Genomic DNA, 72,089 nt, shown 5'->3' on the forward strand with positions numbered 1-72,089 from the left:
AACCGTGTTTCGATACTAAGTATTCCTGCCTGCGTTAGGGTGCAGTATTGGAATACGGTCTAAGACTACATTAAGGTGAAGGGCTACATGTCAGTAATCGGATGATATTACTATCAAAATTGTTATCATCGTTTTATACAGTTTACATTTGTATTTATTTATTTGTTTGTTTAATTTATTCATTTTGGAGCACGATGTATCCAATCATAGCGGATACCAAGCTTGACTTTTAGTCCTTGACCCAGAAAACAAATCATCTTCAGACAGCAAGTAAACATTGCAGAGGATATCTGTTACACTTATGCATCTGTCATGCTGTCTGTATCACTGGCTGATCGAATGGCATACCCCACAATAGTCGACACATCCACGGTATGCGCAGTTTATCTATAACAAATAATTGTCAAACTATTACACACCAACACCAAACAGACAAACCAACGGTAGTATATATTTTAGTTCTTTTTCATAAGATGTACACACTTTTTGCAGGAATTGTTTTGTCAGATTGAAACTTATAAATCTTATATTCCTGTCATAAACAGTAGTAGTTGACTTTGATTTAATTGTCAGTATTTCCAACAAAGGTCACGACGATTATTTGTTTATTTTTTACTCAACCTTTATTTATTTGTTTTTTCAATTGTTCACACACGGACATGGCATTTCATCCTCAGTAATAGAAACCGTGTTATTTGTCGTTCCTACTAAAAAACAAACAAATAATAAATAGTCAAACAAATATGGAGGAATTTGTTTTTAATTTTTTACATCTCTTTTGTCATTCTTACCAACAGTGAATCATAAATAGTTGACTAATATAGAGGAATTTTTGCAATTGTTTACATCCCATTGATATCATCTCGCCATGCTTGTCCTTCGAAGTATAATGACGATCATAGAAAGATAGAAGATAACAGCCATATACTGGAGCGTGCTTAAATTGTATAAGCCGTTTGCTTTGATCATTGAAAGCTCGATACGGAGTTCTGAATCGGCATTGTAAAATACTGAAATTAAAAACATTATAATAATCTACTGGCGGGGTAGACATCGTATAGGGTATGATTAAATTTTCTTGTATGGTTAAATACATCGACCTGGGAAATTTATTCACATTTATTCACTCATATACATTGCATTTTATAAAGAATTTTGAAACGTGTTTTATCTTTCCTACCAAAAAAATAAATAATACACAGTTGAGTAAAACAAGGCAAACTCATTGTAATGTTTTACATCCCGTCGTATCTCGTACCTTGTATCTCGATAAGAGAAGTTAAAGCCATTGGACACTTTCGGTAAAAAGTGTTGTCAAAGGCCTACACTTCGTGTACCATAACTTATATATAAAATAACAAACCTGTGAAAATTTAGGCTAAATAAGTCATCAGAATCGGGAGAAAATAACGGGAAAACCCACATTTGTTTCTGCACGTTTCGCCGTGTCATGACATGTGATTAAAATAAATCCGTAATTCTCGCTATCGAGAATTTATGTTGTTTTAATGTTTTCTCGAAAAGTAAAGCATTTCATGGAATAATATTTCAAGATAAGTCATTCACCATTACCTTCTGTAAACCCTGTAAATTATTCGTAAATCTGTGATTTTTTTTTTCTGTACCGAAAGTGTATAATGGCTTTGAAGATAAAAGCGCTAAACTGGAACTTGCTTAAATTGTAGAAGCCATTTGCTTAGAGCATTGTAAAGCTCAGATAACGGAGTTCTGGATTGGCAATGTAAAAGAATTAAGTCAATAAATTCATCCACTGGCGCAGTAGACATTGTATTGTGTATGATTTATTAATTTGTTGGGGTTAAACACATGACACTGACCTATTTTTGCGTTTTACCTTTAACAATTTTCGTTTTTCTTCAAGGCTTATTGTGATATAAATCTTCTTCTTTTTTCTTTCTTTTTGTTGCCATGTAAAACATTCGATTGCATATGCGTTAATTGTGAACGTAAACACGATTTTAAAAACGCGTTTAAATAATTATATTTGCTTTTGTTTGTGTTACCGTTTGGCTGTTATGTATAGATGTTTACAATAAAGCTTAGATGAGAAAATGGTTATTCATAGACTGGTTATGTTTTGGGGATATCGCCGAAAATCCCGAGCTTCTATGACCAAGTAGGAAGATTTCACAATCTGAGAAGCGTTACCAAGGAAACGCTCTTTATATTCAAATATTGGGGCAATATCCTTTCCATAACCGCAGTACTTCGAAGTTTGCATAATCAGAAAAAGATCAACATTGAAGATAAAAGCACTATACTGGAGCGTGCTCAAATTTTCGTTGGTTTTGAGCTAACGTTACTGCGAGAAACGCTTCTCAGATTCAAGTTTATGGGGCATAAAAAACTGTTTTCTTTTTATATAACCACATTACTTCGAAGTGAAATAATTCTCAAAATGTTGTATTCTATCGAAAGCTGTTGTCGGCTTCTAACCAAAAGGCTTTGATGTCATTGATTTTAAGAGTGAGTATCAAAAGTGACCCTTAAAGACAGTGGACACTATTGGTAATTGTCAAAGACCAGCAGCCTTCTCACTTGCTGCTTCTCAACATATGCATAAAATAACAAACCTGTGGAAATTTTAGCTCAATTAGTTGTCGAAGTTGCGAGAAAATAATGAAATATAAACACCCTTCTCACACGGAGTTTTGCGCTTTCATGTGCTTGATTTCGGGACCTTATAATTTATTATAAATCTGAAGTCTCAAAATCAAATTCGATGAAAATCACATATTTCTCGTAAACTACGTCACTTCAGAGGGAGCCGTTTCTCACAGTGTTTTATACTATCAACCTCTCCCCATTACTCGTTACCAAGTAAGGTTTTGTGCTAATATTTATTTTTAGTAGTTACCAACAGTGTCCATTGCCTAATAAAGCTAATGTGTATGACAAATTCCACTCTGAAGTAAAAAAGTAAAACAAAATGACAAACGTCTCAACTTACTGAGCAATGTATGATCGGACATGTTATAAACCACGGTCTGACACCTGAAATAGAAGGTTAGTTACTGGATATCATTCCATGCACCCCTCAAGCAAGGCACTTAACCCAGTCACATTACCTGTTACAACTCGCTGAGTGCTGGGGCTGGAGGGATGGGTGGCTAACTCTGAAATAACCTTCCCCAAAGGTTGAGGAGGGGGTGGCAAACAGCCCCCGTGATCAAATCAATTGGTTTGTTTTAAAGTCGGTTCATTTATGTCACAGTTGTATATTTTAGTGTCGAAAAGTATTTTTGTCTTAGCTGTATGGCATTTTAGATGGCCATTTTTCTTGCTATCCCTTTCTGTTGTTTTTGTTGAGAGTGTCGGTGCGTGTATTTATTGTTTTAGGGATGTATTTTTATTGTACTTATTTATTTATTTATTTGTTTATTTATTTATTTTCTATATAAATAAGACACGATCTGGGTCTTGTGATTTTTGTATATATATATTTTTCTTTTCAGTGGGGGGGGGGGGGGGTCGTGCATGTCGTTGACATCTTGTTATGATGTTTTTTTTTTTTTTTTTTTTTTTCCCCCCATAATTGTTATGAGCTTTCATTATTTTGTGAACAAGGCTATATCAAGAACTTCCGTCGCAGCCTTCCGTGCGGGATTTGACTAATAAACCTACATGAAAATATGCAATATGTTATCAATTATATCACCCCTTGCTCAATGAAAACTCAACACAATAAGATTCATTTCATCGGACGTGATATGAAAAAAATAAAAACGTTCTCTGAGGATGACTTTTTTTGTGAGGTCAATTAAGTCTAATTACCGTCATAACTCAGCTGAGGAAGGAAACCTTGAAGAGCCGTCTTCCATTGTTATGATTTGTAGTTAATAATGGCGGTCTTCTTCAGATCTCACTCCAGGTAAATGTCTCACTTCGTCGCTGCTTTGTTCGTCAATCAGCGGTGAGAGTGCTTTAATAATTACTTTCCTGACATCTTTTTAAGGAAAAGTATACATTGATTATTAAAATGTATATAAAAGTATACCGATATATACAATAATCAGTCAACTATAGTCTTTGAAAATTAAAAAAATCAAAACCGAATATTCTTTATCCCCGATGCAATTTTAACATCTCTAAGATCATTATTAATTTAAAGCCATTGGACCCGTTCGGTAAACAGTATTGTCCAAGGCCAACACTTCGTATATCACAACTTCTATATTAAATAACAACCTGTGAAAATTTGGGCTTAATCGGTCATCGGAGTCGGGAGAAAATAACGGGAAAACCCACCCTTGTATGCGCGCGTTTCGCCGTGTCATGACATGTGTTTAAAATAAATCCGTAATTCTCGTTAACGAGAATTGATATTGTTTGACTGTTTTCTCAAAAAGTAAAGCATTTCATGGAATAATATTTCAAGAGAAGTATTTCACCACTACCTTCTGTAAACCCTGTAAGTTATTTGTAAATCTGTGATTTTTAATTTTTTTTTCTGTACCGAAAGGGTCCAATGGCTTTAAGGTGAGATAGTTCTCAAAATGCTTGTTTTACTTTAGAAAGCTGCTGTAGGTTCTTACAAATGGTGTTAATATTGTCATTCATTGAATCTGATGCTAAGCTTGTACTTTGTATGTGAAAAAAAACCTTTTAAGGTGCTACATTATTCAGTCTACTAATTGATACACTTTTAAACCCGTCTTAAAAAGTGTCTATCTTTGTTCAAGCATCTTGAACATTTTATTGATGGATACCATGCGCTATGTGAGACTCCAATATTAAACTTCAAAAGTGATCGGAATTTTACTGAGCGTCATCGAAACATTGTAATTTTGAATAGTAGTTTTACTTTGTCAACCTAAATCCTGAATTTTGTGTCCTTCCTTGTCTTCTCACGCTACATTTTAAACGAAGAAAAACTACAAACCTTTGCCGGATACCGTAAAGCAACGATGATGATTATTGCCAATATTTCTCACTCTGCCCAAGTTGGCCACGCTGATGCCGTGTATGCCATGAGCTACGTGCAGAACGCCAGACTCTCTAACCCGATTACGGATTCCCAATTAAGGATTCCCAATTAGTGATATAAGCTCATCGCTATTATTAAATCATACCACTTCCGTAATTGGTTTATCTTGTCACACGAACGAATTATTTTTGAATTTGGATTGAACCAACTACAAAAAATGAACGGAGCGAGATGTTTATCGAAGATCTCCGGAAACGGGCCGGTGTCGCATGCAATCATGTCCTCTATGCAATAGTATCCGGAGGACATTATTGCATATGCAATAATGTCCGCTGGACGGTTTTGCATATGCAATCGTGTCCGCCCGGACGCTGCTGCATAATACAATTGTGTCCGTCCGGACACATTTGCATATGCAGTTGTGTCCGCCCCCGTGCAAAACCGTCTTTGCAGTAAATTAAACGTCCTTGGTCGACGGAACATGTTCGCCTTCATGCTGCATATAATTTTTCCACCGGACGGTTTTTGCATAGCCCCGGACACGATTGCATGTGCAAAAGGGTTCGGAACGGACAGTATTGCATGGCGGACGCAATTGCATCTGACACCGGCGCACTACCCACTGAGCTAGCCCCTTTTAATGGCGGTCTCCCTATTATTCAATATAATTTGGTCTGGGGCCCGGGTGCCAGGAAGCCATGCAACCATCATTGAATGTTCTGTAGCCAAGGATTACAGTTTGGGAAGCTATAAAGTCAGGGGAGCAATAAGGGGGTGTGACTTTATATATCGAAGTAAGATAACAGTATTGACATTGATAAAAGTATTGATAATGCGCATCGGTAGAAGGGAAGCAGTGATTTGTTTGGACATTTGAAATTCAGATGAAACGCGTCTTATCCGCATGAAAATGCAGTACTTGCCAGAGTTAAAGTCTTAAATTTATAGTGTGTTCAATTGTTACACTTCTGTGTCTTCAAGTTTATACTTATTTTGCCCGCATTATTTTGCCCGTTGATTGGTTCGAGGCACATCTTCTGCGCTGCAAGGAATAGGGGTCATTTGCATTTTAATACTAGTTGTTGGTTTGGAGCTATAAAAGACAATTTAACAGAATGGTTGGATCACCACATCACACAGTTTGCCATAGTGGCTCTTGTTTTGGCTAAATCAATGTTGGATTGCAAGAAAGGTTTTCCAATAGATGCGTTTGCTCTGCTGTGAGGTTTTCCTTATGGTTGCATTCCTCTGCATTGTGTTGGTTTTCAGCACGTAAAGGCTCTGGACACCATTGAATGTGTCTCAAATATTGTTAGGATAAAAGCTTTCTTGGAGATCGAGCAACAGAGAGCTGTTTGGAGTATAAAACATTGTTAGAAACGGCTCCATCTGAAGTAACGTAGTATTTGAGAAGCCTGAATGTTGGGCATTTGAAAGCACATACATTTGTGCAACAAGGGTGTTTTTTCTTCCATTATTCTCTTGCAAAATCACCAACTGAGTCAGAATTTTCACAGATTGTTATTGTATCCATATTAGGGATACACCAGGTAAGAATACTCAAAGCAGCCAGGAAGTCTGCTATCCTTTTCGTTAAAAACAAACACTTGTCATCAAAATATGAGACGGACCATCGCATAAGAAAACAGGGTCATCTCGCTTCCCTTGCTTTTGAGTCCCTGTCATTATCCTGCATAAATCTGACGAGTTGAATGACTTTAAGGTAAAAGATCCATCTCCACAACCTCAAGCTGGACTGCCTTATCAAGTCAATACCATGTCAACACCTCAACAGTTTATGTCTTTCTTTCTTTTACCTAGAGTCCTCTGTAAATAAGGCCACTTCACATGAAGGGCTTATACACACACATACACACACATCATGTACGATCACTGACCGCTTGGTCATTTCCTCCCGATTGTCATGGCAACGCATCGTCTGGCGCCGATGATGCACTGGAATGTACTTGTCCCTGCCGCTATCATTTTACACTATGGTTAAGCTTCTTCTTGTATGTCAATGATGGATAATGCTATGTTTTGTATCCCTCCGCTCCCCTCGGGGCGCATCCCTGGACTGTGTGGTCCCCGAGAACACACCTCAAGGGCAAATTACAGCGATGAAGGACGGTGTTAGCTATAAGTAATCTCCAAAAGTGCACACGGGGGTGCAGATACACATTCCGCTGTGGTTCATCCGGTCATAAAGACACATTAACTCGATCAGGCTCAAGGGAATGCTTTTTTCCCTCTTCCTTTTTTTTTTTTTAATCTGTCGAAAGCAGCATCCGATCTCACTGAACGTTCCAGTATTGAAGGCTACCTAGTCATGCAAGCATCAAGGTTTTTCGAGTAATACGTTTACCATGGCAACCCCTTGTTCCCCCTCTCTCTCTCTCTATGTATATATATATATATCTTTTCTTCACTTGTTCTTCTGCGTTAGTATATCACTCGAGTTTATTACCCACCAAACACGGATGTTGGTACTTTTAAAACGCTGCCTCGGTTATTAAAGAAACCAGTTTGTTGACACAACCAAATAGCGGACCGTTTTAGTGCGCGAGGTAAAAGGAAAACCACACAATTTCCAAGGCAACGAGTCTCTTTAATACTATAAAACATTGTGAGAAACGTCTCCCTCTGAATTAACGTATTTTCCGAAGAAAAAGTAATTTTCCACGAAATTGATTTCTAGACCTCAGAATTAGATTTTGAGGTATCGAAATCGAGCATCTGAAAGCACACAAATTCGTGTGACAAGGGTGTGACAAGGATGTACCAGTTACAAGCAATGCATATGGCATAACATTTTGGCCAGTAACATGTGTAAATTATATAAACTATTTCCGTGCCTAAGCAAATGTTCGCTTAAGCAGCTCTATGAAATTGGCTCCTGGTTCCTCCTCTCTGAATGTTCGTCCTCTCACCCAATTGCATTCTTGAATTTTACTGAGATGTAGAGCGAAGAACACTTCCAACAGTTTCATTCTTCGTACAGCATCTCCTTTACCTGGTGCATGTTTCCCTCCATCCAATCTAGACTATTTTAAGAGGAATATCAATGCCCCTTCACATACAACAACATTTTCTCCTTGTAGCCCCTTACCAAGGGTGACTGTTCGCCTTGAATAATACAATTATTTTATAAAGTTTGAGTCGAGGCGATTATTTTTACTAGTGGATCCACCACGCTATGTAGTATTTATTTCCATCGTGACCTTTTTTATTTAATTGAATACTTTTAATGATAGTGTGAAACAGCAGATTGTCTTCCGTAACGGGCAATTATTGCAATACATACATATTGGATATCATTGAATTTAAAACATAGTCAGCATGATAATAATAATAATAATAACAAGAATAATTACAAACAATACTTTCCTTAATATAAGCTATTTTTTGTTATCGTTATCAACATTTTGTATATACCTGATGTGATTCCCAAATTTATATACAAATAAAAACCTCATTCGGATAACTTATGTCATCGTAGATATACACCATTTCTAAACCCACACCACGCGAGTATTTACGAAATCTTAACTAAAACGTTTAAGAAGTTGTTTAAACGAAAACCAATGTGTTTCTGGAGCATACTGTAGAACAAGTTTGTGACATAGTTTTAATAACAGTAATCACACTTAGCGTGGCAGTGTTTACTTGACAAAAGATCATTGTCTTGTATGTAACTATGAGATAATGTCTATTTACTCCAATCCGACTTCTGAAGTTGCATGTTGGACCAGTGTCGACCGGTACTCGCATGAACGCATGAGGGGGTACGTTCCATTGACGACAACGTAGGGTGCATGAATGTGACAATCTTGAGAATCGATTCAAACAAGTTGTGGGATCAAGTTACGAGCCAACAAGACGTGGGATGTTCTCGTAACTCGTACTCCTATATGTTTGCTTAGCAATTTGGTGTGTTAAGCAAAAGTTTTCTGCTTAAAAATATTAACAATGGTGAACGAATCGGGGGAAAAAACAGTTTGCACCAATTTGTTTATCAAAATCAAAAGAACTAGTGAAACTTGAATCGGGCATAACACGCAACTCACCAAAGTGAACACTGCTAATCATTCCATAGCCTTAAATCGACACTGTTTAGAATTGTCGTCAGTCGTCCATCGTCTACTGTCGAGTTGTGTCAGTGATGCCAGTTAAGGGTAACCGTCAAAGTCCACTATGGTTTGTGACAGTCATGTTCCTTTATCACAGCTAACATAGAGAGGACTAACTTCGCAGCCGGCAAACATTATAAGCAAAAGGATTTGAAAAAAAACCATCACAATCAAAATGTCTTGTAGGATTTGAAAATTGCATGGTGGAAATACGATATGGAAAGGTTTGCGGTGACTATCTCTAAATGAGATGGGGTGGTTCTGAAAAGAACCGTTGGTTTTAACTCGACGTTTCGATGAGTATTCTCTGATCGCCTTCTGGAGAAAGTGTCGTAATTTGAAAGCTGACTCATATTACCAAGTACCCTGAACTCTAGACTCCACTGTTCAAAAATGGTGACAATTCACTTTGGAATATATACAGACCCATTTGAGTTTTGCTGCCAAATGATGGCATGTTTCAAATTCGCTCAAGAAGAATTTCCAAATAATTGGCATTTTACACCATTTGAGGGGGCTTAGGTGAGGTTATAGAGATTTGTAATTACTTCTACGGTGTTATGTAAACTTCATTTTGGGAAGTGAGTGCATCACACATTTAACGCTGTAGTTCGTTTTTAAATCGCAGTTGCATGTTTCTTGTTGGGATTTAACGTGTGCACAATCCCTGACATAACGTAAACAGTTTTGCATTGATTTTACAACAATGTGGTCGCCTAATTTGATGAAGTTATCACTGCTCAGTTGTGTAGTTATAATTTAATATTGAATGCTAGTGGGTGGAAATTGATTGACCTTTCCCCCAAAAAAAAAATAATAAAAAGGTTAAACAAACTGGTTGGCGGCATAATTTGTGTGTATTTCTTTCCCTTTAGGGATATTTTAACAAAACATGTATGTGCCCGTTTCTGTAAACATCCACGATGCAAAAGTGATGTATGAGATCGAAATTGGCTGGCTCCTCCCATGTGCTTTATTTGAGGAATGAATTTACAACTGATGCAAACGAGGTTGAACAAACATGATGCCCGTTAATTGGCTGTCTGTCACCCATCTATAGCGTCATGTCTGATTAAACGCGTTTATGGAGGAAAAGTGTTCGTCCAGTCGTGTTGTGCTATAGGTGATGACATAACGTGGGGTTAATGAACCAGTTGTAAAGTCAGGAAGCGGTCAGGTGTTCTTTATTTGCAAACAAACAAACAAACAAACAAACAAACAAAATTGCTCATGCACATGAACGTGAACCATAGGGCCGTATTCATAAAAAATAGCAATTGCTTTTTCTATGCTTTTGCTTGCATCTTTATACATACACTTGTATAAAGATGTTAGCAAAAGCCGAGAAAAAGCAATTGCTATTTTTAATGAATACGGCCCATAACAAAGCATCGAGACACTGATTAAAGACTGAACAGCGTCGAACTCTTTAAATTTGGTGTCATTTTGGGAAGGTCCTTTTGCACCTGTACTGGCTGAGCTTCTATGTTATGTTTGTTGCAGACAGTGTCAGCATTGAAAGGTTTTCTCTTTATTTTGTCAGTCTCTTTTGCTTTCAATGTTTTCACTTACAGACTTGCACAAAAAATATGATCGCATCTCATCTGATTTCTTTATTCTTTTACCAAGTTCCCCTTAAAATACATTCTCACTACCAAAGATGGCCACTGTATTATCGGGAAGGCATAAGAATGGACATGGCCGTTTTCAAACTAGCGGCTACGACTTGACGTTAAACGTGCGTTTAAGGATATATTATAGGCTGCCCTTGGAAATACCCTTACCAACAGCCGTGGCCGTCGCCGCGAATACGGAAACGGCCTTACACTTGTTCTTAACATGTTCTTATCATAATAGCCATGCATACATGTTTTCGTACTTGAAGCCATGTGTTGGGCTAGTAAACGGTAGTGACTGTCTGCCGCCCTCTCTTGACAGTGCTTAAACATAACTTGGCTTAAGTTTCATGCACGGGTTTGTACACATGTTTTGCAAATTACACATTATAACACGAACTCCCAACTTAATCTAAAGCAACAGCAAATTACATTATTTATGAAGTTTTAGTTGTCATAACCTTGGTACATTGTATATTCAACAAAATACATATTCACAACTGATCAAATTAACGATTTGAATAATATGATTAATGATAAATGTTTCGAACATTCGTTTGTTTTTATTACATTCAAACTTTAGTGGGGTACCAATCACATAAACAATTTTACGTTGCATTTTAGCTGGTAATCATGTGTCTACTAGCGAAATGTTTCGGGCAACAAACGTTTGTGATCATCTGGCCATATTTCGTCAGCAGCTTTAATTGCCAGAGATTACCAAGTGAAGAGCATTGGACAAGTTTAGTAGCTGCTATTCTGCATAGCTCACTACTCAGGCAATTGGATTTTGTAATGAATATTAAGTCAGCTAAAGTTAATCTTATTGTCATATAATCTCACCCGATTTGACACGAGCGCATAATATGCCATCGGCTAATGTTCCTTAAAATGTAACTTCCTCTTGGCGGAAACTGGACACCGTTGGTTCATGATGTGGTTACACTAGCGTTGAGGAAGCAATGATTCCAAATTAACGTATAACATCATTATTACATTCGAGCTATTGAGTTATCGGTAACATTTTCTTTTTGCCCCGCAAGCAACAGTTTAAATGAGAGAAAATTGAAACAAAATGTCTCGAGCGTTTAAAGGCACTGGACACTTTTGGTATTTACTCTAAACAATTGTTAGCTTAAAAAGGTACTTGGTAACGAGCAATGTCGAGCTGTTGGTAGTTGAAAACATTGTGACAAACGGCTCCATGTGATGTAACGTATAGTTTTTGAGGAAGAGGGGTTTCTCTTTCAATTATTAAAATACATCAGTCCTGAACCTTTTTAGGCATCTGAAAGCATACAAATTTGTGCAAATTGTGTGTGTTTTCTTCCATCTCTTGCAACTTCAATGACAAATTGAGTTTTTATTTTCAATGAGTTTTAATTTTTATGAATATTTAGGGATACACTACGTGATTGTACTGACAATTATTACCAACGGTGTCAAGTGCCTTTAACAATAATATAATCTTACTCGTTTGGAGCAATGGTTTTAAATTTCTTGGGTGGGGATTGCATTGACACCGTGAGCTTTAATTCCCTTATAGTATTACCACGAGTTCCAGTTGTGTTTATTATGTTATAGTTGGGTATGTTCACCCTGCTTCGACGTTCACTTTCTTTTATTCGAACACCAGAAACACTTATTAAAGAAACATTATCCGTGCTCATAATTGTCACAGGTTCTCAGACTTGAGAATTATTGCATAAAGGTAGGATTAGCTCTGCGAGTAATCATCTTCTTTTTTCTTCAAATGTTTACTCACATCTTGTTTATTTTTCATGTCTTTTACAGCCAGGGGGTTTAAGTATTAACACGACATGTCATCGATGGTAACTGCCTTTCAGATGAAACTATTTCTCAGGACGAGTGGGAACTTTCTACCAAGTAACGGGTAAGTTTTGGTTTTGTTATTCTAGATTCATTTATTCTCCATCCCCCGCACCCAACCCGATAAAACAAATCAACTATAATCTTAAGGATGTGTTAATTAACACCGTCATAACAGATTTTCCAGAACCACTATACAATCCAAGATGCTGTTGTTCCCAGCCCCTATGAATACGTTAATTCGTCTGAGAATTGCAATTGACTTTTTGTTTCTTATAATCAACAGCTTGTTGTGAACTAACTATTCTAACTGAACATTTTAAAATAACTTCGACCCATAATGTGCTACAGGAGATGAGACTCGTCTAAAAGGTCTACATTCACTAAGGCCATTAACGTGGTATTGGTTTTCGGGGAGTGGTGACATAACGCTTACGTTTGAAACAATGCATTTAATAATTAATTTGATAAAACAAATGTGTGTGCGTTAATTTTAAAGTGTAGATGATTGTGATTGTAAAGTTGTCGCATGGATGTGTCTCGTATGATCAAGCTACGATTGTGGAACAATTGTCTCCTTTAAAGTTGTGTTTTAGAAGTACTGATTTTCTTTTACATTTTAATATCACAGATTATAAATATTTATATCAATATTTTTCGCGAGAATATGAAATGCTGATAAATAAATATTATCACCCTTTTTGTCGAAACTAAACTCCTCTCAAGTCGTCAGTCATATTGAAGACGTGTATATAGGCGACTTGTGGACGAGGCTAACAACAATGTTCCAATGCGCATGCGTCAATACGTCATTTTTTGTCTATTAATTTTACACACAGAAAGGTCCTCTATTAATTTACGGATACCAAAAGTAAACTATTGAAAGATTGCTCCAATCCAGCCTTTGCATATTCATGAGTTGATACTAGATCATGGTGGACGTTGCATCAGTGGACGTTGGGGGCAGGCGTTAAACATCTGTGCATGGGACACCGTCGAAGTCCTCACATCGCCATTCTATACTGTTTTTCTTGGTCGGTGCATCTAGTCTGGGCTCCAACACCATCCGTATACTCCGAGTGAGCGGAGATTTCTCCGTGTACACTTTCTCATCGGAGTCGGGGTCTGTCTCCCGCCTCTCGTCCTCGTGATGAATCTCACACTTAATAACCACCTGGTGTTTTGTGTCGTCACCATCCCACGTGACGTCGTCGTCGAGCTCCTCGGCTTTCACCATCGGCACAAGTTTTGGTGCTAGCGCCCTCCAGCGAGAGCCGTGTTTTAGGATCGATCTTTTAGGCGCTTGTGGTTCGACATTGTTTAACCCGTTCACAGTTTTCATTTCTATGGCATCCGTTGGGGGAGCAGCCGCCACAGCGTGGTTTTGAGTCATCGGGTGTTGGAAATGGCGAGTGACGGCAGTTTTCCATCGTTTATGCAGGGTAGGCGACCTCTTGATAAGTATACTCTTAATGGGAGATCGGCGAGGCATTGGTGGCGATCTGGTCGGGGAGCGTGTCGGGCTAGTGTTCGGTGACTTCTTCAGGATGCCCGGAGGTGTGGCCTTCTTCTTGGTCGGAGACATGGGCGGGGATTTCTTAGAACATCCCACCGTCAGTTGCTGCTTCAGACAAGGCCGCCAGTTTTTAAACTCTTGGTCTTCGGAGTTCTGTTGGGAAATATAACAACCATAAAACTGTAATGTTTTCCTGTATTGACCTTGGTGTAGGCAACCTATCCAGCAGGTGGGTTGTACATGTTGGGTATAAGACACTTCACCATAATAACCCCCCTCCACCCAGATGTAAGAATAGAAAGGATTTGGGATCCTTTTGTTGTTTTATTTATCCCTTAATAGAGCTCATTAAGAGATGAACAAGGAGCTCAGGATTGTGAGTAGTTAACTGGAGATAATCAACAATGATGGTTACATATTTTGTTGTTGTATATTTTGCTGTGTATTGTTACTTCTCTCCACCCAGATTTACACACGGGAGGGGTTGAGTCTGTTTCTGTTTTATTTTGGGGTTTTTGCCAGCTCCAGAAGCTTGAGACCGAGACCGCCTCAACCTCAAACCCCCTCAACCCAAACCATAAATGCGCTCATTGTAACTTCTTGAACCCAAAACCGTTACCCTGAACCCCAAACATTACCCCCTAAACCCCAAACCTTATCCACTCAACCCCAAACCTTACCCCTTCAACCCCAAACCTTACCTTAGAAAGTAGGGGGTCCTACAAAGACGCCTAGCCAAAGAAAGTGATTATTGTACTAGTGATTGGTGATAATAAACGCTGTGATTGTAATTGTTATTATTTGTAATAGCTATGTCATACTAATGGGCCCAACCACATACCCTAGGGACCCCTAAATATCCGGTCTGAACTGCTAGGGTCTCTGAGGACGACGAGCCGGTCTCTGTCCGTAGTTCCGAGGACGAGGGTGACGTAGACTCCTCTCCGTCGGCTTCGTGATCTGGCGTGACCTCAGCTATCGTAGCCTCCTTCTCCTTTTTCTTTGGCTGGATCATAGTCTGGCTGGCGCCCTCATCGTCCTCACCCGACATGTTGAAGCGAATCATTGGCATGTCGTATACATCCTGCGGGATTATATAGGTTAGGTTTTACTTGATAAACGCACATCGTAATTCAAAACTGGGGACTTTTGGGATGCTAGTTGGTAGACTTAATTTTGTCTACCAGGTAAAATACATTGTTCTCGGTAATGTGCGCATGCTCAGAACTACGTAAACATTGGAAGTTTACCTGGTAAGTCTGCTGCCACCAAGCGTTCCAAAGTTTCCCATTATGGTCACATTAAAGTGACTACAGTGTGTAATTTTGAGACTAAAGATTCGCACCCAGTATTTTGAAGTCATAGTCCACCACTCACAACCATTTCTCTGTCCACACTGAGGCTGCCAACTGTAAACAATCCCATCATTCTCACAGTCTCTGCCATTCACTGTATGGATTTAGTACTCATGTTTTGAATTTTCTCTACACGGGGTGGATTTAGACCTGTTTTATTAACGTCAGCTTGGTTAAAAAGAAATAACTAATGTTTTCTTCGGACTTTAAGAAATCATGCTCGTTGATCTACTTCTCTTTATAGCTTTGAAGATACTGTTCCTAGCAGCTCCTTGAAATCTATAACTCCAGTGGTGATCTTAAGTTGGAATTACCGTTTCAATATCCCTCCTAAATTTGGCTGCTATTTTTCAGGTATTTTTGTTTGCAATGACTCTAGACCCGTGCCCTTAGGGTTGAAGCTGTTGCCTCATCTTGGTTAACAAGGCTGCCCACCCTCTGTCGGATTGGGCTCGTATTACTAGTACTGCTTATTTCCATAATGACAGGGTTCAATTTCATAAAGCTGTTAAGCAGAGAAATACTGATTGACGATGAGCAAATTACGAGTGGGGCACCAGTCACCAAAATGCACACTTACTGTAATTTTGGGTGGTAACCTGTTTTTACTAAGCAATACTGTAATGTGCATAGCAAGTTGTTGTATTTTTTTTTCATGCTTTATTAAATTGGTCCATTTTAACTTACTCCCTTATTCTCCTCTTAAATGCCTATTGTTATGCTTCAACACACTTGAAAACAGTGTTGTGAAAGGTATGGGGAGAAGGTGAATGTATTTAATTTAAGATGACTTACCATTAACGTTTTACGGACATGTGCTACTTCATGGGGATACGTTCTCGTCTGCGAAGCAAACTGCTTTTCGCTACCTCGTTTTCTATATGGAGGACAGTAATATGCAATACGATACACCAAGTTAGAATGGATGTCAGCAGAGTAATGAATAATACACCATGTGACCTATGACATCACGTGTCTATAAATAGCCTCAGAGCCTGGACTGCATGAGGCATGATTAATTTGTACACATCTTCTCAAGTGATGGAAACAATAAAACTACTATTTTATGTAGAAAGCAATGTCGGTTTTGTATCAACTTCTGATATAAGAAAAGGAACGCACATTTTAAAACTGATTCGGCTGATTTTGTTTACTCGTATAGGCCTATATAAATAAACGTGTAAATTTAGAGACAAAAGGTAAAATTTTCCAAATGACAAGTGTTGTTATCTTGCCTGCGAGGAAATGCCCTGGAGTGTACAAGGTCACTCTTTTCGTAAAAAGCGAAAGCTGTCATAGACTTAGTTCGTGCCTAGTTTTTGAGGGATCGACACTACCTAATATTTAATTAATGGCAACGTTCATCTTGCATTGTACGTGGATTTCACAAATTATTTACCTTTGAAACATCATCATAAGCCAACAAATTTTCGGTGAAAATAAAAATATGTGTAAATTATTTTGGCGAAATTATCAGGTGATGCAAGAATGTACACGTAAAGTAGATGTTTTTATGAGGCAAGGAGTGGGGGCTGCAGGCAAGAGCAATAGGCTCTGTTACCACATTAGGCCTACTCTCCATTGGAATGATATAAACACGTCCATCAATTACGACATCGACTACTGGTATCTCTTGCCAGTATTGACTTTTTGAGCATGATGTTCACGCCACAGCGGCACCATTGTATTTGCGTTGCGTTTTCGCGCGGCGATAAATTCAAGTCGAGAGGTTTCAGTTTTCACATCTTTACCGGAAAGAAACATTAGAGCATACATTTACACACTTTGTTTAAAGGTTTTTTAACAAATAGTTAATGGCCTGACGTTTCGACCCTAGCAGAGATTTTCTCGAGGGGGAAATGACAACACAACAAACTTGAACTGGAAACTAAAGCGTAACATAAGTAGTGAAATTAAAATACATGAAAAGTAAAGAGAGAGTCAAAATATCATCTTTGAAATTACAACCAGATGGGTTCTCCAGTAGTGTGGTTTTTGTCTTTTTTGTCCCTTTTGTAAAATAATTGTCATGGACTAAACCCTTTAATGAAGATTTTCTCATCAAAGGAAATTGTGAACGTCATATGGATCCAGTGGTCGATTTCACTAAGATTGCCCTAACTTAGGACTAGTTAAAAACGTATGGCTGGTCCTAAGTTCCTAAGTCAAGATAAAGACTAGTCTTAATTCTTTGTGAAACCCATCCCAGGCCTCTCATTGCGTATACTTACTTGCTTTGAACTCGTTTCTCGACAGCAAAACACGTTAGCCAAATACACAGTAGCAAGGCAACACTCATACAGACCGCTGTGACTAGCATCTCTAGCTGTTTATATTCCTCGTCTGTAATGACTATAAAGAAACAACATACACAAAACAATCAACAAGTTTTCATGAGTTCTTTTCAGAACTAAGAAGTCTCACGGAAACCCGATAAATCTACTCAGAGGTAGAATATAGAAAGACAGTTCTCTGAAAGGCAGTGGACACTATTGGTAATTACTCAACAGAATTATCAGCATAAAACCCTACTTGGTAATAAGTAATGGGGAGCGGTTGTTAGTATAAAACATTGTGAGAAACGGCTCCCTCTCAAGTGATGTAGTTTTCGAGAAAGAAGTAATTTTCCACGAATTTGATTTCGAGACCTCAAGTTTAGAATCTGAGGTCTTGAAATCAAGTATCTGAAAGCACACAACTTCGTGTGACAAGGGTGTTTTTTTCTTTCATCATTATCTCAAACTTCGATGACCAATTGAGCTCAAATTTTCACAGGTTTGTTATTTTATGCATATGTTGAGATACAACAAGTGAGAAGACTTGTTTGTGACAATTACCAATAGTGCCCACTGCCTTTAAGAACAAATTCTGCCTGGCAAGTAGATAAACACATGGTGTGTTACCGCACAGCAAATATATATTGATACCTCACTGGTTATGTAATGCCTCAAATCATACAAAAGATTTATGATTAAGAACAGATGTTTTTTAATGCCGGGCTTTTTCTTCAGAGAGAAAAAGAGAACTTGCTCGTAAACGATTTTGACACTTTGCTTCTTCGTGATCTTTCAGTGCCGTGAATTCTGTCACTTCGTTTGAAACATTTGCCTGAGTGCCACACGAGCCATTTCCTCGTGTTTTCTTCCCTTTAATGATATTTAGCAACGTGTTGTGAATTAACGGTGTCTTGAGAAGTAATGTAATGGTTTGCCTAATTATTTGACACTTTGTTCTTAAAGGAACACGTTGCCTTGGATCGGTCGAGTTGGTCTTTGAAAAGCGTTTGTAACCGTTTTTTATAAAATGCATATGAGAGATATCTTAAAAGTAGGATATAATGATCCACACCAGTATCACTCGAAATTGCGTGGGTTTTCTTTTACCTCGTCGACTATCACGGTCGGCCATTTATGGGAGTCAAATATTGTTGACTACCATAAATGGCCGACTTTGTTAGTTCAAAAAGTAAAAGGAAAACCACGCAATTTCGAAGCAAAATTTGTATGGATCAATGTATTCTACTTTCAAAATATCTTTCTAATCATAAGCATTTTATAACAAACGGTTACAAACGCTTTTCAAAGACCAACTCGAGCGATCCAAGGCAACGTGTTCCTTTAACATACAGACACTAATTTCCTCTATTTTTTCGTTCAAAAGTCTCCATAATAAATTAGGAAATACAATATCTATAGCATGAACTTCAATAAGAAACCATTAACTACTCATGACACCTAGGCATACACTCTGATAATTTTATTCAGTTAAAATTTGAGACAAAACAGCCAGAGTCAAGACTTGCCGATTGCCGATGGTCGTTTCCCAAGATATCGTTATAGATAACTGGAAACTGCACCTAACGCATTGTGTTGAGCACCAGTCTGTTAGTGATGTTATGTGCGCACTATTCACACATATTATCCTTGCATGTATAACTTAAGTATATCCCTTTAAACTATTGGATTTAAGACCCCTATCTGGGTTATTCTTATGGATAAAGATTGACCAGTCGAAGGGGATGGTGGCGAGCACTTTAGTCACTTCAGGGCGTTGTCACAGAAGGTAACTTTTGCTGGCAACTTGGAAGCAACCAAAAACCAAAGATTAAAGACAAAGATTAAATATACTTATTGTCATGATAAAAAAAAAGCATGAAATTGTCTTCCCTGTGTAAAGGAGACTATACAATACATACAAGAAATGCATAGCAAAAATATACATTCAACAAGAATAACATTACAATTTACAGATATATACAAATAGAAATATATAAATATGTGGGGAGCATGTAAAAAGTACAAAATTAGAGTGAACCAAATTATCTCGACCATCTACCGTTAAAAAGCTTAATTGCAGTGCATGACACATGATCACTTTGGTAGCATGTCATTTTTCGAACAATGTCTTATAACGATCCCCTAGAGTATAATGTGAACATTCAAATGTGAATGAATTATCTTCCTTTTGAATGCCTGTGAATGGTTGCCTGTTAATTGCTTCGTGTGACATGACCCTATTAGACTGCAATAATTACCTTCCGTTTTATTACCAGCAGTGCCGTTACTAGTGACCAGCCAGTTGGGTATACTGCCCTCTGTTGATAAATCACTTCTCGTAGAAACTGCGTCTGAAATGAGAATTGTCACGTCTTCACAAACAAACAAATTCCATAACAAATGATTATGAAATCCTCCACGTAGTTTGGAAGGCTATACTAATGAGCACCATTCTCTGGTGTGAGTTGACATGGAATGTGACTAACGAATGTCACTACGGCGTCCCCTATGGAACAATTACTGCACAACAATTCCAATTACCTTGCTATTTTGGAAGCGTAAAATACGGATTTATCATGTAAGCCAGACCCATTATCGTTTCAGATGGATGTTTCAATGTTCCCAAACAGAATAACATTATAAATTAAAATGTACATGAAGCTGGCTCTTGATTGGAAAAATTAGTGTGAAACAGGAGAGACTTTGCAAATATCAATGATGATTCCCATTGAGTGAGACATTAACAACGTGTTACACTATTACTTACAAAACGGGTCAATTGGCTATCGGCATATCTTGCATATCCAAATCATTAAAAACAAGACCTAAAGGCACTAGATACGTTAGGTATTGTCAAATACAATTATTCTCACTAGGTGTATGCCAACATGTGCATAAAATAATAAATCGATGAAAACTTATACTCAGGTGGTCATCAAAGTTACATGAGAATGGGAGAATAGGGAAAAACCCTTGTTGCACAATGTGTTGATATAAGACCAAATAATTGGGAAAGAGGACTCGGCTTTTGTACTGTTGTTGTTTACTCTGAAAGTATAGAAGACGAAGGAGAATATTACATGCTGACTCGTCTTCAACCAGAATTTAAAGTTGTTAAGCTAACAATTATTTTGAGTAATGACCAGCGGTGTCAAGTTAAACTTGCTTTGAGTTCACTATCGTGAGACACGTATAAAGGACTTGTGCACAAAATAAGTGGTAACTATAGATCATCCCCTGCAATCATTTAGGGAGAAAAAACTTGCGTTTTTAACATGGGCAGATGGCCGGTGCCTGTGATGCAGCCTGGAGCTGAAATCCTGGTTTGGAGAGACACATATTCCCTTGTGGATACCGTAAGCTCATATAACATCAGCAGTAATGTCATCCCTTCTCAAATGTTCTACTAAGTGATTGACGACGTGCATGAACTTCTGTTTTATTGCATCCTGTGGCGTGTAATGACTTAGCGGTTAAAGAGCACCAGAATCAGATCATGGGTTCGGGTCCCAGCTATGACACTTGTGTCCTTGAAGACACTGGACACTAATGGTATTGTCAAAGACCAGTGTTCCCACTTTGTGTATCTCAACGTGTGCATAACACAACAAACCTGTGAAAATTTGAGCTCAATCAGTCATCAAAGTTGCGAGATAATAATGAAAGAGAAAACACCCTTGTCACACTAAGTTGTGTGCTTGATTTGGAGACCTCAAATTCTAAATCTGAGGTCTCGAAATCAAATTCGTTGAAAATGAATTCTTTCTCGAAAACTACATCACTTCAGAAGGAGTTGTTTCTTACAATGGTGTATGCTATCAACCCTTCCCTATAACTCGTTCCGAAGTAAGGTTTTATGCTAATAACTATTTTGAGTAATAACCAATAGTGTCCACTGCCTTGAAGCAAAACACTTAACCATGATGATTCGTCCTTCGGGTGGGACGTAAAGCCGTTTGTGTTGTGTAACTCACGTAAAATATCAAAGTGAGCTTTCGTAAATAGAAGGGTTTCGCCCCGGTGTTCCTGGTTTGATTGGCTGCATAATGCGCCACAGCACCTTGTCGACCATTACATGTTTTATATTTATGTAGTCTCGGGTTGGAGGTTTGATACTTGTAGATCGGTTTATCAATTTGTACCATCGTATTTTTTTTTCCCTTTAACTGTTGTTATAGCCTCGATGCGGCTGTGAGGTCCATTCATTTTCATTTGTTTGCTTACAAATAAATGTCTTTTTTAAGCATCCACATATTTTTCGGATTTGTGTGTGTGCTATATTTTAGTTTATATTTAATCTATTTGGTCTCTCTTTTAGGGGTTTTCTCGCTTTAAGGTTTTATTCTCTTTGTTTTACAAACTGTTGTCGTTAAACAAAATTGTAAACACGTAAATTTCAGTCTATTCAACTACTGTCGTGGAAATTTAACTGAAAAAAACCCTAATTTAATTTAAAATTGTAATTGAATTGAAACTCGTTTTTTGATTATTGAAATAACTCACAGCCTCTTGTACCAGCCATCTTGACGACTGTGCATGAGGTAGATGCTGTATTATCACATGAAATCTCCAGATACAATAGATAGCCACTGAGCGACTGAAATGCGTCTAGACTGCCAGTCCACTGTAAAAGAAAACCATACCAACAGAAAAATATCACAGAAATGGTAAGAGGGGGTCACAGGTCGATACAGAGATAGTCCTAACTTAGGACTAGTCCTATGAATCTTAAAGAGTTAATAAATGATTAGACTGGTCCTTAAGTTAGTACGAGCAACAGTTACTCGTCATAACTCGTGATAAGTCGTATAAACTCTTCGTGAAATCCACCCTAGTGTGTACGTTTGGTAATGACTCTGAAAGGAGTAAGTAAGAAGTATAACAGATTTGAATAGTATAATGCATTGTGAGAAACATTTCACTTTGATTTACTGCGGTTACAGGAAAAAGATATCACTTGTTATCCCCGAAATTTGAATATAAGAAGCGTTACCGCGGTAAACCTTTTTAGTTTGCGTGTTCCTTTTAGTGATTGTTTTTTCCTGCTTGGACATAATTATTAGGCGACACCTCAAAAATGCGACCAAATTGAAATTTGCATGTTTTGGGTTATTTTTTACTTTATAGGCCTATATCTATACTTTGAAATATTGGTTTCAACTGTCCATCACCAAAGTCCCTTTCACAGGGACGACGTTCCCGGTGAAAAGGTAGTTTGACTTTGGCTCACCCTTGAGGTGCTTACCAATGCAATTCTGGGAGATACAACATTTCTCGGGAAACACCTATACCCCCATTTGGGTTTTGTAAACTGAGATAACTCCATATGGTTAACATGCAGAATGTTCTTTCCAGTTCATGTACATAACGACAACATACGCAGCAGCATGATTTTAAACTCTCAGGCATTTTACTTCGATCCCGGACTCATGCTGCCCTGGTTAAGGTTGAAATTAATTTGTATTGATGACCGCGTGTGTGATCTTAATCAATGTAGTTTACCTCCGCTCAAAGTAATCCATACCACAATTTATTACAGACCACACCGCCCCCCCCCCTCCACTTTCATCTCGGAAATGTGGCATTGAAATGAGAGAGAGAGAGCAAATAATCAATGGTACTAACCCAAACATTGCGACCAGCGCTGTCGGTTTCCTTAGCTACCGTCCAGATACCTCGGTCCTGCGTGATGTTCAGTTTCTGTAAGTTGGTCCACTCACCGCATTTAAACACGCTGGTCTTCCGGACTCTACAGTGTTCAGAGGCGGGGTGGTTCTTAGTTGCATCTACGAGGGTAATGCTTGTGGGTTTCGACGCCGAGAAACTACAAGCTAGTAGAGAAGAGAGAAATCAAACAAAAACCCAATTTTATTAAAAACTATTAAAAGTAACTAGTTTTTGAGAAAGAGTTAGTTTCTCACTGAAATATTAAAAGACTTCAGGCCTGAAGCCTTTTACTTGTCATCTGAAAACACACACATGTGTGCATCAAGGGTGTTTTTCTTTCAATATTCTCATTCAACTTCGATGACCAATTATAAATTGACTCCAAATTTTCACAGACTTGTTATCTAATGCATATTGGGATACATCAAGTGAGAATACTGTTCTTAAACAATATTACCAAAGATGTCCAGTGCCTTTACGAAGACAAGATCCTAATTTCAAGATGTCGTCATCCCGAGATATTTTATCTCGGGATGTCATCATCTTACGTCTATGACGTCATCATCCTGCAGTAATATCAGATTCTCAACAATCTGGATAGCACTTCCAGGGCTCCGTACCAAACCATATTAACTACATGCGTCATATACGATTTCAATTCGATTCCATTTGTCCCACTTCTCGTGGCTTCCTCAAATCACATACCGGCCCTGATATTTATAATCGCTCCATCCCACTAATTGCAGCTGACTTCGTAGTTTAGCGAAATGAAAATATTATTAGATTATATTTAGATCATGTCTAGGCGGGTGCTGAATTAAATGTATTTCTGATTTGCTTTACAACGAGGTAAACTGTAAAAACGCCGAGGGCAATGTTTGCACATCTCACTGATAAGGCATCCTGGCCATGAAAGGCGTCTTTATGTTAAAGATGTGATCACAATAAGGGAACGTCACAGGGGGGTTCCGGGGCCCAATTTTCATAAGCAAGCATAAGTAGGGAACCAGCCACAGATGATACATGTGACACTTGACATTGTCTATCGGCTGGTAACATTGTTCTTGTTAGCAAAATTCTTTTGTGCTTACTTAGTTACTTTTTGTGCTAAAGCTTGAAATTATTGGGATTCATGTTCATGTTTTGCTTATTTTGCTTAACGCGAAAAACCTATAGCAGGGCATCAGTTACAACAATGGAAACTGCATGTCATTTCAGCAGATAGCCTGTTTCTGTTGAACAGCTTTAACTGATTTGATTTTTATTGTTTCAGTGCAATCTCCTTTTTATATTTTATAATTATATTTTTATCGGTGGCAGGGTCTAGTTTTACACTTATTTTGATGGCAGTTTGTATACTCTTGCTTTAACCTTGACAGCCCATGTACAACTAAATAATAAACTGTGCCCAGCTAGTTTGGTTAATGCGTATCACTTTATGAAATCTGACCCACATCTTGGTCTACAATGTTCACTGACACTTGTTGCACTTCCAACACAGGGCAATGCGTCCATATAAGGCATTAATATTTGCGAGCTCTTACGGCCTCTGCTGACGGCACCCATTAATTGAAAGCTTACACTTTACACATGCAATTTATTGGCGGTCATTAATGGGTTGATGTCTTCCTGCTCTGCGATCGCCAGAAGCGAGACATAATGTTGTCATTTCACGAACTCATGTTTTAGATGTTTTGAGCACATCATCACGACCGTCCTCACCGTTGAATCGGCCTCTTTTCTACTTTCCCGGCCCCCCCCCTTCCCTGAACAATGTTGCCCACAAAGGATTCTCTCTCCACGATTGATGACATTTTTCGTCTCGAGTTTAGAGCTAAAAGCTTTTTTGAAGACAAAAGTGAGTCTTGAGTACAGTGTACAGACAAGATCTGACAGTACAAGCCATTCAATCTGGGAAAAATCTTTAATAGGGACCGTTCCGGGGAGATTGTGAAGGAGGGGGGGGGGGGGGTAGAAACCGGGATAAAAACCACTCTGTCAACCTCTGATGATAATCACGTTTGATGAATTAAGACGCCATCTTTACAGCTAAGTGAATCGTATCAGGATAAAGGAAATAGAGTCTGGGGCCAGACATCTTAATTTGTTCGTAAAAATGTCGTCCTGAAAATGTCAATTTTCTTTTGGGTGGTTGGCCGGGGTAACGTTTTGAATCTGGAAGGTCCATTGACCCTAAAGATTTATGCAGAGATTTGTGTCGAGTGAAATTAAGCGCAGCTAATCTGCTTCCCGCTCTCATGTATGTACTAAATTGTATTGTGTTTGGTGTAATGTCTCGTGGGTGCACCCTATAGCATACAGTGCAAAATATGCAAAATGCTAAATATTATAAAATAGTGTTTGGAAGTCTCACAGCTTTCAACAGTAAAGGAGAAACATTATCAATTTACTCATGAATTTGTAACCTCTGCTCAATTTAATATTGGAATTTATACCCTCTCCTGGACGCGAATTTTGTTTCTTCCCCAAACGACATTGCAATAATATTATTTGTTTTCCCTTTTCGTTAAAATTTGCTGTTTCCGTCAAAATTACGTCATAATGAAATTGGCCTGCTCGTTTACCAAATCATTGCAATGTCGTTTGGGAAACAAAATTAGCCTCCGGGACAAAGGTTCATAGATTCCCAATGTTTTAAACCCACCAATTTGAATTCAATACTTTGTTTGAAATAGTTCTTATTCATGCACCTTGGCTGTCATTTATTTGTTTCTTTACTTCAATATCAGTGTTTGGACGAATATCCCATAACCGTGTGTGTGGGCTGCATGCATGCCCTGTGATGCTGCCTGTCAAACGTGTGTTTGTCTTTGCGTGTGATGCTCGCTCACTGTAGGGGACTTACGGCATTGTCCTTGTGGGGTCTTCTTACACAATGGCAAAATAGCCCCTTCAAATGAGTTCTTTAGAAAAAAGGAATAATAGAACAACAAAAGTAGGACCCCACTAACAGGATCCATTAAGTTGTGTAGCTGTGCATCGCTATTATCCAGCGTCGAGTGTTATTTGAACCACCCTCAAAACCAAGGCTTTGCCACACACAGGTGACGAAAGTCATGAAGGTTTTTGTTTTTTGTTTTTTGTTCGAAACCGTGCACACAAAAAACACCAGTTGCAACCTGCAACAAGCCTGCTGTCACGGTGAAAGTTTTGATAAGGTCTTCTTTTATGTACCCAAATAAATTAACAATAACGTTTATGACCAACCAAATCAATAGAATCAATACATATACATTACAACCGATGAACATCGAATCGTCCATAAACCACATGACTTAGAAATCACGCCTGTCAATGCTCTATTGTATATTTTACAAGGTACAACTTGGTATAAGGGCATAAACCACCCTCCCAATTAAAGACGCCATAAGTCGCTCATTGAGTGTGAAATGTCATCATTTAAGAATAAAGCTTCCACATGTGCCTCATCTGCTTTGGGCCTCATTAGTATTTCCCACTGGCGTGTTTCGCTGGTCCCAGGTGTGCCTTTTCCTCTCTGCCGACAAACGTGACTCACATCAGGTGACTAACCTCACAATGGTATCCCTGCCCTCCTCCTACCCCCCCCTCCAACCCTTTACTACCGGACTGGCAAATAGTTCGGACAGCACGAAATTTACATTTGGAACCTTATTGAGTTATACAACGTGTTTTCCAACATCCACGATAGGATCGACTGAATGGTTTTCCTTAAAAATATCTGGGTTAATTGGCATTCACAGTTGTGTAGTGTGTTTCACATTAATGTGAAGTGATGCTGGCACATGTGCTCATTTTGAACCCGTTAACACATTGTTAAATATGTTTACCGTTAATTCACACACTAGCACTCGCTTTGTACTTGCCGCCTCGTCGTCCAAATTTAAATGTCTTTGTCGATACTTAAAGTCAATCAATTCAAACCACGCCAGTTGAAATCGATTCAATTCGATACATAACCAATACACGTCCTTAACCTAAATGGTTTGGTAACATTTTGAAATTGTTTCTATAAGCTATAGAAACAATATTTATAGTACTATAATTATTCTAGTATAATATATGGTAACTTTCTTGAGATAAAGTATATAATGGATACCATACACAGGCACATGTTTTAGTTTTCAAATCTGTATCACTATCCGTATTCTAATTCAGATTTGAGATAAGAACAAAGCATTTTTTTTTCTTCAAATAATCCACAATTTGTAAAGATAATACTTATACAAATAAGTGCGTATTTCCAAACTGACTCTTTCCCAAGTTGTATTAATTGTCCATGTCATTGCAGCGGGTAGGTGGATGTTTTCATGTGTCCTATAGGGCCTGTCTATTTCTCATCCCACATTCATCCCCGTGTAATTACCACAGGGTGAAACTATACGGAATCCCATAATGAACACTTATGCTACATAAATCTTCAGAACTGTTGACCAGTGATAAATAATTACTTGTTTCTCCCCATTTCAAACTCAGTGATAAGGAGAGAGTGTTAATGGGTGGCGGAGATAATGTTCAGATTTCCATTTATAAGTTGTCGGCTTTTTTGTGCAGTTTTAATTGCTTCGCAAAAATGCATCGTGTGGAGCGAATCGATTGCGATGAACCAAAATTATCAGTGACGAAATTAATCGATCCAAGTGAAATCAATCTATCGTACAGAAGGAGGTCGATCCAACCAAAAGTCGGTGCTCTTTATCGAAGCTTCAGGCAAACTATCTTAAAATTCTCTCGTTTATGCTCACGTCTATGTTCCGATTTGGGAATTAATACAACCTTTGCTGTCGAAATCCCTCCATGCAGTGAAATCAATTTGTGATCAGACTTCCTGCACATATGTACCTTTTTTTCCTTTCGTTTTCTAGTATTTCCTTTTTATCAAGATTGCACTTATCAAGATTGCACTTGGAGTTGTAATCCCGCGACGACGAAAAGAAAACTTACCATGCAAGGTCACGCAATGTAATCATAAAACGTCACTCTAAACCCTTGGCATACATTGAACTATAGTGGTTTTATTGCGTGTTTGTTATGAAAGTACAGGGCGTTTTGATCAAATTTGTATGCGGCACCGTAATTCGAGTCTTCTAGAAGTAGAGTATAGGGAAAAAATGACGTTGGGTTGACATGAATTATGCATGGCCATAATTCTCTATGCTTTCCATTCACCAGTTCCTCATCAAAAATACAGCAGGACACGCATTTTGAAACCAATAACTGGCACCCTTTTAAGATGTTAAACAGAATGTTACAGTGTCAGCCACTGGGGCATTATTCGTGGTCATGACGGGCGCATTGTAAGGCATTCACGCAACCTTTCTACAGCAGGACATACATAACGAAATCAATTAATGGCACCATTTTAAGTTATGATGCAGAATTTGAACTAGAGTTTTCTCCCTCGTTTGGTAAAACTTACGACAGTATTCGGACTTGCACGGAATCACGGATTCGACTAAAGTCTTTGTTATTAGGGTTTTCAGACGCCTATGCAGGCAAACGAACCGGAGTGAAACCCGGCTCCGATCCCTGATCCGAAGGCACTTTTCTGGCCTTAGAATATGGCGCGAAGAATCGAGACATCATAAAAGCTAACAGTCAAACTTACACGGCCCTTTTTTCACAGGGTCAGAAACAAAAAATTGAAAGCAATACTTGATGAGCAAGGAACATTTGTCACCATGGCCCAATATTGCATAGAGCTGATTACGCCTTAAAACAAAAACAAAATTCTTACCATCATTATAAGGTTACCAGCCGAAATACGATTTTACATTTGCAAAATTTGACTGGTATTCGCTTAGGTGTGCTTACCTGAAAAATTGCAAGCAATATTTTCTTTGTTAAGCTGCTCTATGAAATTGTGCCCCTACAGATATACATAATGTGTTGCTCAACCGCGTTTTTAATTTATGCACTCCATTCTCAACAGTGTATCTTGAACAGTGATACATTCAATAGGTATATATAATGTTTTAATATTTAAAGGCAGTTGACACTATTGGTAATTACTCAAAATAATTTTTAGCATAAAACCTTTCTTGGTGACGAGTAATGGGGAGAGGTTGAAACAATGTGAGAAACGGCTCCCTCTGAAGTGCCATAGTTTTCGAGAAAGAAGTAACTTTCCATGAATTTGACTTCGAGACCTCAAGTGTAGAATTTGAGGTCACGAAATCAACCATCTAAACGCAAACAACTTCGTGTGACATGGGTGTTTTTTTTCTTTCATTATTATCTCGCAAGTTCGAAGACCGATTGAGCTCAAATTTTCACAGGTTTGTTATGTTATGCTGATGTTGAGATACACCAACTTTGAAGGCTAGTTTTTGACAATTACCAATAGTGTCCACTGCCTTTAATAAATGACACATCACTTATATTCGAGAGATTAGGCTTGCATCATTGGTTGGTAATCCCAATCCATGATAAACCTAGCATGCAACCAACATCTGGAGAACTCATCAATGTAGGTGCACTGCAAAAACTGGGGTGTTAAAATTGACACCATGGAAGTTGCCACAAAAGCAATCTTTTTTTATACATACCGGGAAAAAAAATTCGAAAATATACCATGTTATATGGTACATGAAGTTTGTTTTTATTGTATTGTATATGAGGATAACTATATAACTTTTATCTCATTTTGTGAATATCACTCTTCGTTGTCAATAATGATGTTGGATGTGATTAACAATCAGTAATAAGCAATAAATTATAACACAAAAATTATGCGGTAAAAACATTCAAGTAGAACAAAAATCTGACAACATGAATTAATATGATTCACAATCAATATGTATTAATAAGCAATCAACATTTATTGTAAGAACACTTTGGCATTCAGTATGAAATATAATTATTGACAACGTCAATAACTGCTTAATGGACGAATAAAATAAGGACTTGACAAGAGATCAAAATTAATTGTTAAAAAAATTGTATTTAGGGAAGGCGAAATATCAAAAATGCATGCATCCATAATTACTTCAACTTGCAGAATGTCTTTCATCTTTTTAAAGCTTGTCATAATCTGAAGTCAGCCGCCATTTTGGTATTTTCGGGGTCAAGGCTGGTGCTTTGTGAGGCATTGTTTTTTAATCACGTGACTTTCCTGGCGGAGCTCTCGTAAACATGCGATCGCTGTATGCTGGTGGTGATGCGTGGATAATGGTTTTATAACTAGAAATTTTATCCTTGAACTATTTATGTTTATTATTATTATTTGATCTAAATGCATGGTCGAGAAAATTTCCGTATTGGTGTATAAACACAATCATTAATACAAGATTAAATGCAGACGAGTTTTGTTTGATGTTTAGCTCAAAAACAAACAAACAAACAACAATAAATTTGCGGGTCTGTTTACCAATCAGATATTTAAGTCTGGCCCAATATTTCGTGACGCCATTTGCTCATTGCTCTAAGCCTGCTTGATTTTTTGCACAGTTTGATCTAAGCCAGTCACAAACAGTGTACAACTACATCCCAGCTGGCTACCTGTTATTTGCCTAGCAACTTACTACTGTATACTGAGCAAGTTTCGGCGCTTATAGTTTGATGGAATCGGGCCAAAGTGACAACGCGTGGTCGACCGTTATTATGCGGGTTTTTTAAACAGATCTTTTCTTCACGCTGCCGCATCCACCTTCACCGCACGTATGTACAACAGATTAACCCTAACCATGAATTACTGATTATTATAGATCCATTCAATTAAACTAGGTCATCCCATTACCTCCTCAGGTCACTCAGAAGAAAAAGTACACGACCATCAAAAGAGTAGAGTGGTTTGAAGGGGAAGAGGATCACATATACATGATGTCGCACAAGGTGTAAATTGCAGCGTTGGAAATGATAGCGATATAAATGAGGCATTTGATGGTCAGACAGTCAGTGCTGGATGACATTAGCAAATAATGCCAGACAGGTTGAACAATGCGTGGTTGTAGCCAATTTAGCCGAACCACCTGCTTTTGTGGGTTTCAAAGGCACTGGACACTTTTTTTGTAAATACTCAAAATAATGGTTAGCATAAAAACTTACTTGGTAACGAGCAATGGGGAGCTGTTAATAGTATAAAACATTTTGAGAAACGGCTCTCTCCGAAGTAAGAAGTAACGTAGTTTTTTTCTAAAAAGCTAATTGCTCACTCAAATAATAAAATACTTCAGGCCTGAGGCCTCTTGGTAGGCATCTCAAAGCACCTTCGATGATCAATGTTCACAGGTTTGTTATTTTATTTATATAATGAGATGCAAGTGAGAATACTGGTCTGTGACACTTTTACCAAACGTGTCCAGTGCCTTTAAACCACCTTAATAAACTCCCAGTGCATAGAGTCGAAGAGTCGGCGATAGCGTCTGTTCTTGGTGAGAGAGTTTGAATAATTTCTGATGTTCCTCGCAGGCGCACCTGAGCAATGTTCAGCTGTATCTACACGACAACTTGACTATGTAAGGCATGCTATTCTTCCTAGTGAAGTATGATTTCCTATGTTTCTGCCCTTGGAAAATTTCCAGAAAATGTTTGATTAATAAATAGCCTATCTTCTACCAAGGTCAGCCCTTGTACTCAATACAGTGTTCCTACATTTTCCTAAGCATCAAAAATCATGCTTGCCTCGTACATACATTAGTACAACTAAAATATAGCATTACTTTTTTAACCTTAATATAAAATCGGTCGTATCAAAAGTACACTCGATGACGATAAAATTACTACAAAATACAATACAATGCTTAGGTCTTCCCGATGCAGACCATGCAACACATTACAGAACCACAATAAAGTCTGGACTTCATGCAGGCACATTTTGTACACAACTCAATGGAAAAACATAACGACGTTCATTCCCATGAGATTATTGAGTACAATTTTGTTATTCAATTGCTGATTTGAAAATTTGTCACATTTAACTAACTTCACAAATAGCATCATGAATGTAGGAAACGAGGAAAATGTTAAGTTTAAAAACGTAGCTTGCCTGCCGGGAAATGCCCCGAGATGGTATACCTGAGTGTAGGCCTGTATACAATACGCCTAATAGACTGAAAATAATAAAACAAGTAATATTTATACCGCCCTTAATACTTACGTTTCCAAGCGCTCTATATCGTGACTATACGTCATTTTGGTTGTTGTTGATGAGCACATCACAACATGAAAAATCAGACTAATACGAATGAGTTTAATGTCATAAAACCATCAATCGATCAAATAAAACGCACACCCACCGTCTGTCGTGCTTCCGAACGATTTATTTGATCTCTCTCGTAGTACTATATCTGTTCTCTCTTTATAAAACGTCGATGCGAGTTCTAAAACCCGAAAGGCAGCAGGGATTTAAAGACTCTACTGGACATTATAGTTGTCAAAGACCAGTATTCTCTCTTCGTTGTAATCCCAACATAATATGAATAAAATAACGAACCTGCGAAATTTGTGGCTCAATTGGTCATCAAAATTAATTTTACCTTGTGTATTTTCAGTTTCATTAAAAGGATTCAGCTGAAATTTTTGCTACAATGTTTACAAAGTCATTCAAAGCTAACCATTTTTGTGAGTAATTACCAATAGTGTCCAATGCCTTTAAGGGGTTCTTTGAGCTGAGCTAAAATACGCACGATGATACTATTTTAGAGAGTCACAGCGTCCACCATTTTACACTGCGGTTCTCTGTTACCTGATACGTGTGTATGTTCCCCATGAATTGTTCAAGCGAGTATCAATAATAAAAAGCAAGAATGAATTGTTAATATTTATTCGAGTTGGGCGATCAAGCGAGCGAGCCTTTTAAGGGCATTTATAATGAACACCGCACTTCAAATTAAAACTGGTGAGCATGACAAGTTGCTTAGCTATAATGCACAAACCAGCTAGAATGATGTGCACTAGTTTGCACTGTTATGACTGGCGCACATCTTTTATATTCTTGGCAAAGAAATTTACTGCTTGGCATTTCTGTAAATTTGGCCCTCGGTGATAGGTAAACTATTAAGCGTAAATTAAAATGAGACTTTCCTAAATTGCCCATCGCGCGTACGCATTATTATACCACTGTTTATTTTGTACGGGGTTGATGTTGGCATGACGCATACGCGTTTATGCGTCTGCTTACAGTGCTCAACTCTTGTGCATTTCTAAACCAATACAGGGACGATCTAGAAATACAAACCTGGGGAAATTTGGGCTTAATTCGTTGTGTGAGTTAGGAGAAAATATTGTAAAAACATGCACAACTTTCAGCATGTGAACCTTTTGTTCGAGTTACTTAGGTAACAACCGGTTTCTTTTTTAAATATGACTTCATTTCAGAGAACTGGGAAATAAATTGCACATTTCTGGTATGATATTCATAACAAAAAAAATCTTCAAGACAAAAATTAACAGGAGAAAGTACTGTAAAATCATGAACAAATTTCAGCATGTAAACCCATTGTCCTTCATTCGGGTTGTAACAACCAAACACTTGTGCATGGGTTTTTTTCTTCTAGATTTTCAGATACATTTTTCTCGAATATGACTTCATTGCAGAGGGAAATGTTTTACAGTTCTATGAACCTCATAACAAGTGAGCTTTTAGACTAAGTTTAAACAATGATGTTGTTTATCCTGTAGAATACCTTTAAATATGAGAAAACTGTACAGTTTAATTGAAGAAGGTTAAGAAACGAAGGCTGACAAGGAAAACAAACTAAATACTTTTTTGTCGTCAACCTGTTTCAGCATTACATGTATATAGTTTCCAGCTCGCATACGTAAACGCGGGTTTAGAAAACGCCGCACCTTTTTTCTTCCTCTTTGTTTTAACTTCAGACTTTTGCAGATCACTTTTTTTTCACATACGAAATAAGGTGCGTGTTTGACATAACTTGTGATCGTTTCGTGAATTAACCTCCACTCAAAGGGAAAGAAACCGTCTGGAAGCTTTCATTGAATCTTCACTCCACCAAGAACGTTCTTTAGACTATTTTGTGCCAGATTTGGGGTATATGGTCAATAATAGTTGATTCTGCACAGGTGCGCACAGTGTCCGCTTTCAAGATAAATTTATTTAAATGGCCGTTAACACTCAACCCATCTTCAAATTGGAAAACTTTCCTCACGTTCTTGTGTCTTGCAGATTTACGTATCGATGAGTAGTCGTGAAGATCTTGCCACAAAAAGTAGGCTCTCAATTTTCAGCTTTATAGAAAAACGGCAAAGAGTTTCTTTGTGAGTTAGCAAGATGCAACCGGGTAGAGGTAACACTATTCTTTATATCCAGCGCTCTGAAACGTCGGTTCGTGCTGTTGCATTAAAAAGTGTGGCGCCTAATCCAACAGCGGTTAATGCTGCATGATCGGCAAGCCTATATAGACTAGGCCCTGTAATTGACTTTCTTCGCTCCCATAGGTGAGCTCTGCAGTAAACAACGTTCAGTCTTTCGGTATTTTCGGTTTAAAATTGCTGCAAATGGGTCACAGTGTTTATGAAAGAAGAGCAAAAGTTATCTGTGTGCGTCGAAGGAGAAACCCACGCAGTCAATGACAGAGTGATTGAACCGTGCTTACATGGAAAGAAGAAGAAGAACACCTCCAGGAATAGATATGTTTACCTCAAAGTGTCTTTTGGAAAACAAATGTTGAATTCAATACGGCCAATGCACTGAAAGCACTTAGCAACTTTTGTAACTCATAGAGTCAGCACAGGCCTCACTCGTTTCGAACATCTGGACACGTTTAAGTTCGAGGTTTTTTTTTCCTTCTCATGGACACACTTTTAGTTGGGAAGGTATTGTAATCTGCTCTGCCGGCCAAGCTCTTAGTGGATGATACACATTGTCACAGAGTGAAATACATTGTCCCATATACATTGTCACATGATACACATTGTCACAATGTTTCACGAAAACTTTCACGAAAACTTTCAGTGGTTTTTGTTGGGTAATTAGAACAATTTCCAAACGGTTGACATGTCGAAAATTGTAAAGAAATCTGGAGTTTAGTGGTCTTATAATGTTTGGTTTGTATTCGATTCAAGATGCTGAGAGACTTTAAATATTGTTTGAGTAATTTAGAATATTTGGAATTTATCATTGGTTCCCTATGGGAGTTTGTTTGGTGTAGTGTACCCATTTAGTAATTGATGACAGTGTCCCCTTATTTGGCGGGTTAGAACAGGTTACCTGTGGGATTATTCTAGAGTAAGAGGTCGGCGAAAAAAAAAATGCATGGATGTCTTAAACGCGAATCGGGGCTCGAGGCGGTTCAACTTTAAGTGATTCATTTTATTTCGCCGTTGAAAATTGGGTTGAATCGTAAAAACTCAAAATGGGAAAACATGTCTTGAGGCAACAGCCGCTGGTGGGGAGTATCTTCTCCCAGCTGTAGTCACAGCCTGTCGCTAACAGAAATTGGATTTATAAAATACTGAGTTGGGATGCTGACAGGGCAAAGCACATAACAGGGACTTAAAGGCACTGGACAGTGACACCTTTGGTAATTGTCAAAAACCAGTATTCTCACTTGCCGAATCCCAACATGTGAATAATATATAACAACTCTGTGAAAATTTGGATTCTCAATTTGTCAACGAAGTTGAAGAGAATAATGAAAGAAGGAAAAAAACCTTGTTGCATAAATGTATGTGCTGTCAGTTGCCAAAAAGGGGCTTCTGGCTTGAAACCTTTTAATATTTGAGTGAGAAATAACCTCTTTATCTGAAACTCGTTTACTTTAGAGGGAGCCGTTTATGGCAATGTTGTTTTAACAGCTCAACATTAAGTTTTTATGCTACAGCAATTATTTTGAATAATTACTAATAGCGTCCAGTGCCTATAATGGCGAAACGATACAATCTGAAACCTCGATATTATCATCAAAATCGTATACCGTTATAGCCATATTTTGGTCTGAACTACTGTCAAAGTCGAGGTGATGCAAACTGTTTTTCAATTTTGTTTTTCCCCATTAAAAATATGATGGAAAAAATATTTATTAGGGCAAAGTATCAAACTCTAGAGCAGTTTGCCAATATTTATGATGGAAGATCTTGAGGCAAGAACACATAATGCATAGAACGCTCTGCAGCTTTGAATCTAAAAGAGTAATTACCAGTTCTGTATAACTCCATCCCTTTAGCGTTCTACGCCCATAGTTAAATATTTTACACATAGCATCAGTGAAATGCCTGTACGCATTTAAAGGATATTCATGTATCCTTGGTGATAAATGCGTACAATACAATACACTAGATGGTGGAGTGTACGTACTGTCATGAAGAAGAAGAAGAAAGGGTCGCTATTTTAGTTTCACAAGTTCCTGTGTAACTCCATTGTCAATATTATTGTCATGTATTTTATTTTAATTTTGAATGGGGGTTTGTTTCGTTATTAACATTGTCAAAATGATTGTTTACAAATCTATCAGTTTTTTATTTGACTTGTGTACGTATATTATTTAATTATAGATGGATATAAACGTTTATTCAATGTTGCAAATAGTGTATAATACAGAGTAATATGACAAACCAAAAAACAGACAGACATTAAAAATACAGGACAAAACTAACAGGACAAAACTGACTGAATTCTAAGGACTATACCGATATAGCACGTTTCTCATCAGATAACCTCATACTCTTTACACGGTAAACAAATTCAGTTGAAAACGAAATTAGAATAATACATTGAAACACATACACATGTTATTTGTGGCAATACATGCCAGCCGGCACTTCATTCTCTCCAAACTCAAAACAGTGGTTATCTCATCATTACTGAAGAACAGTTCTTTGTCAAGGCCATTTTAATTTCCCCAGTGAGGGATCATAAAGTTGTATCAATCTATATATTAATAGCGTAAACACATAATTAAGGTATATAAACAGTTGTCAACTTAGATAATAAAACATCACTTCATATTGAAGTAAAACCGTCATGTTGTTTCATTTGTCTAACACTTGTATTGCCATCTCAGTATTTATGGGAAAGGCCATCGGCGTTGTTTGCTATTGGCTGTAACTATCAATAATATTTTGAGTTTGAGGCTCGTCGTGCGCATCTTAACCAGTGGATTTATTGGCAATTTAGCTTTAATCTTGTTCTAATCAACTTGTTTTTAAGGGTAAAATGTCAATTGTGCTGATCAAAATACAATAACAATTGACAGCTGATAGCAAAATAAACACAATTAATATTGTCCAGTAAGACAGGCTTAGGAGTAATATTGGCTCAGTCATGTGTGAAATGGTCACCAGAACTTAAATTGGAGTTTGGGTTCCAGACTAGGGAAAGTGCGCCCTCATCAGCCAAGGTGAACGCATTATTCTGTTTTCTTATTACTGATTCACGATTATTATTTCTGGACATTAACCAGCAGTAATTTGACCTTCTATAGTTTCCTCCACATGGAAGGTTTAACGGTATTTTCCCAACGATAAAGATAGCACCATGTTCAACGACAAAATTGTGTTTGTGCGTATGTGTGTTTTGTGTAGTTTTTTTTTTTCAATTAAGTTCGTGTCAGACAGCACCATTCGCAGTTTTCCGAAGTCATGTGCCAGAGATGTTGGAATGGAAAATAGTTTGTCCTGAAAATCTGTTGGTAACGCACAGGAATATTGTTTCACTTGCTTGTGTATTCTTGTTTGTCTCGGAAGAGGCTGTATGTATTTAGTCTTCAATGTTTTAAATTTTTCAGAAATGTAAAATATTTTAACTACCAAACTGGAAATGATTTATTTGAGCAAGGTAAAATGTTGATCATTACAATATGCATCTGAATTACTATTTACTAAATAACATGACCAACTACGTCAACCGATGCTCACAAACAACAGCATCAGCAGCAGCAACAACAACAACAACAACAACAACAAAAACAACAACAACAACAACAACAACAAAAACAACAACAGCAACAACAACAACAACAATTTTCTATTAAAAACAAACTGCGATACTCCTAATAGAAAATGCGCTCTCTACTTTAAAAAACGGATTATATTAGTGTATGTGAGCAAAAGACAGTCTCACCAATTACACCACATTAAGGTAAAGATTGTTCGGTTCAGAGGACATCAGATTATGTCTTATTTCAAGCAATAAACCTTAAATGCCAAGGTCCATGTGCGTGTTTACACGACTCTCATTAGATGTCCCTGAACTACAGAATTGCCTACTGCCGTTTACCATGAATAATGGAGGTAATTTACGGCAAACTACACTCAATTAATACGCATAGATCAACCTGCGATGATGTTTTCTATTTATGGCGCTTGCAAGGTCCCTCTTTCATATGCTTTTTTCTTCTCATTGAATACTGAGTCATTAAACAAAATGCGAATACATCAATGCTTACAATTAGACAAATTTAATACGAGAACAATTCATTATAGATTTTATCAAATCGACGAGTTGGTATGGGTGTTTCTGTTGGAATATCTATAACCGCATATTAAAAAAAAAAACATTTCATGATTTCGCAAAGTATACCTTTGTTTTTCGGAAACGTTCGGTTGTTTTAATCTAATACAAAAAACGTGTAAAATAAAACTAGCCTATTTGAAACATCGCCGAAAAACCAGGGCGAATAATTGTCCAAGCAGGAAGAATAATAATCCCTAACGCAATGAACAATCTGAGAAGCGTTATTGGCAGTAACGCTTCTTACATTCAAATTCGGGGCATAAAAACTGATATATTTTTACAACAGTACACCACATTACTTCGAAGTGATATACTTTTTTAACACCAAATGTATCCCTTTCTAAGAGCTTGCAACTATGTTCTGAGGAGGTATTTTCTTCTAAGATGTTATTTTGTGTATCCTCATCTCATCTCATCTCACCACCACTTTGACACTCTATAGACTGTAATTGTGTCGTCAGTTATAGACATTTACGTTGTTTGTTTCACTCTTCGTGGTCAATGCACTCCTGTACTAGATCCATGTGCATCTTGATCAACTTAACATTGTTCATTGGTGCATAGAGTACATGTTGTGCTTTAAAGTCGTGTGAGCAGCCTTATGGTTACAAGGTAGACTTAGAGTTAGGCTTAGTATTAGATTAAGAGTTAGGCTTAGGTTTAGGCTCAGACTTGGGCTTTATTGCACTCCTTTTCTGGATTCATGTGCATTTTGATCAACATACATGTGTTTTAAAGTCGGGTTTAGGTGTATGGTCAAAGGTAGAGTTAGAGTTAGGTTTGGCTTAGGGTTAGGTTAAGAGTTAGGTTTCAGCTTAGGGTTAGGCTTGGACTCCGGGTTATGGTTAGGCGTAGGCCGATTTCACCAAACTTAGTTTAAATCTCAGGACTTCGGACGAGTCCCAGCCTTGCACTGTAATATGTCAACTTTAAGATTGCAATTTTCGTGAAATCGGCTGCCAGGTTTGGGCTTTGGGATAAGGTTAGGGTAGGCCTAATGCACATTTTAACTGTATGCCAAGGTTATGGCTTGGTTTTGAAATAGTGTAAGGAGTTGGCATACCCATTCTCCTGGTTCTGCCTCATACTCTCGTGTTATACATCGTAGTTTCTTCATTTATAATTCACCATGTATGTGTAGTCTCTTCAATTATTCATGGTAATGAATTGGCGCGGAAATAAAGTGCTGTGACTAATCCGTGTTAATCCAGTCATCTTCAAGGAAAAACAAAAGTGTTCGAACCCGGTTGTAAATGATTCACATTTTCATATACTTTTGGGAACTGTCGTATTTATAGGTGAGTTGGTTATTTAAAGTCATTTGACACTATCTGTAAGTGCTCAAAAGAATTGTTGGCATAAAATAGCTGTTGATAGCATAACATATTTATTTGAGACGGCTCCCTCTGAAGTAATGTAGTTTTTGAGAAAGTTGGGAAAGTATTAATTTCTCATTTAAATAATTAAAGACTACAGCTAAAGCTTTTTATTAGGCCACTGGAAGCACACACATTTGTGGAACAGGGGTGTTTCTTCATTTAATTATTTCTCTTGCAACTTCGTTGACTAATTGAGTCCAAATTTTCACAGAGCTGTTATTTTATGCATATGTTGGGATAAACTAAAGTGAAAAATACCGGTCTTTGACAATTACCAAAGGTGTCCGTGCCTTTAGTACAACGTCATGCATGATGAAGAATGCACCCTTTTTAAGAATTCAGAACGCGGACCCAAGCTAAGGCGAACGATTTACATGTCTTTTTATATAGAGTCATGTTTCAATGAATCTTGATGAGCTAAGGACACAAAGTCTTACTGGCTCTGAATTGAACCAGACTTTAGTCTCTCCATCATTAACTCATGGAGGCTGGTCATCAAGTCGAGTTTCTTAATGAGAATGAATTTCCTAGTTAGGCCTTCAAGGTTTTAATCTTGAAGGCCTCTTTGACTTATGCTTTTCTTATAAGAGGAGTGTGACAATCACCAGCATCCGGTTTTGATTTTTCGTACACATTTCCCCTTTTTCGATTTCAGTTCAACGGACATTTTGTTAAATGTTGGCCTCAATGATACATTATATATGCGTTTTTATCAAAAAGAATTATTCATTGTATTTCAATCATAGCAGGTACAATTTTGGCATCGCAGTTGCATTCTATAGATGTAAGATTTGATATCCAACGAGAAGTATGCATTATACATAATATACAATATTGAAATTATGTCAGAAGGCCATAGGGGAAAGTGAAGCAAATTGCTTGTATGATTTGCTTCTGCAAGGGCAGACAAAGGCTAGAAACATGACAAGGATAACAACAACATAGGCAGTATCCGTCATGATTTTAAAAAGATGAGACTGAGGGTGACCTTGTATATTCCAGAGTCTTTCTGGCAGGCAAGATACCGCACCAGGGGTGATGTAAATCATGCACTGTCAATAAACAAAGCAAGATTGTTTCGAAATCATCCAAACATGATGTGACGTGTCATACCATTGACCTCATTAGGCTCGTTGAACTACATACATATGCATACACAATCTGTGTGTGGACATTCCTTCAGTCTGTGTTTTTAAGAAAGCCATATTCTTCAACAATGTAAAAACACAATAACTGTGTGGACATATGTAAGTCAAGTCCACACAGTATTTCAAGTCCCTGTGTCATGTGGACCTCTTTTCGTGCCGTCATTTGAACCAAATTCCCCGGGCTTGTTATTCTCCTACACATGGCGTCAGGATGCCTATCATCGTTTTTTTTTTTTTGTCTCTCTCCGAGATCTGGCCCCGCATCGAGACAGCTATCAATTGGCGCTATAATATCTTCTCGCATGCCTAGCTGTTGTCTACTCGTTGCCATGGTAACATGCTAGTCTTACAAGCTACCCGTTTTCAGACCGTTCTTGTATTTCCCCCTTTAAAGGTAACCGAACCGCTAATATCGATCGCCTTAGCAATGCTTCCCCTAAAAAGAAGAAGGAAAAATAAGAAGATATGTTGTTGGCAAGCTGGCAATATATTAGCCACGAACACACGGCTAGTTTCATAGACCGTAGACTGAGCTACGGGGGGTTCCAGAAGTGAATTTGTAGCGATTTTGAATGAGCCTAGTGTGTATGGACATAATTACTTGGCCGTTGACGTCGTCGGGTTGGATATTGAAACACGAATGCTGTGTGGTATTTAATTTGATATTGGGAGGACTGCGTTAGAAAGTGTTTACAGTCAGGCAATACGTGTAAATAACCATTCGCTGGGGTTTACATGTTGTATCTGTTCCATCCGTATGAAGCATTGTTACTGGCTGTCTTATCAACCCGTACCTCCTAAACGTAAAGAAAACTCATTTTTTATCATCTCTGTTTTGAGAGAGATATTTTCATGCAGTGTCAGCTTGAAACATCTGCGTGCATGGGCTATGCACATTCTGTTTCTTTCTTCTTCTTTTTTGTATGTTGCTTTGTCACTAAGCCTTCAAGAAAGGCTCTGTTTGGGTCGAAAAGTCAGGCCATTCTCTCTTCTCCTTCTTCTTCTTTTTGTTTTTTGTTTTCCTAATACATATTGACTACGCATCCAACTGCCTTATGGTGGATCGGGGACAATGAAACATGTTCAGTTTGAGATTATTCATGAAAAAAAAAATCCCATGCAATCAGGTTGGGACTCGAAACCCATTCCAAATGCAAGGTGTGTTCGAACCGGGATCCACTGAGGTGGAAAGCAGGGATGGACACCACTATTAGCATTTCTCTATATTGACCGCCCCCCCCCCCCCCCCCCCAAACCTCAACACACAGTCGTGTTTGACCATTACGTTTATTTCTTAGAGGACACCTATTGTGCTCTCTGTTGTTACTGTATTGAAGCAATCCCTATTGGTTTTTGTACACATGAGGACCCATGAAAACAAATATCCGACTAGTGAGGAACTATTGTCCCTATTGAAAAATGTTCTCGGATGGTAGACCATACAAACACATACATAATTGTGACTCCCACATATTCAGGACTTCTTGTTGTTCTACCATGACTTTTAAGCTACGTCCCCATTGGCTTTGAACAAGCCAGCGAAGAGAGGTTGTCCTCGCTCTGTCAAACACGCAGATCCCTTTTGTTAAGTCATCGGTTTCTACGGGTAGACACACCCACATACATCTCCTTTATTACATGTTCTTATTATCTTCCGCATTTTGTTCACCAAGCAACATAGTGTAAGACACAATATATATTATGGCCTGAGTTATAGGTACAGCTTACGGACGCAGAAAGATAACAGAACATGTATTAATCTTCAATGATTTCCATGTGGCTAATACGAAGCTCACGACCCTCACTTAAACCTGACATCTTTTGGGTGGATTACAGTATGTTACCTGGATGCAATGAGCCTGTTTACATGGAATGCCATGTCCCTACGGCGCAAAAGTGGTTCCTACAAGCAAAGGCTGCACAAAGTTTAATATCTGGTTCATGGTGTACGATAACAAGGGCTCTCTTAAAACATCCCTCATAACTGACGTAAATGAGAGAATTTAGTCTCCGCTTCGAGACATGCAATCTAATTATTTCCACTGAGCATCTTCTTTAAAACCTTTTTTTATCACATTGCCTCGGAGGTTAGCGGGAAACATTTTCCACTCCCACTCATTGGTGGTCTTGTTCCAAGGCTGCCAATGCTAGCACGAATATAGTAACACAGAGCATGGTATAGCGAGGCTGGGAAATAATCCATGTGAAGGTCTTGGAACCAAGACTAACTCAGTGACTGCCTCTCCAACATACACGAGGAAATACTTTTCAAACATTATTTATAACCGATATCCTCTCCACGAACCGCATTTGTGCATGAATCCTGAAGACAATCAACGGCAAGATGTTTGTTTTTCATTCACATCTGGACCTCACTGTCAAACCTTTGTCCAGATTAATTTAAATTAATACGTTTAGTTTGCTGTCTTTTTAGTGGTTTTTGTAGGGTTATTATTATTACAGGGTTTTATTTATATAGCATTTTGGTTATCAAGTCGATACGTAATGGGTGATGACAAAACACATTTTTGGTAAGAATTGTTTAAAGTGACAGTTGATATCATGAAGACAAAATCTCTCAATGTATTCTCTATAAACTTATGTGCCAAAATGCGGGTCTGATTCGAAAACACTGACACGGGGAGATGGGTCGGGGTTGCAGAGTAGTTCAAAACTAAACCCTTTGCTAACTGTGTAAGCCGGTTACTTTATAAGGTAGTAGTTAAAAGCAGGACAGTTCATTTAAGAATTGAGAAGTTTCCAGAATTCCCCAAAATCTACTCCGCTGTAGTAGTATATAAAGCAAGACAATTCTGTAAAGAAAAGTAGACACACTCATGGTTTTTACCGCAAATCAAATATATATTGATACCTCACGGCATGCAATGCCTCAAAATCCCATATAAGGTTTTTTTGTATACTATTTACTGTCTTGTTTTGCTATAGTAATGATATTTAAAGACACAAACAGGGAGACAATCAAGCGTGGGTTGTTATTTTCGATTTCGATATGGACTGTATTTACCCACTTGTGACTAAAAGATTGTCCATATCGCTTGAGGTCCAACTGTCCACTTAACGTTAAAAATACGTGCACATTTTGTGATTAGGCCTATATTGACTTATTCTTTATGCTGGAAGCTATCTACTTATCAATGCCATTGCTGTGATCAGTTTGAAATACGTTTATGTAAATATACACTATTGTTTACCTACCATTGTAATACACAATTAATTTACCACTTTTATGGTCCAGTAATCCACCCTGTCACACCTCCTTTGTCCTCACCACTTTACTCTTATTGGTTCCGAGCAACCAATTATGTATATAAATTAGTATCTTTGATTAACAATATTTTTCCCGCTTTTTCTGGATCCCTTCCCTTAATCCTCTGCTCCTCTCGTTTCTATAAATGGATACGTTTTTGTTCTTGTTCATGCCTCTAAGGAAGGTCCGGTTTGGATCAAAAGCTAAGGCTATCTTACCTTACTTATCTACATATTTTTTATACTTTGTTTGTACATATGACAGAATCATAATTTAGAATCGTTTGTATATATGACAGATAAATATAGTCAAAGCTATTTCATTATTATTTCATGGAAAACGAAGTACAATATCCATGAGTGCATGATGACTGCACTGCACAGGTAAATCCCTAAGTGGTTTTGCATAAGCATGGTACTCGTTGGAAGGAAAAATGCAAATTGCCAACTCGACCTCTCTAAGTGATCGACGAGGAAAACAATTAAGGGCTCAATTAAAACAATTCAGACACGGGAATATTTATTCCCCTCACCTAACGACTTATTGTCGCTTCATTTCGTTTCATCGATCCTACTTTGATAGGTTTTACCGGTGCAACAAATGGCAATGTTTGTAACTTCATCGAAATGAAGCTGATGTTTTCGCAAACACAACGGTTATGTATGTGAATGTGTCAAGGTCATTTTTGTTTGGTTCTTCTCTATTTCTCTCTCTTCTTTAAAAAAAAAAAAAGGGTCCATGTCCCCTTTTCAGAAATCCTGGTCATAAACACGTTCTTTAATTTGATAGAAAAAATAATAATAATTAGAAAGAAAAAAAAGCATCCTTGTACCTTTGAAATTGTTCATTTCAGTGTTGAGTTTAAGAGATAATAAAAACGGTTATATTTGTTCATATAAATATACAATTTTAATGCAATAGTGGTTGATTTCAAAACTTTCAAATCTTACTTAAGAAAAACATCTTATAAAAAATAACCTTTGCAAATTTAATTGAAGACGTTTTTAAAAAAAAAAAAATTTCAATAATGAAGTGATCCTGTATTTTTTAACTGCATTTCTGTCTCGCTTTAAGGGACTCGGGCATTTTGCCCGTGGTCTCCCTCCTCTCCAACTGTACCCCGTTCGAATCACTGGTACCGCTCCAAGCACAGCCCGTAATTTACATGGATAAACAAATTTAATAACATAAATTGATATCTATGCATGTGGCAGCATCGCATAAGGACTTTTATATCAGAATGATTTATTCTAATGCAGAGTAAAAAGCTCTAACTTTAAATTGTGACAATTCTTTTTCATCTTCTTTTTCTCAAATCCCTTTTTATATCTGGGACTATCCTATACCAAATCATCCAGAGCCCTGAGATGATGTTGAGGAATCTCCAATGACACATCTAATGCTTTCAAATTCTTTAAGTGAAGGGGAAAGTGGACAAGTAGTCCCCGTATTTTTTTATTTTTTTTATTAAAGGCTAATATTGGTTGAATTCGGAATCGGGAGCAACCGGATTTCAACCTCGGTCTCCAATTCATTTGACTTTATAAAGAGGCAGGGATCCTTAACAGATACTGACATATGCAGCGTAGATGTTGACTTGGAATTAGAATAGCGTGACCGGTGGATTGTGGGTCAGTAAACCTGAATAGTAGGAGTTGTGGAACGCTATACCAATTGAAATCCCTGCCGCCCCCCCCCCCCTCCCCTGGTGCCTCTGACCATCACATTTGAGGTCCAGGCTTTCGAGATTAAAAATTACCATAAGGACAAATTACAATTAATATTATTATGGTCCTTTTTTTTTGGGGGGGGGGGAGGACAGGCATGCTACTCGGGTGGGATTCATATTATATACCCACGAAATTTGCAATTCTAGACCAGTGAAATATTACATTACTATCGCATTGAATGCGATCGGCTCATGTTCAATGCTTTTTTTTAAAGTGCGTTTGTTTTTATATTTTGATTTCACCCGTCAAGTTATCTTTACAAAAGTTAGTCAATTGCATAATGATGAAAGGGAGCTTTGAAGAGAAATACAAACGGAAACTACTATTTCATTGTCAGATTTTGAATATTCATACAGGTCATAGGTCAATATACACAATGATAAAATTCACCTGACGTCATTACCCTCAATACACCTTGGTAACGCCATTAATTGGTTGGCTGTCATACTCTTGATGAAACACGCCCCCTACATTAACTTGATATTTTGGTCATTAATTACCACAAAATGCCGCCCATTGGCGGAAGTGATATCTCATAAACGAGAAACAAAATTGTTTACGGTTTTGTTTTATTGTTTAATGTCCATATTTATAAAGATTAAAATAATCGAAATGTTCCAAAAACCAAGGGAGAAGGCCTACTTTGCCTTTATTTTTTCTTTTACCCGTATTTAAAAAATGGCCTACCTTTGGCGGATTGTAAATAGCTGTGTGTACAGACAGTGCATAGGGTCTTATACGATGTCTCCCACAGCGCCCTTTATTCTGAATACAAGCGGGCATGCATTCCTCGATATCCATCCAGATAAACGCTATCTCGAGTATTAAAGATATCGTCAGCACGTGCACAAAATGCAAACTTAACCTCTTGTGACAGGTTATTACGAAACCTGCATAATTCAACCAGACACGTTATTTGTACAGGGTGTTCACAAATAATGATGCATTGACAGTTTAAATACTGCGTTCAAAATTTCAGTTTGGACTCGGCCATTTCTGCTTGCAGACCTTTTATTCATGTATGTTATACACAGGAGCGACGCGTGGGAGTTTGATACATTTTGAAAATAAAGCCCCAGTTCAAACACCAGTTCAAGATACAAACAAAAAATCTGAATTTACACTTACTTCATTGTGTTAGTTTTTTGTTTCTTTATATTAATTTATATGGCAGTGCCAAAACTAGTTTATAAATGTAGCACTTGTTCATTTATTCTTATCATAGAATATAACTTGAAAATGGTTTTCCATGTGAAATGCGTCATATTTTAGAAAACTAAGGGCCCACTACTCTTTTCGCTTTTATGCAATTGTAAGAACCATTTACAAGTGTTAAACTACTAATCCTCTTAACATTTAGCACCTTTTATCCTCACATAGTTATTTTTCTCAGTCGTAACACCTTTAACCTGTAATGCTAAATACATCATTTTGAGTGCCGATGAGTGTAATTGCCATCGTATATTGAATTCAGCCAGGAATTTATGGTGGAGAGAAGGGTAAAAAAGGTCCGAGTTGAAATGATGTTTTTTAATTGATTGATGGGGATGGCTGAGTTTAATGAATTTTTAATGAAGCTGGATTACAGTCGGATGATTATTGTCGAGGTATATACACTCAGTAGTTTCACCTTAAAGATAACGTTTCCTTGGATCGGTCGGGTTGGTCATTAAAAAGCGTTTGCAACCGTTTGTTATAAAAATGCATATGGTTAGAAAGATGTTTTAGAAGTAGAATACAATATTATCCACACAAATTAGCCTCGAAAATGCGTGGCTTGATTTTACTTGCGAACTAACACGGTCAGCCATTATGGGAGTCAACATTTGACTCCCATAAAAAGCCGACCGTAGTAGTCGACGTGGTAAAAGGAAAACCACGCAATTAGTGATACTTGTGTGGATCATTATATTCTACTTTTAAAGTATATTTCTAATCATATGCATTTTATAACAAACGGTTACAAACGCTTTTCAAAGACCAACTTGACCGATCCAAGGCAATGTGTTCCTGTAAAGATCACGTTTTAACATTAATATTCCTAAGCGGACGTACTGTTGCGTTTCTGTAACATGCGTTTACACTCTTGAATCAAGATAGTGTATACTAGATTGTTGCAAAAGCTTTGTGAAATGTATGAATCATTATCACTCCGTGTGATATGTGCACCACTGTGTGTTTGTATTAAGGATCCTTCATCTAGTGTGCGTACCTTCCTTGAATCAAGATAAGGTATAGGACATTGCAAAGGCTTTGTAAACTGTAGGCTTTGATTCATATTCCGTGTGTGAATCAACTTGGGCAAGTATTACATACGGAATTTGGACTTGAGAACAAAAGAGGTCCACATATTGTAGGGACTTGAAACACTATGTGGACTTATACACATCCACACAGTGCTAATAAACACTATGTGGACTTACACACGTCCACACAGTGTTATTTACAGTGTTGAACATGGAATTTTCCTTAAATGTACAGAAAAAGAAATGTCCACACAGTGACTGTAACACTGTGTAATAATAGTAATAATATGGATTTATAACGCGCACTTCTCCAGAAAACCGATCAAAGCGCCTACACAAAATGAAAACATTATACAATAGAAAATCAAGAATAAACATAATTAAACTTATACCCAATGAAAGTCTAAGTGAACAAGTGTGTTTTTAGTTCCCTCTTAAAGTTGTTGAGTGGTGTTGTTTTGCGAAGTGAGACAGGGACTTCCCTTGAATTAAGATAAGGTACATTATATTCATGAGGAAACTATTCATCGTGCTATGGAACAAGAATATCAACAATTGTTTTGTTTAACTGATCGTATGGTTTGGACAATAAATACTCATGGTCCTAAAAAGGAAGAGCACGTTGTTTACAACTTTGACAAGGTTGTAAACATGTTTGTCTCCTTAGTTGTATTTCACACAAAAATTACAAACTGAAAAGCGTGTGCATGGAAAGGAGTGATGCATTTCCAGCTTAGGGTCGGGCCCTTTGGGGCTCTGCGTGATGATACATGTGTCACTGTCGCGTCACCACAAAGTTTGTTTCGAGGCGTTGATGACGTCATGCCCTGGCGCTCTGTGGACTCGAGGTGATTTTTGTTAATTACTCGCGCTTCAGCGAACCGTTTAAAAGTAACAAAACATTCTCGAGTCGCCTTTTTTCCGTAAATCCATGACTTCCTAAAATGTCATGGAAACTACTGATTGATCTGGCTACTTCACCACTTGTTATTGATTTGGTCTGGGTACATATTCCAGGGTTCAATTTCAATGAGCTTCTTGAGAAGAAAGTATTGTTGAAAATTGTTTTGCGAAGTAACATTTTAGGACACCTGTCGTATGTGGTACATATAATAGGGTGGTTTGGCTTGGTCCTTATTCTCGAAGGCTTAATGTCGTTGTGCTTAGCTACTTGTTGGGGTAAAAAGCAGTTTCCAGTTGGAAATGAGCAAGCCTGTAAACACACTACTGAAGTAAATCGGAATTGTGGTAATTATTTATGAATCATAAAGCAGCCTCAGTTCATCAATCGTTGTTCGTCAACATGTTGACATTTCCAGAGTGAAGCGCCAGATACATTGATTTGGGTAATTTGTTGTTGTTTTTCCGTATTTTCTTGAGAGGGAGACAAAAAACATCAACACGCTGAGAATGAATAATTTCATAACGCTGCTAAGCAAAGAATTTTGAGCTTACGGCGCACTGTTATAAGTGCAGCATAAATGTTGCTTTACAATTTTCTAATAAGAGGAAATGAGCAAGATACCAACAACAAGTTTTACATGTTACATAACAGTTTGGCTGGTAACCATAATGTTGCTGTACTTATACTTTTGTACTGTATGAAATTGGACCCTGCAGCCGATTTCACGAAACGCTAGGATTAATCCTATCTCGAGTTAGGACGAGCAATCGTCCAGTCTTAGGATGGGTTCAGGAAGAGTTGGTGAAATCGACGGCTGGTCAAACCTCGCTGCCTTGTTTTGGATTGATTGTGAAGCATGTACGTCTGGGAACACAACTCTGATCGTGTTTTATAGTACAGGAACCCGGTAGACAAACAACGACAATATGCGACTGCCTTCACATGTTATTGTCCTAGAGTTATGTCTGCAACCTTTAAGCCAATAAACACTTTTGTCATTTTAAGATAAGGAAACTGACAGTCTGTTATGCTTTGTGTGATAAGTCTAATCTATAGACACATGTCAGTCTCTCAACGAATGCACATTGCGTATACTTCTAAATAGGTTTATTTTACTTCCCATCTTACTTTCCCACATACACACTGGGCCTAAAGTTTGTGAATTGTTGAAGACGTTGCTACGGAGCTCCAGAAGTGCCATCCTATACATATTGGGTTACGTCGCACAACATTGGAGTGAAATAGTTCACGAAGTAAGATATGTTAAGGCATATTGTGTGGTTCATTCTTCTCTTCTTTTAAAACATCTTTCCCTAAACATATTGGATTTCATAACTCGTTTCCGTCTGATAAAACAAACATTTGAAATCGTGAAAAAAAGCATTTGAAGATCACAAACTGCTTATTTTGATTGCAGTCACGTACTCTATGAACGTGCTCAAAATCGATATCAAAATGATTTGAGTTTTCCTCTTAAACGTGACCGTATAAATGTGATGGACTTTTCACGGCTTGCTTTTGTGTTGTGTTTGTGGAAGGATGTGCAAGGAATCTATTTTGCATTAATCCAACGATGGGTTGTTCCCTTTAAAGGTAATTTATATCAAGATAGAGAAACATGTTTAGTTTTATCTTAAAGCATACCGATTACGAAGTTCATACTATGGAACCTTTTGGCAGCATAGTTGCACCTTGTAAACCATTACGTGAAAGGAATATATCTCATACATTGCAGAAATAATGTTAACTCACACAGTTTGAAGATATTGATAGCAGAAAGCGTACCTAAAATATTAGGTGCTTTAGTTTTTGAGAAATGAGTTAAACAATGTCATGAAAACACATTTTTACATGCTAAAATAATGTTCTCATGATTACTGAGACGAAAATTATTTTCATTACATTGTTTTACTCATTTCTCAAAAACTACTGCACCTCAGCAAGTAATATTTTCAGGGAAGCTTTCAACTATCATTATCTTCAAACTGTTCAAGTTTAATGGAAATCTGTGGACACTGTGGTTTGTGTCCTACAAAAAGTATCCAGCACCCTTTAAAGCGCCTTGAGCGTCACTGAGTGACCGTGCGCGCTATCTATGAAGCCACTATTATTATTGTTCTGTGAAATATTCTATATTCGAGAAAACTGATCAGAATCCTGTATAAAACACAGCAGCTGATCTTGGTTGTTGAAACCAAAGAGCAAGGTCTGTACTCTAAGACAGTTCTCTAAGAACAAACTCTACCTGTTAAGTACATACACACATGGTGTTACCGCAAATCAAATATATTGATATCTCACCATGCAATGCCTCAAATCCTATATAAGGTATGTACTACAACCAATATGCTAATATAAAACAATTCACTATTTTCTCCTGACTCACAATACGGAGTCATCTCAAATTTTCACATGTTTAAACAATTCATGGTTAATCCACCAAACATGAACACTGTCTGCAACTATTTGTCAGCTCTTGTTCCCTTTAATATTGGCCATTATTTACTAGAGTTTCTCGAGGCATGCTCAAATGCAATACGATCACCGGAGGCTTCACATCATGTACATTAGCTGATAGAGAAGCGGTTATCAGCAGTACACAAAGTGTCCTAATCTGTTCAGTAACCCCTTCACTCCCGTTAAATACAAAAAGGTGATGTTAAATTTAACCTCGAAATCACACTTGCATATTATGTCATGCTTGTTCTTGATTAATATGTTTTAAGGTATACACATAGAGCTAAAATGGAATTGCCTTATTACCCATCAAAATATTATGTGACGTTTGCGGTAGCACCCTGTGAAATTATAATTTGCAGAACCAACGCTGTAGGCCTACTCAAAAGAGAAATTCATGTGGCACCATTTTGAAATTCTCTTTTGATCAGTGTTGGTATTGAAAAAGGCGGGTTACCTAAATGGGGAAGCGCGTAAACGAGCCACTTTTTAAAAGGGAACAGGAATGTGCGATGGCTCTATAAGAGCGAATTACACCTGCGATGTAATCGTGTATAACTCTATAGCACTGTCTATATTTGCCATAACCAAGTTTCGCATCGTGATCGGACACGCTTCGTGCGTTCAATGGCACTTATCCCCCCCCCCCCCCCGCTTTACAATCTCTCCTTCTTCTTTGTATATTCTTCTTCATTTTCTTCTCCTCATATAATTTATCGCGGAAACACGTCTAAAATACTACCCGAGGGCGAGAGAATCGGTAATGGACGAGAATTATTTCGCACTAGCACCATTATCAAATTTCTCCCTGACACAGATACAAATGATATTCCAGCATGACTGTATAACTACTCTCTCAGAATGAAATTATAACAGGGTTTGAAAGGGGAATATTGTCAATTACCGGGAATTAAGATTCGAGTTTTCAAATCAAAGTCCTGTCGGGGTTGTCAAGTTTAAATGCAATTGCGATTATTTTTGTGTTTTCTTTCTATATTTAAGAAATAGAAAATCTCTCTAGAGTAGTAATGACATTTATGTATCTTCCATATGTATCAGAATTTATGTCAAAGTCATTTAGCCAATTTGATAAAACAAACATGAAATTTGACACACAGTCTGAGTTTGTTATGGGAAAGACATTGGCCTACATTGTTTGTATAACGTTATCGCAAAATATAAAGCGAATTAGAATTTTCAAAATGGCCGACACCGCTTGTTATTCTATCTCTTTTTCACAAAATAAGTTCTTTCTCGTGAAATTCCTTCCTTGTATCATCACAGGCACAAATCCATCACCTTCCTTGGCTTACATCAATTAATGCTTGTTGTTCTAGACATAGAGTTTCCATAATGTTATTTTGCGGAGAAAGACGGAAACTTGATATGGAGTGGTATCTTGGTACATACATTGTAACTCTATACTTAAGGTGTGTTTCCCCTGTCGGTGACGTCACGTCACAGTTCACACTGTTAATGCGCAGTTTGCATGACCTAGCATAGAACAATGCTCATTTTACAATATGGTATTTCAGCGACTTTATTTCCCAAACTCCCATACTATTTCAGATTTCCCCCGCATATAATTTCAATCATACTTTTCATTCTGCATAAAATGCTAGCTTTCGTTTGTTCTTCCACAGACCTTTGTATACACTCTGTGCCGCTAAACCAATCACTCAGCAAAACACGTGCGACGTCACAGTTACGCCATCGCGCATAATTACACAACTGATCATGCGTTCATTGTGCATTTTAAAGGCACTGGACACGTTTGATAATTTTTCAAAGACCAGTATTCTCACTTTGTGTATCCCAACATATGCATAAAACAACAAATCTGTGAAAAGTTTGGCTCAATCGGCCGTTGTATTTGCAAGAAAATAATGAAAGAAGAAAAAACACCCTTGTTGCATATTTTGTGTGCTTTCAGATACATGAAATGCTTCAGCTGAAGTATTTTATTATTTGAGTGAGGATTAACCTCTTAAATAATAGTACGTTACTTCAGAGGGAGCCGTTTCTCACAATGTTTTATAATATACTATAAACAGCTTACCATTGCTCCTTACCAAGTAAGTTGTTATGCTGCCAATTAGTTTGAGTAATTACTAAAAGTGTCAAACGATATTACTGCCAACGATGAGTTTGGTTGGTATGCCTTTTTCGCTTGATTACTCCTCTGATTAAGTTGCGTACCAGGGACCCAAGAAAACAAAACAAAAACAATTTCATCTATAGTGGTTGTACACGCATCGTGGTCGCTTAATGAATTGCTCGGCAATGTGTAAGCAAAACATTGTATTATTTCAGCCCGCATGACCGCGAATCAGCTCGTTTTGTTTTTTTAATTCAACTTCGGTTCAGGGGGAAACAAATTGTTCGAGACCTTGAACTTCGCTCAGCTGATAATTTTATCAAATAGAGAGACATCTTAACAATAGATGATTCCATGCATGTATTTTAAACAACACTGGGTTCTTTCTATAAAGCGCACATACCCAAGTAGCTATATTAAGGCGCTTTGCAGCTGCATTAATATCTGTTCACAGGCCTTCTTGAACCGTTCCTTAAACATTCTTAACTCCATGGAAAGCAAACAACTCCGAGCTGTTTATGGTAGCGCAATGGCTTGGGCGATGTTGCTTTTGTTAACCCACGACGTATCGTATAAAAAAATGCGATATTCGATGATATCGCAATTTATTTTTGAAGTCTAAAATTCCATTATCTTACGAAGCTAAAAGTGTTTTAAATGCCTCCAAAATTATAATGAAATACGAAACGTTCCCAAACCTAAGGAAAGCAGGTTATGTTGAAGTGTCTTGCTTTTAAAGGGTACATTGGTCATGACCGGGATTCGAACCCACATCCCTCCGATGATTGAACCATCAAAACTTGGTTCAGATGTCTTCAATGGCTCAGCCACACGACACCAGATTATGCAAAATAACTGGAGAGTGTTAAAGGAACACGTTGCCTTGGATCGGTCGAGTTGGTCTTTGAAAAGCGTTTGAAACCGTTGTCTATAAAATGCATATGGGTAGAAAGATGTTGTAAAAGTAGAATAAAATGATCAACACAAACATGCCTCGAAGTTGACAACTCTTTTCTCAGTCAAGCTTAATTCCCCAATACTCCTCACTTAAAGGTGTATTGGGTTGGTTGTGTTGTGTTATGCACTCCTTTCACCTCTATGGAACCCGGTTCGAATCCAAACTTGGACAGAGCCTCGCACGTGGATTATGGGTTTACAGTCCATGTTTTGTTTTTTTCCTCCCACATCGAACACTGCTCGGCTTCTCATCTTCTCTTTACCAGAATCATCTGGTCTGCGGGGATATAGTGTTGTTATATCCACATCTGATAATCAATGGGTTAAACATAAAGGGTTTTGAAACCTTTTGTAGATCAAGTTTTGGCCATGACATATGAAGCCCTATATGAATCCGTATGTAAAATAAAAACAAAATTGTACAAGGTTCAGCTTCATAAATTGTACTTATTTGTTTAAATGTCAAAAATAATACATCTCCAGACAAAATTATCTTAAAAAAACAACAACTTGGAGTGCCTTGGAAATAATACAGACAGATAATTACATTGTCTGAAACGATCAGCCTTTTTGTGACATAGAAAAGTATTTCTCTGGCATTGTCTGCGGCCGAGCCCGAAACAAACATCACATCACTTAACACAGTCGAAGCCGGGAAGCCCTTTATATTACCTCCCCAATAAACAACCCTGGTGTCTTTTGTACAGAGAAATGCAACCATGGCAACGGAGACGTCATCCTTCAGCCTCCTTGAAAGTTTCCAGATAAAAGAAAATGTCCTAAAAAATTTTTATGGCCAAACCAGATATAAAAATCCTACTCTTTCTTCGAGATTCTTTGACATTATGGATGCTGCACGGGGGTAAAAATATGGGTTTTTTTCTGACCAAGTTGAATGCAAACCAAATCAATAATATAGAGTTTGAATTGTCGGATGTTGTGAGAGAAGACAGTTAACTATTCAAACACCACCCTCTAAAGTAGACATGCATTTCTGGCTCCCTCGATAAATATTGCATTGTGCGCGAGAGATGAGTTTGTTGTGTAAAGGAATGCTGGGGAAATATTATTCTTATCCGGTCACCGTACGGGCTCCCCGCCCATCCAGTGTTCTTGTCTCTCGCTGGATGCGAAGGGATCAGTTTACAAATTGTAAATTAGTGTGGATTGCATTGGTCATAATTTGTGTATGCGTATACTGTTCAAGAAAGCATTTTGCTACGACTACTTTACATGTAAAAGAAATAATAAAACCTCAAAGGTCAAGGTGAACAAATATAATAAACCGTGCGGTAATTGCACTTATTGACTGTGTTTAACAGTGCATTTGATTTATGCAGAGAAGAGAAGAATTATCAACAAGGAGATTTGTAAAGCGCATAGTGCAAAAGCCTCTAAGCGCATAAAGAGAACAATGAAATTGAGTGGAAGATAAATTTCATTTTTATCAGAGACTTCAAACAGTGTATAGAACTAGCCTCGCGAATATGCACAGGAATACTATAAGCGTTTTAGACATTGTATAAAGCTCCTCACTCTATGAAAAGGTCTATCCCTTATTATTACGACCTTACAGGCAACCCTGCTCGTGGGTCAAAACTGACTCCGCATTCCAGATTCACTTATTAAAGAAGACACCAAATGAATTAAAAAACCTTCTCCAGACAATTTTGCACCTTGGGAACGTCGTCACACCAAGCAAGCTTTTAGATTAATTTGTGTAATTTTAACAATCCCCAATAGTACGTGTGGCCGTTAAATTCCGGTTATACAAACCGTGTACTTTCTGTCTGTCTAGAAATTGATCAGACTTGGAGGCGTAGAATCAGTGGTGTTTTTTCTCAAGCATCAGATTGTAGGAGTCTGGTTAAAGGAACATTTCAGAATTAGTTGCTGGCAGTGTAAACACTTTATGTAATCCACCATTAACATAAACTGACAAACCTGTACAAGTTTGAGATCGATCGGCCTTCTGGGTCACCAGAGAATAGTGACAAACCAATTACACATTTTGCATGACATCGATTCAAAAAAATGAATAAAACGCTCACTGAGCGATAACCTTCAAACGGGAAATTAGTTGCGTTTATTTCTCATCAAATATGACATTTCGGACATAAATATTTCAATGGCTGTTTTATACTGTCATCAACATGACCGTGTAAGTTTAATGTAAATCTATTATCTTAGACGAGTTTTTTGTTTACCAATTCTGAAAAGTTCCTTTAAATTCAGGTTATGCAAACGTGTACTTTTCTATCAGACTTTGAGGCGTATAGAATCAGTGGTGTTTTTTCTTTAACACATCACTAGACTATAGGCGTCTGATTAATGACGCCAGTACTTACGATTACAAAGACAGCATGATGGACGCTAATCAATAATGATCAAACTTGTTCAAATGCCTGGATCGATCCAACAAATGTGTATTTCCCATCAGCTATAACCGAAGCAATTCGAGCTCTTAAGAGTACAATCAATGAAACGCAATCCACAGCTGTCGTTGAGTTCGACGTTTTTCGGTTTTACATAATTTTGTTTGATAGACTTTAATTATGGTTGTATTATTTCAATTACTGTGCCAGAGATATGACATTTCATAACCAAAATCAGCTCTAACAACTTGTGTATTCTTCTTTTTGTTTTCTGTGAACCTAACCGAGTCTATACGATACAGGTATTTCTCTCAAGATACCCTTTTTACCAATACTGTCTTTGTCTTGGAACTTGTTTTTCAAACACTGCACACCTGTCTTAACTGTGCTACCGCCAACCGCTTGCTTGGCTTGCTGTTGTCATTGGACATAAATGTTTGCGTAATATCTGATAGATTTGTCAACTAAAAACATCAACTATTGATGATGATGTCTACCTGCTTGCTTTCTGTTGTCATTTTTGTTTAGCAGGGTTTTTAATAGCAGTTGTAATATCTGAGAGATTTGTCAACTAAAAACATCGACTATTGATGATGCTACTATACCTGCTTGCTTTCTGTTGTCGTTTTTGTTTAGCAGAGTTCCAAATTTTCTGGGGGTCGTATTTATGTATTCACTACTTTGTTTTACTTCTTTCTTTTCTCTCTCTGTTTCACACCTTTTGCTTCAGTTCTTTGTGATGCACACTTTAATTTTGTTAGACATTTTTTTTCACGGACACGTTTTAAATTTCTACTTCGAACTGATAAAAAATACAATTTGTTTAAATATTTAACTATAGGTTTTCTCGGTCAAATTCGGCAAATGAGCAGTCAATTTAATTTTCATGCGTTCGAATTAAAGCTGTTTTGCTTTTCCAGTTGTTACTGCGTTTCAAATTCAGAATTCGGCCATTCAATTTCGTTTTGGGTCTAGTCAAATTCCTTAAGCACTCTGTTCACTTTAGCGTAGCGTCATTCTTTTTCGTGACACACACGCCTCAAGAAGCGTCTGCGAATTTGAATGCTGCTTTGATGAATTGTTAAATTTAATGATTATTTTGTTAATTCGAATGACGCAACATTACATTTGACTAATCCCAAAACGAAATCGAATGACCCTGTTGAGTAGCATTCGATTTTGCGCGAAAAAGAATAGCTTTGTAGTTAAATTGGCTGCTCTTTTTCCGAAATTGACCGAGAAAACCTATATTATTTTTAAACCAACAAATTGGTGTGTTTTCAATAGGAACAACCGATCCCCTTGATCACAAAAAAAAAACATTAAATGAAAAAGTCAAAATTCATCTTCTTTGCGCCCTTATTGTGCCTCATTGGCCAAGTTATCTGCACCTCTCATTTCTTCTTCCACTAGCCATTGTGAAGCTGTTTTAAGTTTTAAGTATATCCATTAGAGTGTCAATGTCCGCAATGTTGATGTCATGTTGAGGTAGAAGAACCCAGAACTCCATAGGGTTTGTGTCCCCCTGGATCATCTGTAAAATAAGTGTATAGAACTAGGCTGCCTGGCGGGCAAACGGCCGAATGTGACCTGACTTCAACTATGTTACTAGGCCCCCATGCCGAGTAAATAACCCTCTTATATATCACAGAAGTGCCACTCACAGACGTTTCTGTTTTGTTCTTGGTGGAACAACATCTCAAGTCAAATCGATAGGATTTGATAAATAGAACACATTCTTGTTTTACAGAGACGTTTAAGTTCCGTTTGTTTGTGCAATGTCTTTGTAGAATCACTCACTCCTGCAAGAAGACGCCAAGGTGGTAACATAAGACACTGGCTACACCTTTAATTATTGTAATTTTAATTACAATAGTGTAGACACATAAGACACTGGCTACACCATAATTACATTCGCAAACACCTGATGCCTTGTGTGACTCTTCGAAAACTCGCCAATTATCATTAGAAGAAATGTATCTGTCGCGCAAACATATTCTGAAAAAAACAGTGACAATTTAAATAAATAACAACCAAGCAAAGCATTACTCTGAGAGACGATTGCTAAGAATAACTTTATGAAGTTTGTCCATAAAGGGTGACAGCCATGTGACTATATGTGGTGGTTCAGAGAAGAACCGGAAATAAGGGAAACAGTCTCGACATTAGGCAGTGGACACTATTGATAATGACTCAAAATAATTGTAAGCATAAAACCTTTCTTGGAAACGAGTAAAGGAGAACTGTTGATAATATAAAACATTGTGAGAAACGGAAGTAACGTAGTTTTCGAGAAAGAAGTATTTTACACGAATTTGATTTCGAGACCTCAATAAGTTTTGAGGTGTTTTTTCTTTCATTATTATCTAAAATTTTCACAGGTTTGTTATGTTGTGCATATGTTGAGATACTCCATAATAGAGAAGACTGGTCTTTGACAATTACCAAAAGTGTACAGAGAAGTGCTGGAGTTTAGAAAATATTTTCGAATGATGCATTTCTCTGCTCATGATTTCACCTCACATGCTTGTCACACACAGAATGTCCATGGTGTATTTACACCTTGGAACCTTAAAATCTTACTCAATACCGGAATGTGGTGTGTTCGTGTTTACTCTACACCAAAGAGGATTAAAATGAGCTGATAAGGTCACTTCTTCGAGGTTTTCTTACTATAATGTGGTAAACAAAATGACGTACAGGTACCAGATGTGACATCCTCACCCATCACCAACACCACCCCCAACTGGTGTGAAGAACGCTGCTGGCCTGTTGCCAGCCTGTCCGCGTGACGTCACGAATTTTGTCTCGGCTCAATATCCTAACTAGTATCTTTATAGTGTCGCACATGTATAACGTGACGTCATAACTACTCGCAGGTCGTAAACATCACGATTTGTTTAGAGGTAGACGTTGATCAATCGATTTGAAAACTTGTTGTGGAGTAATTGTATGGATACAGATTACTCCACGGCGTGGAAGTTCAAAACACTCTTTTGATGATTCACAAATTACATTTTCACGTTTATGCTTCCATTTACGGCACTGGACACTTTGGTAATTGTCAAAGACAATACAGTATTCTCAGTTTGGTGTATCCCAACTTATGCATAAAATAAAACATGATTTTTTTTTATTTTATTAACCCTTTCTCATAATACTTTACTTCTATTGCTCGCATACCAAGTAAGTTTAATGCTAACAATTATGTTGAGTAAACAACCAATGGTGTCCAAGGGCAGTGCATTTTGTGGTTGCCGGATTTGATAGTCTAGTTATTAGAGTAAATTCAAAAGAACAAAAGCATTTCCACTTTGATAAAATGTTTTTTCTTATAACCCAATCTAATTTCTTCGCAGAAATGCAATGGCTGCTCTGTGGCGTGACTGATCATGTCCTATAAATCCAAGGATTTTGAACCTTGACTTTGTGAACCACTTTACCGTGGAACCTGAAACGGATCAATCTTCCTGTGTGTCCATTTGAAATTATTGTTTTATGACTCTCCTTAATCAAATAAAAATACTGCACTGCGAGGAAAAGTGTTGACTTATTGTGAATTGTTCAGTTCCTTGGACTTAGTAATCTCATAACGTAAACCAACTTCCTCCTGTAACGTGCCGGTCATGGCGTGTCATTGCCTAGCGGTTAAGAGCACTGGACTCAAGCTCTGATGTTTCTGATCAGCAGAATGTAGGTTCAAGTCCCAGTCGTGACACCTGTGTCCTTAAGCAAAATGCTAAACTGTGATGCTTCGTCCTTCGGATGGGACGTAAAGACGTTGGTCACTTGTGTTGTGTAACGCGCGTAAAGAGACACAGCGTATTTATCGTAAAGAGAAGGGGTGTCCCCCGGTGTTATTGGTTTAATTGGCTGCATATTGGACCACAGCGCCTTGTAAGTTATGTACAATGGAGTAGGTCTCATATTCAAACGTAGTCCCGCGTACCTTATGAAATATGAACGCTATATATGAACGCTATATATAAGAAGCCACTACTCTAATATTTATCCAACGGTTCACATTGTCTACCGAATGAAAATAGGTTAGCCTGGTCGATCCCTACACGCGTTGCATCCATGGTTAAGGCAAACACAACTTCCCTCTGTTCTTGTTTTCGCGGATAAACCCCGGTGTACTAAATTTGATTCCCTTTTCGTGATCGAATGCGCAGCTCGGGTTGCGAAACCTGTAAAGGAGACAAGTACATGTGATTGATCGCAAGGAGGTGGTTGTCTCTCTATGTTGGATCGTTGACTTATTTAATGTACACACTTGTCCTTTTCAGAACCAACACTACTAAAATAAAATAAAAACACTAGGTGTTACCGCAAACCTTTCTTAGTTACTTCCACCATGCAAAGTTTAAACTCCTTCGCACGTACACTTGAGAGACAGACGGACGAACATATTTTGTAGATACCATGACTGCAGACCATTATCGGGAGGCAATTTTGTTTCTGGTGTACAGAATTGCCATCCTCAACTATTTTCCTGTTTTTTTTTTTTAAGATTCCCCTTTTTTAATCGATTTTAGAAAGAATAACTTCCCTATTGAAAAGCGCTATGATAGTGGCAATGTTGATGTACATAACAAAATTGCTATCGGGAGGGGGTGTGTGAGAACAGACTCTAGTATTCACAGAATCACGTAAAGACTTAAATTACAGTTGAATAGTGAAGTGAGTGAACGTGTTACATTTCTTAGTATAGACCAACCCGTAATGTAATCCGATATATTACACTGCTCTTTATGCAGCCCCACATTTCACCTATAGATAAGTATTTCATCCAACGTTCCATGTCTAAGAATCCGACCGTGCAAACTAGTTATAGCTACGCCTGAAATCCCTCTTTCAAGGAAAGCTGTTAATGGAGATACCATGCCGGTCCCTTTATGTAGCCCATGCTTAAAGGTAGTGGACACTATTGGTAATTACTCAAAAAATTGTTAGCATAAAATCGTGCTTGGTAACGAGTAATGGGGAGAGGTTGATTGTATAAAATATTGTGAGAATCGGCTCCCTCTAAAGTAATGAAGTTTTCAAGAAAGAAGTAATTTCCACGAATTTGTATTCGATACCACATAATTAGATTTTGAGGTCTCGAAATCAAGTATCTGAAAGCACACAACTTCGTGTTTTTCTTCTTCCATTATTATCTCGGAACTTCGACGACCAATTGAGCTCAAATGTGCACGGGTTTGTTATTGAAGACTGGTCTTTAATAGAGATACCATGCCGGTCCCTTAATGTAGTCCCATCCTTAGTGCAGCCTGTAACTTAAATGTGAGAAAACACAATTTAATGTAACCCAAAACACACAACCAAATGCGTAGTGTGATCTCCACAAAAAAAACTCTTAAATAAAAACTCTTAAATAAAAACTCTTAATTTACAGGATTAAGTGTGTATAATTCAAAATGAACAATATATATGCCTTTTCATCATAATTATGCTCGAGTCCAAAGTTCAGCACTGTGTGGTCTACTTTGACATTTATTGATATCGTTATAAGGTAACTTCGTTTTTAGTTTTTAAGTGGAAGAAATGTCATAAGTTGCTCTCGGTTACACGGCTATATACATTCGAATTTGAGCCATTTTGTGGTTTTGCTGGACGGTGTATTAACTGTGCATTTTGTCGACTATAAGGGTTCGGTGTTGTTTGTTTCATGGACCTTGTGTTTTTTGGTTTGTGTACTACTGTAGGAATTAAGGCATGGTTGAATAAGCTCTATTGAGAGACGTGGTTGCTAGCAGAAAGGGCCAGTTATTTTTCTCAGCGATAGACTGCTGTGCCCAGGCGTAGTCATTAGACATTCTTTCTGTTTCAAAATTATACATCGCATTCTTTTTGGAAGTTTGTGTTGTGTTGATAAGGAAATTTGATTCAAATCTATTCACCTAGCCTGGAAGGTCAAGCAGTCCAAACATTCTAGAATTAGCCTTAAAACAAAACTAAGTAATTGTCTATGTTTATAGAAAACTCATTTACGAAGTTAGTCTTAACAACCAAGAATTTGTGCGCCATTTATGCATGAATTTCAACAATAGATGACAACAGGGTAGAGGTCAAAGACCAGTGTTGTCAAGGCATATTCATATACATGATACCAGTGATAGAATTCACGTGAAGAAGTCCATACCCTCTCCGCACAGCACTAATTATCATAATGTCTACTTAGCAATTTAAATACTTTCATCCGATTACAACCCAATAGCAATTACTACTTCCATTTCATTTAAGGTGACAATCTCTCCAGGGGTTTTCTCTATCTCACTCATTCTCCCTCCATACAGAGGACGGTCCATTCTCCATGCTTTATCTCTCACCCTCTATATATGCACTACGTTTTCCTTCTTCTTTTTTTCCTTATGTGTCAACATCGCTTCAGCTAATTCTGCGGGGGTGAAATGGAGCGCTAGCCCGGGAGCAAACTGCGTCCAAAACGCGGTAGAGAAATTCGCTTTGCTTTTCAGACACCCAATACGTGCACGCTTTTAAGGAATCGATCCCATGGATTGATTATATGAACTATTGGATATGTTGTATCCGTACATTAATTTATTTTAGCTCAATTTCTCCGTATTCATTTTACTTATCTGTGATTATGTCTTGCAGTATGGTTGACATAAATACGTGTTTTTGTTTAGCATGGACCTATTTTATTGCATTACAAAAAATTCGATGAAGACATCAAACACAAACCGATCTGCTAAAATTGCATCTAATTCTCTGCTCATGTTTTCTTGAAAATTGCATGTAGTTCTATGTTCATGTTTTGTTGATAAACTATGTTTTGTTGGGAATGTTTCAGTTCAAATCAAGTTTAAATTAAGGGTCTTCAAATTATTAATTCGACTTAAGTAATTCGTAATGGATGGCCTCTAAGAAGGTTAAAACTAACTCTTTAATAACAAAAAATTACCTGAAATTCTGATTGAAAATAATGAAATAAAAATTTAAATAATAAAGCTTAGAATTACAAACCACGTAAGTTGTATTTTAGAATACAAATTGAAACAACGTCTGCTCCTTCGTTCTTAGATTTGAAACGTGACAACGATCCCCGTACGTACAATTAAAATTCAACTCATCGTAATCGGTTTCTGCTCTGTTAGAGCCAAGTGCTACACCTTTACCATTTATGAATGAATCAGACGCTCTGTGTGTGTTAAGACATCCCAAGGCGATGTCCTATTTCTCCAAGTAACCGATCCGAAGTTCGTAGCTCGGTTGCAACCAGATGCCCGGTGTACATTAGGCCATGTAGAGCCTAGAAAATCTCTCATTAAAGCGGCAACCAGCACTGAATATTGAGGCAAAAACACGTCCAGTTAAAATACAGTTTTGTTCAATTTATGTTGAACACGAACCGGTGCCAAAAATAAGGTATTTTAAAAAGATTCTTGTGTTGCTTTTTGTATGAATTGGATTTTATTTTAAGATAATTCGACCTGTGCTAATTAAGTTGTTCCAATGAAACAGGGGTATTTGACTTAAATCAAATAGATTACCAGAAAGGATAGCATGATTGTTTCATGCGGGAAAAGGCTCAATATAAATGGTCAATCAGAAGCTTTTAATGATAGCATTAAGCATTTGTAACGGTCAGTTTGTTTGTTTCGCTGTTTGTTGTTGCATTTTGTTGTTTTGGTTTGTTTGGTTTCGTTATTGGTATTTTGGTTTTGTTCGGGTTTTTTCAAACTTCATTGTGTCTTTATCCATTGCTGATCTATATTTCAGGCACATTCATCTGTAACCCAAGATCTATTGTAGTATGGTTGGAAGTTGTCATAGTAATGTATCTGTAATCTCTAGTTATTCGCGTCCATCGTTCGAACCTGTGTAATCTCTAGCTGCCATTATTCTGCCTCTGTAGCTAACTGTCAAATAACAATCAATCTCATAAAGCGCTGGTATCTAGAAAACTATTCACTGCGCTAAAATATGACCAAGGGAAAAATTAATGGTAGGCTTGACTGAAGAGGTAAGTTTTGAGATTGGATTTGATTGAAGAAATGTCAGGTTGTGATCTAAGGGTGAGAGACAAGTCGTTCCATAGGCGGGGGGCTGCAACCGAGAAACTTCTATCCCAATAAGTTTTCAACCTGGAAGGTGGAACGGCAAGCCAGTTGGCATCACTGGACCTTAGCTGGCGAACGGGCTTATACGGCAGGAGAAGCCTCTGCAAGTACAACGGGGATGAAGTCTCTGTCATACAACGGTATGTTGTGCAAAGGAGTTTGAAGATGATGCGTTGCTCAACAGGGAGCCAGTGTAATGCTTGAAGAACCGGGGTGATATGCTCAAACTTTTTTGAGCGTGTTAGGATACGAGCTGCAATGTTCTGGATTCTCTGAAGGTGATGCAAGGTGGAAGCTTGAAGTCCATATAAGAGTGAGTTGCAGTAGTCGAGCCGAGACGTTTAAAGATGCAATACTTTTATAAGGGAACAGTCTGTCAGAAAGTATATTATTTTATTATTATGATATCCTCTAATACTTATTTTCATCTGAAACATTGACATAGTGATAAAACAAAACTGTATTTCCGTGTTCTATTCTTAACATTTGATTTATGTTATGGGGATTTACTGGTTTATTTACCTTATCAGTTCTACAACTGCTACTATTACTTTCTACCATACAGGGAAAATGCAGTTGGAAAATTCATGAGTAGTTTATAAACTAAAAGAGAGGCAAATGTAAAGGGTCAAGACTACTTTAAAACAAGACAGAATAGGCAGGAGCCTGTAACCGTTAAACCGGCAAAATCCAGGCTAACCGATACACACAGTCATTAAAATCGGACTCTAATGTGTTATGAAACAATCAGTACATATTTAACATTACTAAATTGATTACATGTTATAAGTCGATGAATATGAATTTTCATTCTTTTCTATTTTTATTAAAAATGTCATAGGTCGAAGGAATAACAACATTCACAATAAATCAAAACAATTTTACCCGAACCCGCTTTAGCGTCGAGGGATGTGAAACACTCTCACAATTACTACATATTATGTTCTGTCTATGAAGCAGTTTGCTTTTACCCATTACCGAGTCTTTTTGTTTTAGCTCTCGGTCTGCAAAAAAACATCCCTGAACACAATCCCCCATAGGTCTCAATTTAACTACAACATCAGCCTGTATTCGCTCTCATTCTATGTTTGCGTTTGATTGATTTTACTGAACTGCGCTACGATTAAAACATTAAAGAAGCATTACAGAATTGGTTAAACAAAAACAATCGTCTTAGATCACAGATTTACATAAAACTTACACGGTCTAACGATGGTGATAGTAGAACACATCCCTTGAAATATTTCTGTATGAAATGTCTTATTTGATGAGAAATTAATACAAATAATTTCCCGTTTTGTGTTTATCAGTGGGCGTTTTATTCAATGTTTTTTCCGTTTTGTGTTTATTAGTGGGCGTTTTATTAAATGTGTTTCTTAATCGATGTCTCATGCAAAATGTGTAATTGATTTTTCCCATTACTTTCTCGTGGCCCAGATGGCCGTTCGATCTCAAACTTCTACAGGTTTGTCAGCTTATATGTTGGTTTACATAAGTGCTTACACTGCCAGCAACTGTTTGTTAGCAAAAAAAAACAATTCTGAAATGTTCCTTTATCTACAACATCGACTAGATTATTATAATATGTTCGCTCTTAATGTAGGTTTGCGTTTGATTGATTTTACCAAACTGCATTAAAATGTTTAAAAGGGAACTCGAACAAAAACAATACCCGGCTCGTTTCGTTCGGAAATAAATAATTAGTAAATGGGAGCAAGTGTTTCCGTGAAACATCCTCCGTAACCTAGATATCGTGTAGAAGTGACTGCGTGTAGATGCGGGCAGGGACTGGGCTTATAATAAACTTGTGAAAATAGATCGCAGCGAGAACGCCTCACGGCAGGGCCGCATTATTTCATCGATTTAGGGGTCTTGCATGGTCCACAAAACAGGTGAAGGCCCTAATGAATTTAAAGGCAGTGGACACCTTTGGTAAATACTCAAAAAAATTATTAGCATAAAACCTTAATTGGTAACGAACAATGGGGAGAGGTTGATAGTATTAATCATTGTGAGAAACTGGTCCCTCTGAAGTAAGTAGTTTTCGAGAATTAAGTAATTTTCCACGAATTTGATTTCGAGACCTCAGAATTAGATCTTGAGGTCCCGAAATCAAGCATCTGAAAGCACACAGCTTAGTGTTACAAGGGTGTTTCTTCTTTCACAACTTCGACGACCAAGTGAGCTCAAATTTTCACAGGTTTGTTATTTTATTCATATGTTGAGATGCTCCAAGTGAGAAGACTGGTTTTTGACAATTACCAATAGTGTCCAGTGTCTTTAACGATACCTTAACGATCATCTTATGAGAGACAAAAATAGTTTACGTAAATGCATCTAAAGCTTTAGGTAGGGCATCTTATTTGGCATCGGACATCATGCAACCGCTGCGTTAAATTGTTTGGGGCAGTATTAATGCGAAATAAAACAACACTACTTCGTAATGCTTGAAGCATCTTTCGATTGACGAATCATAAACATTGTTTTGTCCCCGATGCAACAATTACATATGTAAAATACTAAGCGTCTTTTATGAGAACCTTTCAAGACAAAGTAATACCAAAAAAACAGCAAACCGGGGTCCAATTCCATAAAGCGTAAGCACAAAACTCTATAAGCAAAGAAAACACGTGTTTACAAACCAGGTTACCAGTATACTATTGTTGCACGCTGTGACGGGGTCCATGGCGTTTTGTACACTCGAGGGGGAAAATGGCACCCGAGGCGAAGCAGTGTAATAATATAAAAGTCTCTGCAAAAACACCGGTACCTTTGACGTCACCAACCCATACACTAGTATACTGTGTTTACCCAGGGTCATGAGGTCAGGGAACACGACAAGAGAATACCGCGTGTGAACTCAAGGTCCTATAGGTTAACCCTCGTTATTAAAAACCATAGCCCGAATCAAAATGCAAATATTAAAAACCCATGTGTCACGTTGAGTCTATACCACCTTTCGCAAGCGCGTGTTATTTATTTTGTTCAAATCCTCTATCGAGCATTCGTATGCGGTGTTTCAAATTATGTTTTAAAGGCACTGGACACGTTTGGTATTAGTCAAGACCAGTATTCTCGCTTGGTGTATCCCAACATATGCAATAAAATAACAAACCTCTGAACATGTTGGCTCAATTGGTCATCGAACTTGCGAGAGAATAATGAAGGGGAAAAAACCTTGTTGCATTACTTTGTGTGCTTTCAGAGTCATAATAAAAAAGCGTCAGCAGAAGTCCTTTATTATTTGAGTGAGAAATTACCTTTCTCTCAAAAACTACGTTACTTCAGAGGGAACCGTGTCTTACAATGTTTTATACTATCAAAAGTACATCGCCGCACACCTAAATGTAGCCCGAGCCCTAAATGTCGCGTGGTACATTTAGGGGCCGCACACTCGATACCAAGTAAGTGTGATTTGTAGTAATTACCAATAGTGTCCAGTGCCTTTAACCGTGAATGCATTTGATTCTCTGACCATACAGGGGACTTCAGTTCTATCTTTCTATTACAAATTCTCTTGCTCTCTTCTGTTCTGTCTTATTAAAGCAATCCGTATACACTTTGTATGCATGCCGACAACGTGAGTTGTTTCGGAGGCGCGAGCCCATGCATAGATAAGCCCCGTTTAAACCACACCGCTGATTCCCTTAAGACGAGGGCGAGCGAGGACACACATGCTTATAGCGTATTCAAATGGAAATCTCCGTGCTGCAAACGCAAACAAAATACCACCCGTTTGATGAAATAAAAGCCTTCCCAATTTGTTTTCTTGTAGAAATGTTTATGGAATGAAATCTGAACTTGCTTTTATTCACTTATACAATGACAGAGACGAAAACTAAAAGTCAATTAGGTTTTATTGTGATGTCAACACAGAGGATGAGTATTATTGTGGGCACTAATTAGATTTATTGCTAAAGGAACAAAATGTCTGTCATGACACACTGATTCTCTCCGGTAGGCCTATACCTATGGGAGGTCAAACAAGTATAGCTTACCTTTTCATCAAGTATTGGATGAAAACATCCTTTCGATTCTCAATGAATGCATTTAATAAGTATACGTTCACGTTTTCAACTATTGTTTTGACACAATTGATGCCAACCATGGCTAGTCAGTTTTTAATATAGGCCCCTATGATTTTTATTTGTACACATGTATTCAAGTGTGTTGACACATTGATTCAAACATCTGCTACATGATGTAATTTCTAATATTTTTTTTAATGCACTTTAGGGTCAGATTTTGACCCTACCGTTGGTCAGGCTGACCCGGGAACTAGGAACACAACATGATTTCAGTGCGGAATCGTCGTCAGTTTGAACCACTTCTATGTCATATAGACACCGATTCCGTGTCACACTGACCCATAAAGGGGTCAGGTTCCCCTTGGGACTTGGAACCGGGTCAGTTCTGACTCAGAACTTTTTTAGAGGGTGCTTTTTTTTTACGTCGTCCGCTGGCATTTTTTCAAGTCTCTCATGGCATGTTCTCAATGAAGTCACCTCTTGTGGCATCATATCTGCAGTTCATCAGTCCTCGTACAAACTTAATTGGGTGTGCTTTTAATTACTGACTGGATGTATTCTTAATTGAGCTCTCATCAATGATTATTAGACCCGAAAGAAATTTAATTTAAAACAGATTGTTGTATTAACAGAGCGAGATGATGTGATGCGTTCAGTTTTTAAACACTGATAATAATATTTGAAAATGGCGGAAAATTCCCAGAACAGTCTCGATGAAGTTGTTTCGTGCGGATTTATTGCTATGATAACATTTTCTGTAAAGTAAAAGATATTTCTTAAAAATATGAACGAACTCAGGTTCTAGCAGAGTCTTTCTAAACAAATTGAAGTCAACATTAATAGAAACAGATGGGCCTTCTAGACGGGCTTTAAAGCCACTGGACACTTTCTGAACAGAACAAAAATTTAAAGTTCACAGATTAAAAAAATAACCTACAGGGTTTACAGAAGGTTATGTTGAAAAACATCCCTTGAAATATTATACCATGAAGTGCTTTACTTTTTGAGAAAACATTAAATAATTATCAATTTATGTTAAACACATGTCATGTCACGGCGAAACGTACGGAAACAAAGGGTTGGTTTCCCGTTATTTTCTCCCGATTCCGATGACCGAATGAGCCTATTTTCACATGTTTGTTATTTCATATATAAGTTGGGATACACGAAGTGTGAGCATTTGGACAATACTGTTTACCGATGTTGTGCGATTGCTTTAACGGTGTATTTGGCCCAGGGACTCAAACAACCAGGTCTCGTTTACTCCGCGCAGCCACCGAGTCATTTTTAATGTAGAAGGGGCCATTGATCTCACTTATAAGCAGTGTGATATCTTAGGCTTACCTGAATCGAATCAGCACAACGTATAATAGAGTCCAGACCGAGAAGAAGAAAAGTGTGCGAAGCTAGAAGTGTACAATATAGCTATATTATTATTATATAGCTCTATGAATAAGTGTGTACATAGCTATTAAGCGTGCATCGTGGATACCCTCTCCTCAGCTCAGATCAGCGACATGATGCTCACTGTGTCCTGTTCGATAAAAACAGTCTCTTCATGTACGAACACAAAGTGCATGTATATACAGGAGTTGATCAAAATAGCTCCTTCGTCAAAGACGACATAATAATTTATAGGAGATGCTCCCCGGGAAGATCCTGTAAGCTTTCAGGTGGGTGTTAAAACTATATGGGGTGAGGGTAGCCAAGCAAATGACGCGTAGATACACCCACCCACATTCAATCACAGATGACATGTAGATTTTTCAGCTAGATACGTCCATCTTCACAATTTTACTTAAAGGAATGCTTGACTGAGAATAAATTTATTTTGAAGTCCTCGATTTGAAACAAACACACCACCGTTAAATCAACCTATGATAATTCAATCCAATTCTGTAGTTACGTTTTTGGGGTAAAATTGCCTCAATATAATTGCTTTAGCAACGTTCCATATTATAGATCTTGATCCGTGTGGTCAGAATTTTGCTTCACAAATGCATGACAGATTCATTGATATTGGTTGGTGCTATATATTTCCCTATCCTTTCCTCTCTTCGAGCTTCGGTTCGAATCCCAACCCGGACCCAGGCTTGGCATTTAGATTGTCTATTACATCAGTCGCTACCTGCCTGTGCGGTTTTACCCACTTTGTAGGACTGAAACTACTCTACTGAATGACCATTTTAGAGCATTACTTCATTGCCATCTATACATACAGCAGGTCTTCAGACCTACGGGTTACAGTGTTGGTCACTGTTAGGGTCCATTGCATGGTTCCATTTACCACAAGGATATAAATACAATTGGTAAAATGATCATGGAACACGAATAATGAGGTGGGTTTTGTTGTACAATATTTACAAAAGCTGCTGGTGCCATTGCAAAACATCTGATAGGACTGAAACAACTCTACTGTACTTGATACCCTCTATTTTCAAACGCGGTCACTTGCGCGGCCCTCGACGTCACAAAAACACCTCTCTGTATACAATAGCGTGTGCATCGAGACATTTCAATAGAACACGTTGTGCCACACCAAATATTTACGTTAAGAGTGAACTGTGGAAACAAACATGTCATGGGTGATCTTTTGCAGGTAACAGAAAATGGCAAGATGTACAGGATGCATTGGCTGCTTGTATACCCTTAAGATAAC

General features: G+C 37.8%; 1 protein-coding gene across 1 annotated transcript; it reads right to left on the reverse strand.

The window, feature by feature from the left end:
- Positions 1 to 11,855: 11,855 nt before the first annotated feature.
- LOC117306907 lies at positions 11,856 to 39,080 on the reverse strand. Its single transcript, XM_033791476.1, has 9 exons — positions 39,076 to 39,080; positions 31,309 to 31,311; positions 23,297 to 23,502; positions 22,175 to 22,295; positions 19,930 to 20,022; positions 17,627 to 17,747; positions 16,191 to 16,272; positions 14,882 to 15,124; positions 11,856 to 14,193 (listed from the first exon to the last, which is right to left on the reverse strand). The coding sequence occupies exons 4-9, from the start codon at positions 22,191 to 22,193 to the stop codon at positions 13,495 to 13,497; spliced, it is 1,257 nt and encodes a 418-aa protein (XP_033647367.1). The 5' UTR covers positions 22,194 to 22,295; positions 23,297 to 23,502; positions 31,309 to 31,311; positions 39,076 to 39,080; the 3' UTR covers positions 11,856 to 13,494.
- Positions 39,081 to 72,089: the final 33,009 nt, after the last annotated feature.

The sequence above is a fragment of the Asterias rubens genome, chromosome 2, assembly GCF_902459465.1.
Source record: "Asterias rubens chromosome 2, eAstRub1.3, whole genome shotgun sequence".
Lineage (NCBI taxonomy): Eukaryota > Metazoa > Echinodermata > Asteroidea > Forcipulatida > Asteriidae > Asterias > Asterias rubens.

Coding starts and splice junctions, on each gene's coding strand:
- LOC117306907 (XM_033791476.1), bottom strand. Junction 15,125..16,190: donor ATGTCCGTAAAACGTTAATG/GTAAGTCATCTT, acceptor ATAATCCCGCAG/GATGTATACGACATGCCAAT. Junction 14,194..14,881: donor GATATTTAGGGGTCCCTAGG/GTATGTGGTTGG, acceptor ATTTCCCAACAG/AACTCCGAAGACCAAGAGTT.